Source organism: Ambystoma mexicanum, chromosome 6p (assembly GCF_040938575.1).
Source record: "Ambystoma mexicanum isolate Mex_15411 chromosome 6p, UKY_AmexF1_1, whole genome shotgun sequence".
NCBI lineage: Eukaryota > Metazoa > Chordata > Amphibia > Caudata > Ambystomatidae > Ambystoma > Ambystoma mexicanum.
The window spans coordinates 103,712,541-103,784,629 of NC_090935.1; the positions used below are offsets into that span (position 1 = coordinate 103,712,541).

The 72,089-nt window shown below is 45.0% G+C and overlaps 1 protein-coding gene across 1 annotated transcript; it reads left to right on the forward strand.

Moving 5' to 3' along the window:
• Window positions 1-11,873: 11,873 nt before the first annotated feature.
• Window positions 11,874-54,009, forward strand: LOC138511245 (endonuclease domain-containing 1 protein-like). The gene is made up of 3 exons (XM_069626786.1): window positions 11,874-11,992; window positions 25,097-25,408; window positions 47,210-54,009. Exons 2-3 carry the CDS (start codon window positions 25,115-25,117, stop codon window positions 47,762-47,764), a joined length of 849 nt encoding a protein of 282 aa, XP_069482887.1. The 5' UTR covers window positions 11,874-11,992; window positions 25,097-25,114; the 3' UTR covers window positions 47,765-54,009.
• The last annotated feature ends 18,080 nt before the right edge of the window (window positions 54,010-72,089 follow it).

Genomic DNA, 72,089 nt, shown 5'->3' on the forward strand with positions numbered 1-72,089 from the left:
CCATATGACTGTGCGCAATGGGTACGGAAAGAAAATGGCAACACTCTTTGTGATATTTGCTCTTGCAGATATACTGCCAAGCTGTGCAAGAGCGGAGGACCCTCACACTGATTCTATTTGCATGAACTATACGCAGGGCTTTAAGTGGGGTAAGAACTCGAGGGGGGCCCTCATTTGGGGTCATAGCTTGTGGGAGGGGCGTGGCCTAAAAAGTATGCAAATCGTAAGGTATGCGCACAAATATATATACATGTTATATATTTGTATGCGTACCTTACTATGGTTTGTGTACTTTGCAAGCCATCTTTTCTAAACATAGACATATGTGGTCTGCCGGCTTTATATGCAAGGAAAAAGCATGCAGAACCCACAGGGATCCATTGTAAACGCTGCCTGATATGGGTACATGACAGGCAGCATTTACTCAATGTGCACAGCGGAGTACAACAGTGCAAGATAAAAAGCGGCATGCATGCATTTTGCTCTGCACTTCTGCACCTCACCGTGCAAATGACATAAATTCAGCAGTCGGGACAAATTATGCCCCTCCCCAAATTGAGCCCCAAAGTGTGTTTGTGAATGAACCAATTCAGGGAAAAGAAACACAGCTGTAATACCCTTAAGAAAAAAAGGAAAGTAATGTATCTTTGGAAGACCAAAAGAGGAACCTCCATTCCACAGCAAGCTGTTATCCATCTTGTTGCATGCAATGGGTTTTCATGCATCCCATTACGGCCATTTCTAATGTCAGCACATGCTAAATGTAGACTACCAAAAAGTAGACATCAGATTAGCATTCTGTGGTGAAGTGGCCTTTCCCAGTGATGAGCACGAGCCGCCAGTACAAAAGTAAGGCATCTTTATTGTTGCAGTGCAGCATCGATAAGCCCCAAGGTTCCTCAGGACACAGGACTCCAGTGCATTAGGGAACATTCACCGGCACACCCTCTCTCGCTAGCCAGCCTTCCTCCAACTCTCATCCATTGGACATTCAGCAAGCAGCACTCACACCACTTTCCACTCTCAGAACTCTTATGACATCACATTCATGCAAAGCAGGCCAGGCATAAAGAATGTTGATTCCAACACACTTCCCCTCAGGAGAAATCAGAATCCAAAGCACATTAAAATGCAGAACAGCAAAAGATACACCACCACACAACTTCCAAAATCCTCCACTACTACAAGGAGCCTAAATCCCCATATTGCCTCCACAGTGCATAATGGTAGTCACCACACTCCCAGGGGTACCCCTAAAACAACACTGCATAACCTCAGTGTCACGCCACCCAGAGACTAGCACCCTCAGGACGTCCTCGCTTGACACCCCAAGCACACTCCCACATGACAGAGGGCAAACACTCCAAACTCACAAATAACATATAACATATAATAACATGCAAGGTTAACAACACTCAAACTGAGAAAAGGGATGCCATCACAAATCTCACTAAAAACACGCACTTCACATACAAAGGAAATTATACTCACTTAACCTGGCCCTACACCTCAATTTAAACACCAGCTGCGGTGACGCCAAAACATACCTCCAAGACAGTGCAACAGCTTGACACATCCACTGAGTGAGCACTAAAACATCACCTGGCACTCTCCCACGACTGCACCACCTTCACAATTGGTGTCCAATACCACAATATTTAAACACAGGTGTCCAACACCTCTCCTAGCTGCCCAATGGTTTCCAACACCACATTAACTAAACACCGGAGTCTAACACCTCTCTTAACTGTAATATGTGATATTATCGAAGCAAACCAAATACAGACAAAATACTGAATTTTCTTTTTTTTATTTGGGGTGGCCTCCCAAAACCCCCTGTTTTTATATCCTTTTAACCCCACACCAACCCCTTCCCGACCTATTTTAACACCTTACTCCACGACCATATATATATATATATATATATATATATATATATATATATATATATATATATATATATATATATATATATATTTATTTTTTTTTTCAAAAGAACTGGCTGAACGTCAGTTATGCGAGGAGCATTCTCCTTCATACCAGGCTTCAATAATCAGTCCGTGACCAGCAAATCCATAATGGCTTCTTTATTAGTTAAAATACAGCATTGTAGCTTCCCAGAAAAGTCGACACGTTTCGGAGCGTTACTTGCCGCTTGCTCACAACACCCAAGTGCTGCCACCATAGTGTTTATATACATAAAACATGCCTGCAGACATAGAAATGGGACATGGGGATCCAACGACCATGAACATAAAGGAGGGGACTTAATTGTGTTTGTACAGCCGGCGGACATCTTTGAACAGGGCTTAATCCCTACAAAGTTAAGCTAGGTTAATCCAAGATTAAGTAATCATTTAAGGATTTACTCTTCACTCAATATAAATTGTCCAACCAACAAATCCATTACATTAGTTCCTTAAGAAGGTCCCTCAACACTGTCCAATCTGCACAATCTCTTTAAATAAAGTGCATTTTTGTGCCTTTGTACTTAAAGTGCATAGTGCATGAAAAAGTGCCTAGTGCTAGCAGCTTACTAAAGTGCCTAGTGCTTTAGTGCATATCAGCCTCCGATTATCATAAAGTGCATAGTGCTTTCAACTTCCATTCAGTGTAGAGATCTATTTTTACTCTTAAACTGAGTTACATCCCCGGTTTTTCTTCAACGTCTCTAGTCTGCAGTAAAATCTATTCACAATAACCAGAATAAATCCTACATGGTGACTAATATAAAAAAGGTGCATTAAAACCCAAAACACAACAACATATTATCAAAAAAATGCAGTTAGAAATACACACAAATAATGGATTTTCACTTTTAAAACCCAATTATGAAAACACTTTATATCAGTCAGTCCTTATTTTGTATGATAATGCTTATACTAGTGCCCTAAGAAAGTATATAGTTCTTCATCTATGTTATGGCCTTTCGGTTGTTTTGTCCAAGATGCAACGGGTTTCTTGTTGTCAGAGCTTTTTTTCTCGATCTCCCCCTCTCGGGCCATTTTCAATTGCATGGATACCAAAGAAAGCAAAACTGTCCATATTGCTTTTATGGCATTCAGTGAAATGTTTTGCCATCGGATAGTTGGCATCTTTGTTTTGTATGGCTCTCACATGTTGTTGTACCATTATTTTTAATTTGCATTTGGTGCTGCCCACGTACCACTTTTTACATTTGCACATCAGAATATATACTACATATTCAGTATCACACGTGATTTTTTCATTGATATATTCAGTTGATTTTGTTATTGGATGTTCAAAGGTGGTGCAGTTCTTTGCAAATTTACACATATTGCATCTTGTGCATTTGTTAAAACCTTTCTTCCGCTTGGTCAACCAGGCACTCGTATCCTTGGCTACTTCTTTAACCATGAAACTGTGGACCATTTTCTCCTTGATTGAAGTATTTCTTCTGTAACTGATTTCTGGATGTTTTTTCAGTAGGCCTCCAACGTCCTTATCGATTGTTAAAACTTTCCAATGTCTCTGTAACACATGTTTCACTTCTGTGGTTTGGCTATCATATGTTAGTATGAGTCATACTTCCTCGTTCTCATTATTCATAGCTTTTTCTTTGTCTGCCAAGAGGATTTGTCTATCATAACTCCTGGCTTTTAAATACGCTCTTTCAAGGACTTTTTTAGGGTAACACTGTTGTCGAAATCCTCTTGCTGGGATTTTGCTTTCTGCATCGTATGTTTCTAAAGTTGTGCTGTTCCTTCTTAACCTTATGAATTCACCATATGGTACACTCCAGATCAAACTCTTAGGATGCCCGCTTTTAGCGTGTAGTGGCGAGTTTGATACTGTGGGTTTTCTGTGTAATTCACACGTTAGAGGTTGCTCCACTTGTCTTAAATTAACATCCAAGAAAGTTATGAACGAATAACTGTGAGTTTCTGTGAATCTTAAGTTTTTCTCATTTGGGTTCAGATGCTTTACAAAATCATACCAACCAACCTCTGTCCCTTTCCAAATTACAAATAAGTCATCTATATATCGAAGCCAGATAACCACATTTTCAGTAAATTCATGATTCTGTTCTGTCCATACTTCCGTAGCTTCCCAAGCCCCCAGAGTCAAATTGGGATAGGATGGGGCAAATGTTGTCCCCATAGCCGTGCCCTGTATTTGCCTGAAATATTCCTAATTGAAAATAAAGATGTTGTTAGTGAAGCAGAGATCAATCATAGCTACAATCATTTGCGTGTGTTCCAGATAGTTGAGGGACCTGGTATTTAGATATCTTTCACAGGCTTGTTTCCATAGTTATGTTCAATTGACGTGTATAAGGACACCACGTCCATAGTTGCCATCATGAAGTTGGATTCCCAAGTTATATTGTTAACTCGTAATAGAAAATCCTTCGTGTCTTTGAGATAGGAAGGTAATGAGGAGACGAAGGGCAGGAGAGTTTCATCTATGAATTTCGACATGTTCTCCAACACTGACTCCACTAGGGAAACGATCAGTCTTCCCGGTGGTTTTTTACTGTTCTTATGTATTTTCGGAAGAAAATATATGGTTGGTGTGATGGAGTTGGTCGTTTGTAGAAATTTACAATTTTCTTCAGTTAGTATGCCTTTCTGTTCCCAACCTGCTAACAATTTCTTTACCTTCTCTTCTAATGCTTTTGTTGGATTTATTCCACATTTTTCATAGCATTTTTTATCATTTAACTGTTTGTATGCCTCTTTAACATAATTTTCATGAGTCATTAGGACAATGTTTCGTCCTTTATCTGAGGGCTTAATCACACAGTTTGTCAGGTTGCACAGTTCATTGAGAGCTATTCTGTCCTTCATGGTCAAATTGCTTCTCTCTTTGTATCTTTTGTTTCGTCTGAGCTTTTTTAAGTCCTCAATTACCAGTGTTTGGAACGCTTCTATGTTGTTGGCGGTGTAAACCATTGGATTGAACTTTGATTTCTGTTTCAATTTGCTTTCAACTGTCCAATCTGTTCTAATGTCCAATTCTTGAAAATCAATTGATTCCATCTCTTGACCATCATTGGCTGTTCGGCCTTTTTGGTGCTCAACTAAGTCAGCAAGAACTCCCATTTCAGAAATGGTGATATCGGTTTTTCCTTCCGGTAATGTCTTTTTCTGTGCCTTGAAATCTGTGAAATCTGTGATGGCAAAGAATTTTTTCAGACGTAATTTTCTAACGTACTGGTCGAACTCGATCCGAGTTTGCACATATTTGAAGCTGGTTCAAATTCAAACCCATACTCAGCAACTTTGTTTGATTATCAGTCAAAGTGTGATCCGACAAGTTTATGATCTTAAAGCTTGTTTCAATATTATCACATGCTTTTTCTAGTTGCCAGTGCGCAGCGATCTGGCCGGGGTAATCTTCGGGGCATTTGTTTCCCCTCTGCCCCCTCCTCGTTTTATATATATATATTATATATATATATATATATATATATATATATATATATATATATATATATATATATATATATATATAATATTTTTCAGCATTTTTCAGTGTTATTGTTGCAGTGAAATATACCACTCTGAAATTTGCTTCAATAAATTGAGTGAGTATCCTCTTAACTACTCATTAGTGTCCAAGATCAGACTAACTACCTTCAGGTGTCCAACACCCTGTGTGTGGTATGCAGACAGTGCATAGCCCCACTTCAACAACAGTACTGAACTCTGGCAAGCACTAACCTACTTTATCTCAAAATACTACGGCCCACACCTGGGGCGATGGTTTGCTAGTCCACGATCCCTGTTGCAATGGTCAACTTTGACCCGTACATAAATGACACATTTTATACATACATGACAAGCGCATCCATCAACTCAATAAGCAAGAAGTAGGCATTTATAAACATGTTAATTACGTCCACTGTCCAAACCTTGGTTGCTCCCATGGGAAAACAATTGTTACACATTACATAACCCTAACAATTGGTGCATTACGTTATCCCGAATGCTCCCAATACACTTTGCACCACACTTTACTTTCTCCATCTATAACTCAGCGTTTGACCATGAACATCACTGTGCTCACTTAAGATGTTTTCACGTAAAGGCAGGTCTTGCCTTCATAGTGTTTCCTCACACCATTCTCATCATAAATCTTCCCCACCACACCTTCCCACAGTGCAGCAGAACCGCATCTAATGTACCTAGTGCTGCGGGTCATTGGCAAAGGACCATGCTGATCTGTATTCTTCCTTTGATGTGTTTTGAGTCTGATATTAAAAAGCAATTACTGTTGGGATTCATATAAATCAAAGTTGCTTAGCTAAGGGAGTCAGGAATATACATCATGAGCAATGCAGCCCATAGCCCTTAGCTAAGGGAGAAGGGAATATACATCATGAGCAAGGCACCCCATAGCCTTTAGCTAAGGGAGACGGGAATATACATCATGAGCAATGCAGCCCATAGCCCTTTGCTAAGGGAGAAAGGAATTTACATCATGAGCAAGGCACCCCATAGCCCTTAGCTAAGGGAGATGGGAATATACATCATGAGCAATGCACCCCATAGCCCTTAGCTAAGGGAGATGGGAATATACATCATGAGCAATGCACTCCATAGCCCTTAGCTAAGGGAGATGGGAATATACATCATGAGCAATGCACCCCATAGCCCTTAGCTAAGGGAGACGGGAATATACATCATGAGCAAGGCACCCCATAGCCCTTAGCTAAGGGAGACGGGAATTTACATCATGAGCAATGCAGCCCATAGCCCTTAGCTAAGGGAGAAGTGAATATACATCATGAGCAAGGCACCCCATAGCCCTTAGCTAAGGGAGACGGGAATATACATCATGAGCAAGGCACCCCATAGCCCTTAGCTAAGGGAGACGGGAATATACATCATGAGCATGTTACACTTATTCATGGAATGGACGCGACACCGGTTAGCAGGACAGGACCTTCACTTTATTCCTCTCTCTTCCACATACAATAGGAACTGCCCCTTTTCCAGAAACCCAAGCTCCACCCCCCACCCCTGATTCCTGCCTGGTGCCTCTGCTGTGCCTTAAAGGCACAGAGTCTTGTAACATCACCCCCGGACAAATGTTCTGAGGTTGTCTCAGCATTCCTCCACTAGGCGCATGGGTTTTCGTATGGTGCGTTGCGGGTGAGTCCATCATTCACTCGGCCCTGCGCCCTTTGGGTTGCAGGACATGGCTGGGTGGCATCCTCCTCGCCTCCGCTGGGGGCATCCCCAAGTCATCACAGGGTCCCTTTGCCTCTGCCTCCTGGTCTAATCGGGGTGCGTTTTTTCCCTTGCTCTTGATAAGGTGCTTGAAATGTGAATTATTTTTCCAGTGCAGCTGTTAGGAAAGATTTTATAATTGTATGTAATTTTCCCTCCATTTGGCAACCCCCAAAATATTTGCTGCTGTTTTACACCCTGATCTAGACTTTGCCAGAGAAGTGCAGCCATCCGCCCCACACGTCTGGGCTTTTGCTCAATTCTTATGGGGAAACTGACATGCCCCTAAGACAGTCAGTACCGGGAGACTTTGTTTCCCTTAGTCCTTTCCTCATGTTGCAGCTTTTGTGCAACATGAAACAAGAGTGCACTGTAACTTACTTTACCATGCTCTTGGGTCTCTAGTCATTCCAAAGGCCCTAGAAACTCTTGCTGGACTTATTATGAACTGTGCAAGTGTGTCACAGACAGGACTGGTGGCAGCTATCGTTTCTCTTGTGTTTTGAACCCTTTTTTGCCATGTTATCCGCACTTACCGCGTTTGGTACAAATGAGTGGCCTGGCTCCTAAAATGGCCATGCCACGAGGTTCTTTGTCCTGTCCTCTGACCGTCTTGCCCCTTCACCTTCCCCAGGTCGAGCCGACCCGGGTCAGTCCTTATTTGGTCATGCACTTTCCCGCGAAACCCCAAAGCTTTCGTGGGCTTCTGCATGCCTGGTGTGTGCCTCCAGGATGTGGGCTGGGATGTATGTTCCCAATACACATCCTGGGTGCCAGAGAGTCTGGAGTGTCCTGAATGCCTGGGACCACCGTGGTCTGTGAGAGGTCCACATATGGTGTGAGTGTTTGTGAGCAGATCTCCCATTGGGTCCTCTCCGTTTGGGCGCAAAGGGAACTTTTGATAAGAGGAGGCTGAAAACACCACTACCAGGTCGATCTCCTGAGATCACACCGAACAAGGGATAAGGAGCCAAGTATCCTGCAACAAGAAGCTGAGTCGAGGAACCGCTGGGGACCTGCTGAAGGTTTGGCACCCTGAACTGTTGTCGTCCTCCGAGACCCTTCTGCATCTGATCATCCTAGATGGTCTGCGAAGGCGCTTCGACCCATTGGAATATTGGGATCAACTATTCCCGGCACCTTCATCAAACCCTGCAAGTAAGTCTCTTCGGAAGTGTCCCTGGGCCAACCAGTGGGCTGACCAGCTTACGCAGGATGCTTTGCTCTGTCACCGCCGCCGTTTCGGGGAAGCCCTCGAAACTTCGTCTACTGCTTGTTCTGTGTCCACGGCACCGTCACACCGAAGTTCGTACACTTGCCATTCTCAGGTCTGAAGTGAAACGAGTGCACCCGGACCAGAGTAAACGCGGTTGCCCTGCTGCGGTAACAACCTGTGCACGTCCGCTGCATTTGGGACACCCTCAACCCTGCATCCTGCTACACAGAATCTACACATTGTCGAGACGACCAGATCATCGCAGCTGAACCTGCCAGCAACGTGAACTGAACTGAAGAAGTCTGGGTCGGTCTGCCTGCATCGGGGACCGATGAGTAGTCCATACCCCAACCAGGGCCCCTCGCGCAGGAGCCCGTTTCTTTTCTACCGCTGTTGCGAAATAGCGACTCTATCCCGCACTCTAACCCTGCCTCTGCTCACAAGCGGAGGCCTTGCTTGAGTGGTGGGGACTTGTTCTGCATCGCTTCATTCACCTTCCCGAACTGACTGAGACCCTTGAAGAGACCCTACTTTATCCATTGGCACCAGCGTGTGCAGGTACTTTTGAGCATAAGGCTCCTCTCTTCGTAGTTAGGTGGATTTCTGATGTCAAACTGGGTCTAATGATTACTTGCACTCCCTGTTTTCCTCCCCATCTAGGTGGTCTACATATTACGTACTCATAACTTCGTAGACCCCTCGGTCTTGTATATATATTGTATTGATTGTGATGTGTTGGTTTACTTTAGTATTATTGTGATTCTTTGCTATGGTCGATGTTACAAAGGCCTTGTAATAAATGTGTCTATATTTTGAATATAACACCTGTCTGGAGTAATTTGTAAGTGTCCTTGCTTTTTCTGCTCAGTGAGGTCTTCAGTCACCCTCACCCCTCTTGAGACTTAGTCTTGACCGCCGCCATCGCTACCCTGATTGGTCTGGCTTGTCCAGAGGTTACCCTGTTCCAAGAAACTAGGCTGGCCTTCTGAACCTCTGCCCCTCCAGGTCAGAATTCAGAAATCCATCTTAACAGCAGCGTTCTGTGCTGTCACCATGGATACTTTGGCGGCTACTACCCTGAAGGGGTTTGGCGAATATCTTGGATCTGTCTTACTGATTGGTGTCTGCTTCACCATTACTTCATCTCCTATCACAAGCTCTTTGAGTACCGCTCTCCTTCTGACATCTGTGTCATGTTTTGCCCGTACGTTCCCCGGGTATCTCTCAATATAGTTTCTTTGTCGAGCTCCTCTTGATCATCGAGATTTCTCACGAGTCTAGTGAGGACGTTGTACCGTATCATCACCTCTGCCGTTGCCTTGTTGGTCGCATGCTGCGCGTTGGGTTGCAGGGGTTGCACAGTACCTCGGTCCTTGGCTGCCTTCTGATGTTATTGTGCCGGCTTTGTAGGGTCCTCTCTCTCTCTGCAGGATCGCCCTGAAGCAGTTTGTAGTCGGGCAGATGCGACACCGGTTAGCGGGACAGGACCTTCACTTTATTCTTCTCTGTTCCACATCCAATAGGAACTGCCCCTTTTCCGGAATCCCCAGCTCCTCCCACCCCATTCTCCCCCTGCCCCCCACCCCCCGCTTCCCGTCTGGTGCCTCTGCTGTGCCTTAAAGGCACAGTGTCTCATAACAGAGCAATGCAACCCATAGCCACGTATGCTGAGAACCACAGGAATATCTTCCTTTCACTTAGTTTATGGCAAATGGCCAGCATTCCAGTTACACGTCACTTACAATACAGAGGGGGAAATGAGAGTTAAACTTTCAGAACACGTCCTAGGATCCCACACAAACACAGCTGCCTGGACGGATGTTGCCCCTAAACCAAAACGGTTTTCCATTTCCCTGATTCTCCTCAACCAGGGAAAGGGTGATGGCAGAGCTGACAAGTCAAGGTTCTTAAAGTGAAGGCAAAAATCAAAGATTAAATATTTACTTTATGCAGTGGTCGAAGTGTATGAAAAGAAGTAGTGGAGCTATGTTCCCTGCTGGCCTGCCCCTGCTCCCCACAAACCCCATTGCCACAACCCCTCCCACACACAATACACCCCGCAAGCACTTGCACCTGATGTTTAAGGGAACGTTCAGTGCAGTGCACTGAAAGTGAAGGTTTCAACTTCTTCCTACACTTTTATTTTAAACGAAAACCATTCCGGAACGGTTTCTTTTTAAAATAAAAGTACAGGAGCTGTACAAGGTAATTTTAAAAAGTATAGGAGCACCGCTCCCGACCGCTCCCGCTCACTTCGACCACTGACTTTATGTTAGGTTAAGCTTCTGGGTTTCATAGACTGCCTCCCTTTCCAGGGTCTCTTGGTGTTAGTGAAAGTAGTTGCACTTTATTTTATTTTCATATCCCACATCCTCCAAAAAATGAACTCCTGTAGTCAGTTCTGAGGGCAATCTTCATTGCAATGCCTCATAGAAAGCCCTAAGGGTTTGGGTGGATGTTTTCCGTCAAACACTCCCTATGGAGCACATCCACCGAGTAGGAGCCGACGGTTCTAGGTCATTTGGTTGAAAATAAATGGTCGACGGTCGAAAATAAATGGTCGAGCTGACGGTTATAGGTCATTTGGTCGAAAATAAATGGTCGACAGGGCAATTGGTCGACACCAAAAGGTCGACAAGTCAACTGGTCGAATTTTTTTGTGTGTTTTTTCACATTTTTGTTTTTGGGGGGAGGTCCCCCCAACCCCTTTTTTCTTGCTAAAAACCCCTTTTTTCCCCTAAACGAAAACCTAAAAAATGTATATAAATAAATAAAAAAATCGACCATTTGACCTGTCGACCAAATTGTGTCGACCAATTGTCCTGTCGACCATTTGTCTGTCGGCCATTTGACCGGACACCGGAGCTGACAGGGGCGGGGAGGATAAACTTGTAACAGGAGGGTCTTGGTTCACACTCTTCACACACATCCTCAGGTCTTTATATGAAAAGGGAGGGGATGGACCCTGCAGCACCCGATGAGACATTGTCCCACCTCCCATTCATTTCAAGGACCTGTTTGCACAGTGAATTAGACCTAAATATCACGGCGCAAAGAGTACTTTTGCAGTGCAAAGTTGAATTTGCCTTACAAAAATACAATTTGCACACTCTGTGAATCATGGTGTTTGTTGGCAGTGCTAAAATTCCATGAATCAGGCCCTAAGAGTCTTGTAGAGGTATGAACCCTGCTTCTGGAGCAATACAAGCATTAGCAATAAATAAACATAGAAGTAAACATTAAACAAAGAGATCTTATCTTAGCCACTGAGCAGAACCCAGCCTGGTGTGCGGTGCATGAAATGACGGGAAATTGACTAGCAGAAATCCGGTAATCGGTCACGTGATTTATGTCCCAGAGAGAACGAGAAGTGGTTAACACGTTTGTTAAACGTGTAGGGCCAGTGTCATTGTCTGCTTCCTGGGCGTGACACACCTCATTCTGTTAGGACTGTGAAAAGAGAGAGGTGCAACGTGTTAATGTCCGGGTGCTATAGTGTATAAATACCGTGCCCTGAACTGTGCACGTAGGAGACCCGTTTGGAAGGGCGAGAAGAGGTCAGGGGGCGCAGGAGTGGGTAAGCATTAATTTCTGTATTGTACGTTTTATAAGCACAGCAAGGAAATACTTAGCCAATTCAGCAGATCATAAAAATCACTATATGTTCTGTATGTCTGAAAAGAGAATACCAAATTTTAGAAAAAACAGTCGACTCTTAATAATAATTTGGCATTTATATAGCGCTACGAACCCTCGGGTATCTGAGCGCTACCCACGGTGTGTGGTGTTCATTTATCGAGCTCAGAAGGATGAAAGGCTGAGTTTGGTCCTGCCGGATTCGAACCTGCATCAGCAGACTCTGCACTGATGTCAAAGTGAGTGCGCTACTCGCTGTGCCACTTGACCAGCCGTGCATAATGTCCATTTTGCGAGCCAATTGTAATCTGGCACTTCAGCCCAATTGCTTCCATTGAGGTAAACAGAGCATCAGTCGGAATTCATTATGTTGTTAATTAAAGAAGACCAGGTATACAGCCACATGTTAGGTTTTTATGAGGTGCTACGTTTAATGCACAACATTTGAGAATCAATTTGCCTTGGTCGCGCAGTCCTGCAGCTGCGGGCAGTGCCACATGCCAAGTGTAGCTCAGGGGCGAGGCAGTGACTGCGACGAGGGAGCGTTTGGGCGTTTAGGAGTCAGATACTGTCATGATAGGTCACCCTTCCTGACGCTCTTGTCACCTTGGACCTTCAGATGAGTGAACTCTGAGTGACCCAGGAATCGATCTGGGATATAGGCCTCCAGTTTGCCATCAGCGACCGGTGGGTGGGCTCCACCTTGCGTGGCATTTTGCACCATAGGCAGTACCTGACCACCCTGAGTTATCTGATGCACTGGCTGCCAAGGCGGGCTGTGCAGAGCAGGGACAGGGTGTCAGTAGGAGGTGTGGCGCTGCCCGATGACGGGCGCGCACGTGACGGCGTGATGTTGCATGCCGTCGCGTGCAGTACAAATAAACGGGGCGTTTCCCGGCCACGTCAGTGCGACCGGGAAGCCCGAACCCAGACAGACGTGTGGTCTCCGTTCTTGGTGCCCGGGGCTTACGGCGATGCGCACGAAGGGCGCCAGTCACCTCCAACAGTGGCGACGAGTGGGGGAAACGATGCCCGGGCCCGGCGGTGATCACAGGAACAATTTTTCACCAAAACGAGGTTGGAACACGTACTTCGTTTCACGCCGCGGGTAGTGCGATGCCCACGCGGCTGGTGGCCATTTTGTGCAACAGGCTGTGGGACTTCGGGAGGCTCCGGTTTGAGCCCTGAGGCGACCCCAGGCCCAATTTTTGGACATCCTGGTAGCTGATGGCTACACATACACGATGTTATGCCTAAATAGTGCATAGACTCAATTTTGGGTTTTCTACGTCGAGTGGAAGCAAGGAGAAGGCCCATCTTGGCTGGGCCTACATAGCCTATTTGTCCTTGGCACAATTTTTGGAATAACTAAAGGCAGGGTGCCTTTTTCATCCCCTTCATCATCATCCTGGTGGCCTCACCAGCCTTCATCCTCTTCATCATCACAGAGGTGTGCTGCAAGTGACTGTATCCAAGGGTGGTTCATGCTGAAAGTCACTTTGGACTGGGTGTTTGAGTTGCGGCTCCTGGTGAACAGTATAGGAGTGCCTGTGCGCTCAAACTCATGAGTGACACCGAGGACCAGGATGGTGCACACGGCGCGGCGGCGCAGCTACTTCCTCGTGCCCCAGCGGCCCCGCAGGGCCGACAGCTTTAAATGCAGCAACCTGCAGGTGGTTAGGCAGCGGTTCCAGCTCTTCAACCCCAAATACAACCAGCAGCACCAGCTGGCGTTCAACAAGCAGCACCTGTCATGGCCCAGGTACGTGCCCATGCTGCTCTGCAGCCCATCCCCGAATTTGATGTGTCGGGCCCGCCCTCCATCTTGGGGCCCAGATGGAGAAGGTGGGTGGACCGCCTGGACATGTACTTCAGGGCCGCCCAGGTGATTGATGACGACACCAGGCTGGCTACGATGCTGTACTCGGCTGGGCCCTCTGTCCAGGAGACGTTTGAATTTGCCACAAGGGAATGGAACTTATGATCAAGCAAAGGCCGCCCTACAAGCGTACTTTCTTCCCCTTGCCAACGCAGACTATGAGCGGTTTGTGATGCTCTCTGCCAAACAAAAAGAGGACGAGACCTTGGACACGATCTATGGCCGCCTGAGGCGTCTGTCGCTCGCATGTGCCTGGGGTGACGCAGAGGATATGATCAGGACCATGCTTATCCAGGCATGCTCATCAGGCAAGCTCAGGCGCCAGGTGCTGAGGGAGCCCGGGATAACGCTCCAGCGCATCCTTGAGCTAGTAAGGTGCCATGAGGTGTCGGAAGCGAGAGCCGCAAGAATGGAGGCCGGGTCGCGGTCTATCAAGACTGAAGAGGTCTGCGTGATGAAGCGAGGAGGAAGAGGTACCAGGAGGTTTGGTGGCGGCACCCGAGACAGAGCTGGGAGGGCACGTGAAATTTGCCAAAAATGCAGGTATGACCTGCCCCACCAATCAGAATGCCCTGCAGCTGGCAAGACCTGTGGACAGTGCGGGTTGCCGGACCACTTCTCAAGGGTGTGTAGGGCGACTATGCCCGTATTGGTGCCAAGGGGCCAAGGCCGAGCTAGCTCCACTCGCTAAGGTCGGCCGTCCAACGTCGCTCAAGTGGACCAGAGCGAGGAGGAGGCCCACGTAGAACAAGCAGAGGAAGAAGATGAAGAGAACATATTTTTCGTCTCAAGTGTGGGGATGCTGCCACTTCCGACTCTATGTACTCGGACGCCCAGTGACGGTGATAACTGACCACAAGCCACTGCTGCCCATCATGGCAGGGTCGTCATCCAAGCCGCCAGCACGTATTGAAAGGTGGATGCTGGCTCTTTTGGAGTATGGGGTGACTCTGGTATACCGACCGGGGGCAAATAACGCCTCTGACTACCTCTCCACACACCCCGGGGCGCCTGGAAGAGGGGACCGAGATGCCTGTGAAGAAGAAGCCGAGGAGCATGTCCGAGTCCTGGTAGAAGCAGCCACGCCAAATGCCATGCCTCTTCAAGAGCTGGAGGCTGCAGCGGCACAGGATGAGTGTTTCAAGGTGCTGAGGCAGTCCATTCAGCAAGGGTCCTGGATGTCAGCACTCGAGGCCCTGGCTGGGCGCACTCAGGAAGCCCGGACTGGTTTGGAGCAACTATGGAAGGTCTGTGAAGAACTGTCCTTCTCCACATCTGGCCTGTTGCCTCGGGGTGATCGGATTGTGGTTCCCCAGTCAAAGGTGGGTGATGTGATTGCACTGGCGCACCAGGGTCATCAAGGGGCCGCCAAGACCAAGGCCTGTCTCCGGATGAAGGTGTGGTTCCCCGAGCTGGAATGCAAGGTGGATGACTTTGTGGCGGCGTGTGTCTGGTGCCAGGCTGCATCGCCTGTGCAGCGGGAGCCAGTCATCGAGGCAATGCCAAGGGGGACCCATCCATGGGAGGTGGTTCATGCCGACTTCGGGTCCACCACCATGGGCACCCACTTCCTGGTCTTGGTTGATGAGTACTCCAGATACCCCGAGGTGGAGTTTGTGGATTACGTGGCGTTTGAACACGTGGTTGTGGCGGTGGAGAAGTTGTTTGCGGCTCATGGGTTTCCGCACACGCTGTGCTCGGACAATGGTGCGCCATTCAAGGGTGAACGGTTTGCAGAACTAATGGTGAGCTGTGGTGTGGTGCACCGGAAGATCACGCCTCTCTGGCCTCGAGCAAATGAGGAGGCAGAGCGTTTGATGAGGACTCTCAATAAGACCTTTAGAATCGCCCAAGGACAGGGGCAGTCCCTGCAGAGAGCCCTTTACCAATTCTTGAGGGTGTACCGCACCACGCCCCATGCGTCCACGGGGGTGGCCCCCGCAGAGGCGATGTTCAGGAGGTGTCCTCGAGGGTTGCTGCCAGAGGTCGGAGAACGAGAGCCTGCAGTAATTGATGACCAACGAGTCGAAATGGACCGGCGAGTGAGAATTGAGCAAGAGAAAGTGCAGAGGGGGCTCCGCCCACAACAGCTGGAGCCGGGTGAGGAGGTCCTCATTCGCAATCGACATCCACATGGGAAGCTCTCCCTGCCGTACGAGCCTGAGCCACTAGACATGGTGGCTGTCAGGGGCTCCATGGTAACTGCATCAGATGGCCGGTCGGAAGTGACTCGCAATGTAAGCTTCTTCAAGAAGCTTAGGGATCCCAGAACTGACCCTCCTCCTGATCCGGACCTTGGAGGAGCCCCGGAGGACGAGGGAGACCAACCCTGCATGCCGGAGTCCCCAGCCCGGGGCCCGTCGATGGACAGATCACCCGTGCCGGAGGCGAGCCGGAGGTACCCCCAGAGGGCTGGGCGAGGGAAACCTGCTCGCCTCACCGATTACGTGCTGGGACACTTGGCTGATAATCAGAAAGGTGACAACTGTTGACTAAGGGGACCCGGGTGGATGCGAATAAAGGGGTGTTCATGGCATCAGGGTTTGTGAGGTATTCTATTTGCAGTGTTGTTTGGTTTGCATTGTATAGTTGAATTATAATCGTTTGGTTCTCCCCGAAAAAGGAGGAGTGTGGCGCCGCTGACGGGCGCGCACACGACTGCGTGACGTTGCACGCCGTCGCGTCCAGTACAAATAAACGGGGCATTTCCCGGCCGCGTCAGTGCGACCGGGAAGCCCGAACCCAGACAGACGTGTGGTCTCCGTTCTTGGAGCCCGGGGCTTACGGCGATGCGCGCGGAGGGCACCAGTCACCTCCAACAGGAGGTGGGTGCCGAGTCCTGCCAGCTTTCTAGAAGTTTCAAGAGGTAGCGGGAGATCCAGATAGGACCATTCCAGATGCCCTGGCACTAACTCAGCAGGGCACCTATTGCTGATGTCTAAAGCTATGGTAGGCAAGCATTCTCACGTGTGGCAGATTTCAGTGTGTCATCCCTAATGGCTATATGGGAAAGACAGTCGAGTAAGAGCCAGAGCCCCTCGTCAACCATTTCAGAGTCTGCATGGAGGACGAGCGAGATGTCGGCCACATGTTGCCCTTGGTCTAACCAGTAGGTATGTCTTCTAGGACTGACTTAACCACTAGGTGTGTTCCTCTGCCTGATCCCAGCTGGGACTGTCACAGAATATTGATTGGATGACTATAGCCTTCTGGTTGCATCAGCATCATGCTCGCCTTAGCCAGGTAGGCCTCATGCCATGGAAGTAAAGGGTCAGTTAACAAAAAATATAAACTACTGTGTTTAAACCTGGCAGACATGTAAAATACTCTAACTGAAATTAAAAAGTCATTCAATCTCAGCAAAAAGGCCATGTACGAGAATGGTCAGGTAGGTAAAACATGTTATAATATAAGTACAGCTCTTTAAGCGATCCGTAATAAAGAATCAAAAGGTTACTGGGTTTAACGAGCAATTTGTGTGCCTTCACTTTCAGCAAAGAGGCCGCAGCAGTGAATGATCATTCAGGAAAAAGTCATAACTAATGCTCTTTCTTCCAGAAAGGAGCCACATCATTGACTGTACACATATGCAAATGGTGTTAAAAAAACAAAACTAACATGACCACCCATTTTGTAAGTATCTCTGATAAATACACATGGTGATTTCGGGTAAAAAAAATAGCATGTTCATGAGTCTGCACTCGCAGCAAAGATGCTATTAGAATGAATTGTAATTGCTTATTTATAACGCGCTTAATACCCACAGGTTTCTAAGCACGGACCCAGGAACGAACCTCTGTTGCTCCGCATCGTATTGCTTCTAAGATGAGCACATTGCCCCCGAGCTATCCTCCCGAGACGAATAAAGCATATTAATGGTCTAATATGCAAACTATGTAAAAATTAACATCAGCACTGATCTTAGAAAGAGGTCACAAAAGTGAAATCGAAGTTGGCAACGCCTGTTAAAAGGTCAAAAGTAACTTCTCGACTCTTCTGGTAGTGACTGCATATATAACATAAAAAAGTTTTAAGGCACACATGTTTTCGGGTTTTTCCTCTCAGCCAAGAGTCCATCAGATTGAATGGGAAAATATGCAACAGATGTTCGAAAGTCAAAATGGACGCAGGCACTGATCTTAAAATGGTCTCTGCTATATAATCAATATGCTTAGTGGTGGTACTAGACTTCCAGCAATGAGGTCACAAACGTTAATGGCCTCCACCTGCACAAAGGCACAGTCGCAGAAAGTAGAGCCAATGAAAGGAGGGCAGAGAATGCATTCTAGGCAAGATATACAGGCTGGTCATTCTATATAGGATACAGTGCCTCCTATCATGCCTTATAAGGATATTGCAGATGCTGCAAGTCAGCAAGTAGTTGCATGACCACCTAGAAGAACGAAGGCCAACGACTGAGTGCCTTTGTAAACGTATGTGCTTTTTACATACAGTAGTGGGTATCTTATTCCTTATAATACATGGCCATGCACTATCATCTCATTTTAAAAACGGCCTTCTTGCATAATTAAATGCAAGATATCTTCCAGTTGCTTTTACATGTCTTCAATGTTGAATCTGTTTGGATTTTAAAGTAAAAACTAACATTCTGCTTCTAATTGCAAAAGCCAAGTTATTGGAATAACAAAATATTGTGCTCGGATGGTGGTCCATAGGCTCTGGAAGTCCCATAGACCTCTTAATCATATGGTGGTTACAAGACAAATGGGAAACAAAAAAAAACACATGTAGAGCTGGAAATTACCTTGACATGTGAAAAAAGCAAGGGATTCTCCTCCTTTAAACTCCATTGGCTGCAGAAAAAAAGGATGCCTGGAATTCAGACCTGCAGGGCCCCATTATCTGAAGGTCCATAAATAGGAAACAAAAAACAGACACATGCGCAAAGACTAAGAGGCAGGATCCCCGTTGCAAGGAAATGTTCGGCAGTTTGTAATGTGTCCAAACTTTTAATTGCCTAGTGTCTAATGAGTGAAACCCACCACAAAAAAGCTATTGTAGACAAATTCCAAAATGTTAGATTCAAAGGCACGCAGGTTGATAAGGAAATGGATATCCTTTTTAACAACTTCCCTGTGCAGTAAGGTTCTTCACATGTACAGTGGTGTGCATTTTCCAATGTTATAGCAGACTCAAGTTTTTCCAATTACAAAGTGAATAAGCATCTTCCGGGCAGTCACAGCCGAATGATTGCTTGCAGTGATTGTAATGCCCCACCTTACTAAAAACTAAGCACTGTGTACCAGTGTGTGTGTGTTCTAAAATGTAGTCAGAGGTGACTGCATGTTTCCATAGCCTTCATGCTGTGCTAGGGTGGTACAATAGGCTAACCTGAGTTACTTAGGCCTACGTGCATGTATATCGTGGAGCACATACAGAACGATTCCCCAGGTTTCCAAGGCGATATCTCCAAATGTTGCCTTGAGGCCTGATTCATAGAAGCATTTTATAATAGCGCTGTCCCATACGTGTGAATCAGGACCTCCATGTTTTTTTTCATATTGGACAGTGTCTCCCAAACAACGAGCAAATACAAAAATAGTTTATAACTGTTCCCATGGTGAAGTTTCCACTGTTGGCCGGCATGCCTATTCTATAATAATGGGTGCCACCAGTATTTTCTGCTGAGACATCTAAGATTGCCATGCACGGTGCCTCGCTCTTGACCCATTCGGGGATCTAAACATTGTGTCTAAAAGTTGTATGTGGGGGGTTGCAGCGGCAGGTCAAATTTGGGTACTGTCGATGTGGTTTTCTTGAAGATCTCCAGTCAAAGTAGGCCATAGTGTGACATAAATCACATGTCTATGTTCAGACCAGCATTTTTCAGGTTGAGAATCTTTAGTACTTGAACTCCCTTGTTCTTCTTTGTGTGGTATTTAGTACTGTCACTGACAGGTCATGCAGCATGTACCCATCTTGAGTGAAGTGTTGGCCAACAGGTGTTTCTTTTTTAAGGGTCACGATGGTGCACCTGTACAGGTTTATTTCAAGACGTAGTTCCTTGCAAGTCTCGCCAACATACTTTCCGTGTGGACATTTCTTGCATTGGATGAGGTGTGCCACGTTGGAAAATGTGCACTTGTATCTGTAATGTTTGTTTCTGTGGAGTTTTTACAACTGATTCGATACAGATGTGTTGGCATGTTTTGCATCTCCTAACATTGCATGGGACTGTTCCCTATCCTCTCTGTTCTTGATCCAGTGAAAAGGTACATCTGGTGAGGGACTGTGCAAGATTCTTTGGTTGTTTGTATGAAATTAAAGGGGTTTCTTTGAAGATGTCACTCCTTGTCTCTGTTAAATATTGCTCATAGGTCCTTAGCAATTCTACTCAGCTGTGTTAGTGCTGGATGATATGTGATGGCCAAGGGTATTCTGTCCATGGTTTCACTCTCTCTGTATGGAAGCAGCTCATTTCTGGGTATTCTCAATGCCCGAACAATTCCCTGTCAATTTGTCTGAATGAGTGTAACTTTTGCAAGAAGGAGGTACGAAGTGTGGGAAGTTGTTTATCCCTTGTCTTGCGTTGTGTGTGGCTTCGATGACACTTATCCTGTGAAGGTATTTGTTCCATTCGGTTGCTTTCCTGTATGCTGCTGTTTCTATGAAGCTATTGCTTCCATCAGAAATGGTGGTGGGCAGGAAGAGTATGCTCACCTTGGAGTATTCCATGGTGGGCATAATGCAGCGGCAGAAGATGTTAAGGGATTCATAGAATTGTTTCAGGGAATCTAATCCATGGTAGCCATAGGCTACTCATAGTAGCGAATCCAACCTAGAAGGTCCATAAGAGAGGCTTGATCAACTTGTGATCCAGGATACAGTAACCAAAAAGGCAATGTGATCAGTGACTGTGTTGCTCTCAGTTTCAAGGAGGAAGGACATAGAAGGTGCCCCTTGAATAGTACAGAAAGTGGACTTAAAAATGTGTTCTGTGAGATCCAATCCGAGGGAAAGAAGTTCACGCCCACATCCCGGCACCATGTCATTACAAGCGCTGCTTTTCACTGCTAGACCTCTACATCCTGCACCGGGGAATCTCCTCCAAACTTTGTTTTGAATCTTAGCCCCCCACCTGCAGAGTGACTCAGTTGATTCATACTTTTCTCCAACGGCCCTCCTCCACTGTAGATTTTCTTCGAAGTACAACTGCTAGTAGTCAAGTGGGAACAACCCCAAAATGTTTTCTGTTCATTACAAACCTTGCTCTAAGACTCTTCCCACCAACATTAACTGGGGTTCCTTTCAATAATAAGAAGGTCCTTTTGCCTATGGTACTTGCAAAAGGCACCCCACAATCTACGCATAAAACCTTATCACATTAAAGCTGATTTAATAATCCTCTAGGTCCTTCAGGGAAAAGCTAAATAAAGTGGGGGTCGGGATGCACCCTTACCTGACACCCACTCTGGCAGAAATAGGTAATGCCAGTTCCACATTCAGGCCGTACCTTACTCCGGCCATTCTACGTTTTGTGTTAAGTCTCCAAAACAGTCACACACCCTTCCCCATATCTTCTTTCCTTAATGGATCCATGCTAATTTTCTGTTTATGGTGTCAAAAGCTGCTGTTAAATTCACAAAAATGTCAAAAGGGGAGGATAGCTTAAGAATATTATAGTTAGCCGGAATGAGACAGAGTCTGAAGCACTGCTCAACGGTGGATGCTCAGGCTTGCCCTGACTCCTACCTGTGGTCCCTTCCTCCAGCCAGCCTGACATCATATGCAGAAGTAGTTTCTGAAAAACTGTCCCTGAGCTGTCTAGAAGCAGATGGGATGGCTTGGCTCTATCCCCCTACTTAACTATGGGGATCATTTTGGGGGATTTTCTGTTTCCCGATGGCCATATTTATCCCTAGGGAGAAATGGAGCCAATGAATTCTCAGTGTGCTTAACAAAGTCCCCCTGGATCTTATCTGGTCCTGGAGCTTTATTTACCTTGTAAGCCCTATTTGCAAGAGCCGCAGAGCACTATACAGGGTGTTGGCTGCCAGTGTTAGGCTGGCATCTTTTAACACTAGCGCAGTACTGTGATTTGAGATCTGTGCCTCAGTCTGTGCATCTGTCGTGATTAGTTCTTGGTCCAGTATGGTTGAAAAATCCACATTTGCAGAATTGGAAAATTGTGGTTCCATTCTCAGCTGATACAGGGATTGAGTCTCACAGGGTGGGCGTGTGAAAATAATTATTTGCGGGTGATTTGTGAGTTATATTTGCTGCCACCAGATATGTAGAGCTTAGATGCCTGGTACACTGGTGTCCTACTTGTGATTTTTTTTAAAGTTGAAACAAGCAGTTTTGAATAGTATCCTGGACCAGATTGAAGACCACCATAGTTCACATAGCATGGGAGGGATTCGGTCACATTTCTGCGCAACAGTAATGTGGCATGCTGCAGTGCGGTGGACTGCTTTTAAGGGAGCCAGGTAATCCGTTGGGAGCCCCGACAGGAGGACATGTCCTTCCGTGATGTGCGATATTGGGAAGGGGGGAGATTTGGAGCTAGGCCATTTGGGCCTTCTTCTCTATGTGTTTCTGGAATGACAGGCTGCTGTCGGTGGTGAAGCCGAAGGATTTTGTTCAAATTTAAGGTTGCGGATCAAATCCATACATGTGCATATCATTGAGCCCTTTGTTGGAAGAGTTGTTGTTTAGCGGGGGACCCATGTGGATGAATTTGGTCTTGGAGGGATAAAGGTTTAGGTAGGCAGTCGACATCCAGGACTGTATGATGGCTAGGTAATTGTGGAGATGACCGATGCCCTGTGGCCTTTTTACTCTGAAGTTTCATCCGTGTATTGGTGGTTGACTATATCAAGACCTTTGGAGAGGGTGTTCAGAGGCTCCATATAAACGTAAAAGAGGATCAGTGAGAGGATGGAGTCTAGAATACAATGTGTTTGATTCAGGGATCCTACACGAGCACGTAGTCAACAAAATACCAGAAGTAATCCAAGAAGGAGCGTACACCAGGCAAAAGGTAACTCTGTTTATTAAAGCTGGGCAACCACAAATCAAACAGCACAGTGGACCAGAACCTATTTATGAGAGCTGACAAAACCGCCCACTGCAGTCAAATCTTTTATACAGTTAGAAAATTATTTGCACAGTGGGAAACAGTTGCCATTAGTGTTTCAAGTTATCGAACATCCTACTAAGCTGACTGGTGGGACCCCGTCAGTCCCCTATAGATAGACATAGGTTAGTTGAAGATGAGCGGAGCTAAACAGTCTGCACTCCCTCCTTGTTCATCACCTCCCCTGTGGCGCCACATTCCTTCCCGCTCCACCCCATGAATTAATTTTAATAAGTAATCATGCTGACCTCTGGAACTTTATTTATCTGCCATTGGTGAGCACACAAGGAAAAAACATGAGATACCCTGAGCTGGTGGGAAGGGGTACATTCACACAGCATCCGACCAATGAGGGGCTTCATGGACAACATCGCGGTCACAGTATACTTGTTGCCTTTCGGGCACACCAAAATTCACCTTCTGATTGAATATTACTGAAATGCCCCTTCATCCTACATCCTTCTTTCCAGACCCACCTGCCAAAGGGTGATTTGAAACCGCTGATGATGCTGTGAGTGTGATGCCCTGAACATATTCTTGTGAATTTTAATTTCCCCTGGTCTCAGCGAGTGCCTGTTATCCTGGCTTGCCGACCTTGATTGTGTCGGCAGGTTCCGTTCACAGTGACTGCTGTCTCCAGGGAATGACCAGTTGAGTCCTTCTTCCAGCACCCCACTTCCTTAGTGTGTCTGCACAATTCTTTCCATGTGGCCTAACATGCAGGTCCTGTCTGTAACACCCACATGTGACCTACTTACCTGTGGTGTTTACCTGACACTGACGGCTCGGCGACACCCCAGGTGTTGTGCCACCATATTTATCTCACACCCTTACCCCACACACCCAGAGCCCCTCGTGTCCCCCTTGGGTACCCCTGCCCCACTGCCGTCCCCTGGGTTCTTGTGTTGCATGTGTGCCCTAAGCACCTTTATCACAGCCATCCATAATACAATGTCCCGTGAATGGGGTGCTCCCTCTAATTTCCCTTAACCCCCGCTGCTGGTAGGTACGCGCCTGTGGAAAGCACTGTATCAGCACCTTTAATACATGTTCATCTGGACGGCCTGGTGATTCTGCCTGAGAGGTAGGAGGTAAACCAATTGAGGACTGTGCCTGTGATTCCCCTCCTGTCAGTGAGGACAGATGTGAATATGCAGTGGTCGACGTGTTCAATGCAGCTGAGAGGTCAAGTAGGATGAGAAGACACCTTGGGTAGTGTAAACTGGGCAACATAATTCCCCATTAAACTTCTTGTCCTAGCATGGTTAGAATCCTGGTTCTCAGATCCATATAAGCTAGAGACATGATATACCTTGGAATCTGTAATTATTGTATACTTCAGCCACATTACAATAATTTCTAAACTACCTAAGGTACCACAAGCAATTATAAGAATTTCTCTTTGCAACTAGTATTTTGTCTTGTCACTAAAGTTTAATTCATCTTTTATTACACGCTTAATATCAGAGACCAGTCTCTAAGCGCGGGCCGTGATTCAAACCGGTGTTGCTTTGCGTTGTCTTGTTTCCAATACAAACACATTGCCGCTGAGCTCTCCCCCTGGTCCTTACACACTCTATTACAACCCTTGAATGTAGGCTTAGGGAAGAAGTCTCAGGAGGACAGCTCAGGGGGCAATGCGCTCACCATGGAAGCAATACAACATGGAGCAACACAGGTTCAATCCCCGGGTCCGCGCTTAGAAACCTTTGGTTAATAAGCGCGTTGTAAATAACTAATTACAATTACTCTCCTGCATCCACTACCCAGTGGCAAATTCTGAATGGTGGCCTTTTGGACTTAGCAGGAGAATACTGGAATTGGTAGATCTTTAGCTTTTACACGTTTGCATTGTGTCATTGTTGATGGCTGGATTGATTGCAAATGCCAATCCGAATCATTAACTATATTGATGATGATGACTGCATCATGGAATACATTTTTTCAAGATCGTGTTTAGTGTGATAAAAAGAACTCTAACCATGTTAAGGTCAGTTGTTGGATATTTGAGACCGGCGATTTGTCGCATGAATGTCAGACCTGTAATATTTTCTCTTGTTTTTTAGTGGATTTTCCTTTACACAATGCTCCACCTTGCGTCGCTGCTGTTGGTCCTACACTGCCACACCATGGCGAATGCAGAGGTTCTACCTTCCCCATTTTCTAGAAAGAATTGCGCTGAATTCTTCTACAAAAATACAGAACCCAAGAACTTATTGACTCAACATTTTGCTCGGATTTGCCAGCAACTTAATAGAACCGAGAAAGAATATCGGTTTGCCACCTTGTATGACCGGATAAAACGCACTCCTGTGTACTCGGCCTATATCTACGAAGCCGGGAAAGCTTGTCGCAATGACTGGTTTATTGAACCCCAAGTAAGTGCCCACTATCAATCCCACTATGACATCTCATACCCTGTGATTCTCCTTTTGTTTAGATGAACACTGTGGACAGTCACACATACAATATCACAATGGCTTGTGAGTAATGATCTTTATGCTACAAACTTTAACAAGTGTCTTTTAAAAAAACATAATCTTCAAATATGTGTGAAAGTTGGTCATTCATCCAAGATACTGAATGACTATTGCTATGACCCATGATTAACATACAGGGCCTCATTCCTAGTTTGGAGGCAGCCATGGTGATATTAGCACCATGGCTGCCTCCAAACCGGTCTCCATTACTGGGTTCCTGCAATGAGGACTTACCGGGCCATTCCGACATAGGAGGACCCAGTAATTCCTCCTTGCAGGAACCCATAAAAACACAAGATTTTCCAGAGCTGATGACTTTATTAGGTAAGCTTGTATTGTTGTGCTGCTTTTTTCAACGCCACAAATGCCCATTCCTCAGAAAACACACCCTACATACATAGGAAAGGTCAGTGTGCTTAACCACAACAGGGCGCAAAAGTAACCATGTGTTTGATTTGATTTGATTTGATTTGCTTTGATTTGTAAGGCATGGAAGCCCACAGGCATCAAGGTGCCGAGAACCCATCAAGAATGGGAAAAGCTAGCAGCGAGTAGGCATAAGCAGCACCTGAGCTACTCAAAACAAATAGTCTTTAGCCTCCTCCTGAATCTCAAGAGGTTTGTCTTGGAACGTAGCTCCTTGGGCAACGGATTCCACAGAGTGGCGGCACGGACAGTAAAGGATCTGCCCATGCCCCTCGTTCTTCTACTTATTGGGATAGATAAGCACACTGACTCACTCACTCTAGTGGATCTAAGATGATGCTGAATTGCAACACAATCTCCCAGGCTCTTTCTGTGTATTATGATAGGCTGATGTCTAGGAATCCCCTTGACTATACATACAGCATCGTTCCGGAGAACTTGGAGGCGCCTCATACAATTTGTACTATCTCCAATCATTAGAACATTATAATAAATGATCCTCGGCATGATTAGCGCATGCACGAGGGTGTTGCAATTAGCCTCTGTTACATATGGTTTCACTCTCTTGAGTAGCCTGAGAAGATATTAAGCTTTGTTACAGACCTGGTCAATGCGCAAATTAGAGTTCAAAGAGGAGTCAAAAATGACACCCAATATTTTAACTCGATCTACCGTTTTGATAGCATGTTTATCAATAAAGAAGCTCTCATGCTGGCCATCCAATTTAGCTCTGGCCTGATGAGATCCAAATGGCATGAGCTCCATGTTAGTGGGGTTCAAGCACATCCCATTTTTGGCATCCAGTATTTGATGGCCGAGTAAACTTTGTTTATGTGTTCCGCATCCTCTCTATACATGCCGCTCAACTCAAAGACAGGCTGGGTGTCATCTGCATGGTTTGTAAAATGCTCACCCAGCCTGTCTAAGATTTCACAAAGGGAGCAGCAAAAGATATTAAAAAATGAGGGGGAAAAGCATGCACCCTTTGTGACTCCATATTTTAACAATTCGTATGGAGAGTAAGCATGACCCCACTCTACACGATATTTAAAGACTTTAAGCAGGTCACAGTCTGAGTGGAATAGGAGCCCTCTAGGGCCAGATTAGCCAATAGTTTCCCATGGTCGACAAGGTCAAAAACTGCTGGTAAATCCAACGGCATCAAACAGCTCCACCTAGCCCCTACACATAATCTGAAGCATTTCATTTTTCATGTTCAAAAGTGCACTCTCAGTCCCGTAGCCAGTTTTAAACATGGATTGATTACGATGCAGTTTTTCAGACGATTCCAGATATTCTTGTAGCTGGAAAGTAGCCACCATATCCAATATTTTTAAAAGAAACGGCACGTTAGAAATAGGTCTAAAATTGTCCAGCACATTCTGGTCAAGGCCTGGCTTTTTCAACAATGTGGTCACTGAAACCTTTTTTACTGTCTCAGGTCTACAGGATTCCCTGAAGCTAGCGTTAATCAGGCCAACTAAAAAAGGTAGAAAAATGCTGTTTATTATTTAAAATAATCTTAGAAGGGAGAAGTTCTTTTTCACATGTTGATGATTTCATCTTTTCCATGAAATGTAAGAGCACTTCCTATGATATGTCCCTGAAGTAGATGGTTGGAGACATATTTTTAGCCAACTCTACACCAAGGTCCTGTTTAAGTGTAGGGGTCATATTGTCCAAATTAGTGGAGATTTGCGATAAAGCCGATCATATTTTCAAAGTGAAAGCTTTCTGGATACCCTCACAATCTGCATCTGAATGATCTTTCTATTGAGACATAACCTTAGGTTTCTCCAGCTCTCTAAGAGTCTGCAAAAGTTTACTCATATTGTTTTTGTCTCGGGCAATTTGGTTATCCAAATACATGACTTTAGTTAGAATAATCACATAGTCACTACCCAAGGGTCTGGGTGAGTAGCAAATGTAATAAAAAAAAGGCAATTTGGTATTAAAACAACATTTATTCTATTTCAAAACCTTCAGCATACGTCAATACAAAGTCAATCCATGATGATTGTAAACCGTTAGGCCAAGTATCAAAAGTATCATTGCTATTAACATTGATCATTTGTGGCAGTTGATAAATATGTATACAAGGCAACCAAGGATTAGAATCCCTGCTTACTTCACCCTCATCACACTCAATAGCCCACTTGCCATAATTATTTTGCATATAGGAATGTTTCAAAATAATAATCTTTCTGTGTGGGAAGCGAGGGCACTTCAATCTGGTCAAGTCACTGAATAGAATTATAGAACTGAAAATTATCAAAATGTTTTAACAGCCAACTTGTCTTTGTAAACATACAAATGTGATATTGATTCTAGGTAAAAGAAAAACCCTTAAAGGAATGGTTTGGTCAGAAATGTTTCTTGTCCCTACGGGTCGGCCATGTGTTTTTAAGCCTAAGTTGGTCGATATTAGAAAAATGTCCTATGGACCTTACCCGAGTTTTCATCCATTAAACGCACGCGAAAACAGGCAGCAGGGCGCAGCCATTTTGTGATAATCCTATCACTTGCCCCATTGCCCTGGGTGACCTGCTTTTGCGGCACTAAATCATATCCCTCGCCCCTGAGCCTGTCATCAGCAGACGCGTACCGGCCATTTCACAGCACCAAAGCACGTCTCGTGTCAACATTTGCTGCGCTTCAGCTAATGACGTGTAGCCATGGAAATGGCAGGACGCCTCTTTACTCAATAAGTATAAAGAGACCATTTGACAACACATCAGCAGATTTTCGATTCCATTCCTCTCTCTGTGTTACTTTGAGTATTCTGTGACTCGTTTCTGTGCTCTGGTCAGCTACCTTCGCTGTTTGTAGCCCGTGTGAACACCTGTATCATCACTTTAAATTATTTTAGTTTGTTTACCACACAATGGCTTCAATAATGCCCTACATGTACGAGCCCGAGTATACCGAGGAGGAACTACTGGCAAGGGAAACATGCGAAAACGATGGGGTTTCGGACGGCAGTTGGCAGGATGAATCAACGGATGAAGACACTGGACCTAGTTGCATGGACAGTGTTTCCACCTGGTGCACATGTAATTGGTGCAAGCTAATGCCAACCGAGGACAAGAACTGCTGCTGCTGTGAAAACATGGGATACATGGCCTACATTTCAGAAGGCAAGCCACGGCCGCAATGCATCACCGAGCTGCCAGACTTCAGGGCAGCCTGCCTTACACGATCCGTGTTCAGGATAATGATGGTGCTTATGCACAAACTTCGTGCAACTGTTCGTCCTCGTAATCCGAGTAACGAGTAAGTATACTCTGGTTGTGATGCCGCTACTATTTCATGGTTGTAGCCTATATTCAAAATTACATCTACATTTAATTATAACGCATGAAAGTTGTTCAATAGTGTGCAGTGTCTAGATAGCATTTGTCCGAGCAGAATGCCATTAGTTACAAGAATTGTCATTGACAACAAAGGTTTAATAAACTTACCTTGGTCATTTAAAAACAGTTCTTTTTCACAGGTGGTACAGGCTGGTGGCCTATCGTTCCTTTACATGGTGGCTTCACGGGAGGCTTGGACACTGCGTTCGAAGAGTAATACCCGCCTGTGCTGTTGCTGCCATACGACAAACTTTCCCCAGTGACAGCGGTCAGTACAGGAGATTTTCCCTCGCAGTGCTGCAACCTGACCTGTACAATGTGTAAAGTTTTGTATTTTTGTGCCATCAAAATAAGAAACAAAATAAAACACCACATATGTTTTAACAACGGTTGTTTCGATTTTTAAATGAATCAAGTGTGTCTCCATTCAAGAGTCTTCCTGTGTCTTAACTGCACGCCCACCGGCCCAGCCACACCCCTCCCCCTATCAGAGGAAGTTCGCACCCAGGGATGAGCGCTGCCATGGTGTGCTGTCAGGGGCGATAACGGCCAAGGTGCCAAACACCATGTACACTTCAAAGCTGTCTATCGTTCATGGGTGATTGTTCCCATGTCCACCTTCAGACCCCGTGTCTCCGGCCAGGATGCCCCCTCACACTGGCCACCCCCTGCAATCCACATAAGTGTGTCTCCATTCAGCAGCCTTCCTGTGTCTTGCCTGCACGCCCACGCGCCCATCCACCCCCCGTATCAAAGGCAGTTCGCGCCTGTGGGTGCGCGCTGCCATGGGGGGCTGTCAGGGGCGCAAACGGCCAAGGTGCCAAACAGCATGAACACTTCAAAAGGTATCCCACACCCAGGTGCCATTGCTCACATGGCCTCCTCAGACACTGTGTCTCCAGGCAGGCCTCCCCTGACGCTGGACGCCCCCCTGCAATCCACACAAGTGTGTCTCCATTCAGCAGTCTTCCTGTGCCTTATCTGCATGCACCAGGCCCATCCATCCCACCCCCCTCTATCAAAGGCGGATCGCACCAGTGGTTGCGTGCTGCCATGGGGGGCTGTCAGGGGCACAAACGGCCAAGGTGCCAAACAGCATGTACACTTCAAAAGGTATCCCACGCCCAGGGGCCTTCGCTCACATGGCCTCCTCAGACCCCGTGTCTCCAGGCAGGCCTCCCCTGACGCTGGCCGCCCCCCTGCAATCCACGTAAGTGTGTCTCCATTGAGCAGTCTTCCTGTGCCTTATCTGCATGCCCCATCTGTGTCAATTGCCATCGAATTGCATCCTTCGCAGGTCCTGTCTATAATGTAAGCATGTTTCCTTCTCATGCAAGACAGTACATTCAAGGGACGAGTCACATGTTCAGAGTTTAGTCACATCATTTATTAATTTGTGAAAGTTATGCAAATACCAAGCTGCACTTGATGAGCTGGTATAGTTCCGGCGACCAAAACAAACCTTGCATTGAACATTGTATGGTTCATTTACTTTTTTATCACATTTTTATTCATCAAGAATTTAAAATAATGTTGATATTTACGTTTTAGAATTTTCAACAATGCCTGCCTTTTCGGTTAGCGGTTTCCCTTCGCAGACCCATGCTAAATCTGAAGGCACTACCATGCATGTATTCCCTAAAACTGTTGATCGAATAAAAGAATGGGTCAGACATTTGCGGATATCCCCCGGAAGAGCTTGAAAGTAGAGTCCAACAAGTCTTTGAGGACAGGAGGGGTGATCGATACCGCATCTGCAGCCAGCACTTTCCCTCAAACATGTACGCCACATCTTGGGTAACAAAGAAGAATAAACGGCGAACGACACGAAAATTGCTCGCAAACGCTATTCCCACTCTATTCGTCCACATTCCGCCACTGATGAGTCAAGTGTCCGGATTTAGCTTTAGGCCTTGCGGTAGTGTGTAGGTAGCCGAATGGATTAATTGATATTTTAGGTGTTCTGTCCCTTGTAATACTTTCGAAATTGATATGAGTGTATAGCTTTTTGAATAATGACATTTATCAAATTATTTTTCAATTTTATAACCCTCAAAGGAAATCTATTTATGGGCACACGGAACTGTGCTATATTGCGCATTTTCAATAGCATAATTCTCAAGTATTCTGTCATCTTACATGGCAATTTTTAATATTGGCATTTCATTATCAAACATTATTTACCTTTACAACTGCTTGACTATCCACTGAATCTGAAGCAAGAACATTATGCATCCGTGACGTGCCCGCAGTTATCAATCACTTCTACCACGTATCAGGTAATCTTACTTAGCTATTCCGCTACAGACTTGTTTTATGCATGTCAAGTAATAGTTTTTATGTATCGTGTAATTATTTTACTGAATGTTTTGGTAAGCCCAGTAACAGAGAAGTGCTGTCGGAAGCGGCCGTTCTGCGATTATGAGCGAGCGAATACGGTGCGGCTTGACAGTCTCTCTGAGAGGTGCTGGGAGGTCCTTTCCTCTAAGTCCTCCAGAGTCTTCCAGGCTACAGAGAACAGTGAGCGTGCTGGGCGCCGGGTGCCGGTTTTGTTTGTTTTTCCTCGCGCCTGAGAGCCGCGAGACGCGAGCCTCATCATCGCCCCGGGGACTCTGGAAAGGAGGGAGGGTCTCGCCACGGGAAGGGAGCAAGCTGCAGCTCCGTCTGTTGTTACGGTGTTGCTGTGCCCGCGGGTGTTCCTGCTGCTGAGGAGGAGAGAGGAGGAGGTAGGAGTGCGGGAGTAGGAGACCAGGGAGTGCGGAGGGACGCTCACCCCTGACGCAGTGTGTGCACCAAAGGCCGCCGACCGCGACCGAGACTGCGTGGAGTAACAGGTTGTGCGGTCTAGAGGTCTCTGGTGAGCGGCTGGAGTGAGACCTGATTTGCACACACTGGGAATGAGAGTACTGTAAGAGTATTGTGATAGAATTGTGGTCGCTGTGGATGGTTGCAGAGAACGCCTGTTTTGGCGTGTCTCTGGAGGTTGCTTCTCGTGCTCCTCTCTGGGTGTGCATTGGCACAGGTTTTGGCACAGGGTTCCCAGTACTGTGGTGTCTTGATCATTGGTTTGGACACAGGCCTTGTGAGTGGCTACAGCCGAGAGACTGTAGGTTAATCCTCTGATCCCGGCTGTACATATTATGGCACTCTTTTGATTTATTCAATTAAGGCACAGTGATTAAATTCTGTGCAATTTGTGCAACCTGTCAATTTTACCCTAAAAAGTCCAATCTTGAAGTCCATATCAGCTCTTTTTGAGTTGTACACGTTATCAACTGACTCAGTTAGGGTGAGGACTGTGAGCAAGTGCCTTTGACTCACCTGTACTCTGTCAATAGGAATAGCTATTTGGGCATTTTACTGGGCATTTTACTAACAGCACCTAATTCTTCCTTCGGTTAGTGTAGCCTTACAGCAGTTATGCAGCGGGGGAAAAGAGCCCCCATTCGATCTACAACTTGCGGAAGATCAAGGCTCCACCAGTGAAGGAATGTAAGGAGAATAATAAGAAAGGGGACAAACGCAAGAAGAATGCAAAATACCCCAAACCGGTGGTGCAAGGCGATATCACAGAGTTCTTTGCGGTAAATCCTCCCCCCGAAATTAACTCTACCATCAATGAGGAAATGGCTGCCCCAGGTCTAAGTGGTAATATCTCTTTAAACACCACTAACTTTGACGACATAGACAATAATTCATTGCTAGACCTTTGCCTAAATATACACTGAGAGGAATGTCGTCACAGCTTCCTCAGAGGGCACCTAGTAGCTTAACACCTCTGAAGGAAAACATCAGCACTCCTCCGGGTGTGCAAAATCCTGAGGACATCAGCACTCGTCTGTCAGCATCCCCAAATCTAGCGATGGCCTCAATGGAGGATGAATCGGACAATGAGGCTGAGGATACTAATGATCCGCCCTCAAGTTTAAGTGCAATAGCCGAGCTCCAATCATCGGTGGCCGCCCTCCAATTTGCGCTTAAAATACTTCTGCAAATGTCCGGGCGTATTCTGACAAATACCAATACCATGGCGTTAGATCTTAAGGATTCCCCATGAGACGATGCGGAAGTGAACCTGTCCAACGCTATGCACATAGTGGAAGAGACGGAAGAGCAGGAAACTACTCCAGAGGAGGCTGGCGAGCATTCCACATCGCATGGGAATACTCAAGAGGGGGACGTACCTGTAGAGTACGGAGAGGATCAGGAGCTAGCACAAAGCCCTTGTGCTCCCCCTTCAGGGAAACAACGTAGATTGGCCAAGAAGGCATTTAAAAACAAGAAAACTACGACGAGTGTCCCACTTACTCCTGTTGACCCACGGCCTGCCCCTGTAACTCGCTCGAAAAAAGCCAGAAAAAGACTTGCGAGTGCGGCAGCACGAGCGGCAATGACAAAGGGTCCCCTCTCTGACTGGCTGGTACCGGGAGAAAAGTCCATAATTGTGGACTTAGACGAAGCCTCACTGGTAGATTTAGAGCAAGACCTTGAATTTAGTGTCCCTTCACATCCTGAGCAACCCCTCAAAATGGGGGCAGCAGGAGAATCACCAGAGCCTATACTGCACGGACAGAAAAGATTAGCGGAGGAGTGTAACGAGAACCACATTTGTTCCATTAACCTATATCCCAGTGGTAAAAATCCCAGGTTGGCACGTCTGAGTTCTTAACTTGACTCCATTACATTCCTCAACTCTGAGTCTTGAAATCGGACGATTTCATGTTCATTGAACCATTGCAGGTACCAAATTCCCACGTTTCTGCTATACATTGCACTTTTCTGGCTTCTGCGCAATTGATCAGAAATTTCAAAGAAGAATTGAGAGCAGTTGACATTGACATTGACGTTGATCCGCAGGAGCAGGATTCATTTAATGAACCAGAGGTCATTGATACACTTCCACCCCCTGATAATGAGCTCAAGTCTGTGGAAGGGGAAAATTCTGCTTTGGTTGAAATACAACAAGCTCTCAAGTCACTCCTGGAATCCCTCCCATGAGTATTAGAGAACCACTGATGTTTCTCTATAATTTCCTGGAACTGTCGAGGCTTTGGACATCTTTTGAGGCCAGAGGGCTCAGTAGACTTGCTCTCTAAACACAGTTGCATTTGTCTTCAAGAAACTTGGGCACTGGACCATCTGTTGCTTGATGGTTTTGTTACATATCAATCATCTGCTAAAAGGGGCAATAAGGGTCGCCCTTCTGGGGGTTTGCTCATGGGGTGGTTAATACGGTCATCTCACGTAAGATACAGTGTAAAGTTGAGGACCATCTTTTGGCGGTTGAGGTCAATTATTCTAATGAAAGTGGTACTGATAAAATCCTACTGATTAACCTTTACAACCCCCCGGGTGCTGTGATGAGAGAACCCTTACAAGAAGCAATCCAAGACCTATTGTCCTCCTGGTCTCTGAGGCCTGGTAATATTGCGGTAGCTGTTATGGGGGATTTTAATTGCAACATGACAGGTAATTTATTAGTATCTCCAAATCACGACCTTAGTGCAAGATGTTTGATGACCCACGGAAAAAGGGAGGTTGAAGGCTTAGGCTGGCTGCAATTGTTCGATTTGTGGGATCTATGATGATTAATGGTCGTACACCGGGATATCGGCCTGGGAAACACACTTGGACTAATGGTACATCGTCCAGCACCCTGGACTACATATTTATGTGTCCTGAGATGCAGACCAGAGTTGCTGATACGAATGTGATTCCCAATAAATGGAGCGACCATGCGTTGCTTTGCTGTTTACTCCGCCTCCCTATCCCCCCAATTTCACACTCTAATACTGACAGTATTCAAACTAATTGTACAGGTACAAGAATAGTCTGGTCGGAGAAAAAAATAACAGTGGCCACTGAAGCTCTTAAACCTGTCGCTTCAGGGGTCTTCCTCACTTCAATCTCATGACAGTAAATGACATTGAAGACTGGATTTTGGGGTTCTCAGGCTTACATGCCACTATAAATACGGGGCACATGTCAAGTCTAGGGAGCACTAAACGCCCCTATAATAAAGGTATTAGGGATGCCAAGAGATGGCTTAGAGAAGAGATCCGGGGTTTTAAGAACATGAATTTAGTGGGAGCCCTCTACTACGAGAAAGTTAGAAAAGCTAAAAATAGATATAGAGCTAGCATTAAGAGCATACAAATATCTGAGAGGAATAACAGATATCAAAGGCTCGTGCAAACCATCTGCTCCAGAAATTCTCGTAGTATATGGTCGCTCATAAATGAGAATAGACAGAAGGTCAAAGGCCCACTAGCCAACCCTATTGGCGAGGAAATATGGGTAAAATGTTTACTAGGTCGTAATTCAGTAGAGGCTGAGGCCCCTATGACATCTGGGGAGAAGGCTCCTTCCCCTCCGCCTTTCGATGTCTCTGCGGAGGCCATTTACAACAAAATAATGTTTCCCTCAAGTCCTCCAGAGCTCCCGGCCCTAACGGGTTGGCCAATGTAGTAATTAAGAGCAACTCTGCATTTTGGGCATACCTCTTCTCTATTATCTTTAAAAAGACCTTAGCTCAGGGCACTATTCCCCATTCCTGGCAAATGGCTATTCTTATCCCTGTTTCTAAAAAGGGTAGCCGCAAGACCCTAACAACTATAGGCTCCTTTCTATGCTTGACATCACTGGCAAACTTTTTGCCTCACTACTGCTTAGTGAGCTGCAGAAGTGGGCAGAACAGACCAATATACTTAGCAGATTCCAATGAGGTTTCCGGCGAGACTTTTCCACCTCTCATAATCTTCTGGTGATGGATATGCTTCGCACATGGGTGCTCAGCAAGGGGCAGCCCCCGCTTTATGCCCTCTATATTGATTTCAAGGCGGCCTTTGACTCTATCCCTAGAGCAAGGCTATGGACTAAGCTGGAAACAATGGGTTGCCCTACTGGTCTCTTATTCTATCTTAGACAGTTGCATCATAATACCTCTATTTGCCTCAGATTAAATCAGGAGGGCAGCATGACTAGAAAGGTGATCCAGAATAGGGGGGTAAAGCAGGGCTGCGTTACTGCTCCCCTCATTTACAATCTATATGTATATGACATCCCTGCAGCACTAGCCGAGGCCAACAACTGCCCTCCCAAAATTGGTGAGGCACCGTGCACAGTTTTAGCATATGCAGACGACGTGGTCGTATTTGATAATACTATAGCTGGAATTAGGCGCTCTGCTGTTGCTCTATGGGATTACGCCAAGATTAATGGCTTGACCATTAACCTGGACAAAACAAAGGTGCTCAGATTCACTAGGAAAAGAACCTCCAGAGTTAATCTGAGGGTTCATAATAACCATATACTCTATGCTCCATAATATTGGTATCTTGGAGTGGAAATTGAGCCGCTGGGCGACTATCTCCAGTGTAGGCAAGGACGTATAACAAGGGCAATGCAAGTCATAGTATTAATATCTTCGTTCACTAACAAGCAGGGCGGTTTCACTCTATGGGGGACAAGACACTTATCCATCCAAGTGTTTTCCCCCATGATTACCTATGGCCTTGAGTCTCTTCTTTCCTTCGATCTGGCTTGGCTGCAAGTGATGGAGGGTAAATTCTGGCGCCGGATACTGGGATTACCCCGAGTGTTCCAATGGCCCTGATCCGGCTTCAATAGGGCCTTCCCTCACTTAAAGCACTGGTACTCAAAAGGAGGGCAGGATTCTATCTTAAAATGACTGGCAGTTTTCCCAATCCTTTATTGGCTGTGATGCATCAGGAAGTAATTAGAAAATATACCACTTCCCCCCTTCAGAAAGCCATGACCAAGTTCTTCATAGACATAGGCTGGACGCACAGAGGGGCAACTGTCTCCATGGAAGTCCTAAAAGCGCTTGATAAAAAGGTGGACTTGTGGGATTGGCTGGAGAATTTTTCACATCTGAGCAGCCTAAAGACCTATCATTTTGTAAAATATAGACTTTATAATTGCATGAAACCACAAGCATACCTGTATCTTTGTCCCACCAAAAGGCTCTGGCGTTTTATTATTTTGTTCCGTTTGGAACAATTGCCCACCTTGTATAACATAGGAGCCAGGGAAAAGATCCCTGTCAATGAGCGAGTTTGTCGTATATGCAAATCCCCTGAATGCTTGGAGACAGCTCAACATCTGTTAACTGAGTGTTTAACACTAAATCATTCAATCTCTAAATATCTTGGGGAATTTGTACACGATCCTGCAACCATCTGCGAAACTTCATTCTGGCTTTACTGCTCCAACACCTGCAATATGCACCTGTTCATTGCACTGTATAATGTTTGGCAGCAGATTGAAAAAGAGCTGGGCTCCCTGATCTGAAAAATCCCTAGACGGTGGAGTAAAGATTGCACGTATCACTCTGGTTAAGGGTGTCTCTAGTAGAAACGTGTAATTTCTCCGATGTGCAGCTAAGACTGTGTTGATATGTGGGCAAAGACAATAAGCTATATACAATTGTTTTTATATGATTTTTGACTCTTTTAGGTTGTAAATATTTTAAGAAAAATTGCTTCATTATATATGTTTTTTACTTTTTGTATATGATATTTGTTGATTTGTTTCTTCTTTTATGAGGTATATTAATGTATGTAAGTTGTATTATGTGTAAGCGTTGAATTTATTTTCAAACTATATCACATTCAAGAATTATTATTATTATTATCCATCCCTCTTCCCATTACGTGCATGATCTGAATGACACAAGGCCTAGTAAGATTATTTTTTTGTCCTCCCTTGTTTACCTCTCCTTGTCTTGTCATGCTTAGAAACTCTTGTGTACAGGCGTATTATAAATGCACATTATATCATTATGCAGCACCCTGAAACATGACAGGCCAATTTTACTTTTTATTCCCCCGTGATAACCTGTAAAAAGAAAACACAGTTCTAACAAATACTTCAGAGACTTGGTCGCTCATGAGGCTTCCACTAATGTAAGGATAATGAATGCAGCAACCTAGATCCTGACAGTACAATTGTGCTTTACAATCTACTTTATTTGGAGTCTGAGTTAAATAAAATCTAGCACTCTTCAATTGGTCAAAATAGATTAACATGTGCAGTGCTCTGTATTTTGGATTTCCCTGCATGCTTCCTTTTCTAGCAACACTCTAACATAACAAACATTGTAGTGAACTATTCTTCTTCGCATATGATGAAAGCCTTTTTCTTTTCCCCTATACACTGATGGTTTGCAACGGGGATATAGGTGGTTCTACGTTACCTTATAGGACTATACCATTATTCACACTGGGAGAGAGGTTGGAGATTTCACCCCGTGTCATTTGGCTACGTGGGAATTAATTAAATTATTAATAAAACACAATTACTAGGGGGTTTACTTCTGCCTGCACATCCAGTCAGAAAGGGGAAGGAAACAGATCCCCCAATACTTGGCTCTTTTAAACAAGTTTACTCACTTGGAATTTCTCTGGGCTGTATGCTCAGGAAAAGTCATCAGGGCCCCTGGATCATCTCATGGGAAGATTAGAGACTTGGGTAGGTGGCCTCTCCATGTTCAGCCATCGAGGCCCCAAGGATCAATCCCTCTATATGCCTCTACAGTTTCCCTCCAGATTGTAATCTTTCTCCTGGTCTCATCCACCTCCTTCTGTCTTCCTTCCAATGATTTTATAGAGCTCCGGTCAGCTGAGACCACTCAGATCATTTCAGACAGCTCATCATTTTGGGCAAAGCCCTCCTTTCCCATTTTGCATCTACTTTTAAATTCCTATTCACGCCCCAAAATCACTTAATTATGATGTACCAGCTTATTGGCTCATGATTCGGATGGGACATCTATTGTCCTACCCCTTAAACAAGGACTTGCCTCTTCCCTCCGATTGCTCCTGAGCTTTATAGGCTACACCTCTGGGGGTTATGACTCCACCCATTTGCATTATTATTTTAGAACACTCCAGTTATGATCTTAAAAAATCTACATGACAACTATTTCCAATTTACAAATAAGAGTCACAAACTACATATTTTTCAATTGGTCTGATCATGCCAGAAGGAATGCACTGTATCCCATGTTGACACGCAGCTGCAAGTGCAAATGGCAGATTTGTGTGCACTCAACTGACAGCATTCTGTGAGTGCAGACTCGCAGACGTTTGCTGGTGGTCTGAAAGCACCATTGTTCTCAAAAAACATGTTTCCCAACTATTACATCTGCGGATTGGATGAGTTTACTTAGTCCCATCTACTCGACAGTAGGACTATAAGAAGGGAGCAGTGAGTGCATACTGTGAGTACAGACTTGCAGACATTTGCTGGCGCTCTGAAAGTATCTTTGTTCTCAAAACACGTGGTTCCCAACTATAACATCTGTGGATTGGAGGAGTTTTCTTAGTCCCACCTACTCCCTGGAAGGACTACAACAAGGGAGAAGGCGCGCATTTGTATTATTAAATTCAGTACCGGTGGAGGCGATACGATTAGAATGACACCTGCAATCTCTACCGTGATTGTGAACTATGGTCTGATATTATTTTCAGGGTTAATAAGCATGATTAAAATCTGTATTGCACTATGGCTCATGGTCACCGCTATACCCACAGTGCTTGGTACAGGGATATGGGGAATATGGCTCTCACACACTGTTGTGACATTTCCTTAACTTGCACTTCGGAACAAGAGGTACCTGTGTTTCTAAGTTAATTGGGCCCGAAGACCTGGGATTATGATCCGGTGCTATGTTTGGGCAGTTTGTCAAAAATGTGCAAATATTTGGTTTATGCGCAACAAACGCTGTTTAGTCAAAGTCCCCGGCAGTACCTAGTTAAGCTGCATATTCCTGCTTTGATACGTTTTATTTTGTATTTGCGATTTGATATTCTTCCTGTGTTCCTTATGATGACCGTATTTGTCGCTTATGCAAGCACAAAGTGGAGACAGTGCATCACATATTGTTTCACTGCACAGTTTTAAGCTCGTTTTATGTTAAAGGCTATGCTAAATTTACGTCATACGAGTCAGACCAATTTTTGAGCATGTTATACGCAGCCTATCACATATGGCTCAGGGCCTAAAGAATGTTGGAGCACAATGATAGCATAACGGAAGTCTTGATTAGGTAGAACACTTTATATTTTCTTTGATATCATGGACTCATATGTGCACTAGATTGAAATCTTTCTATAAATGTCAAATACTCAAACTTCGTAACATACATTGCTAATATTGTTTTAAATGTTGCCCTAACAGGAGTTTTATTAAATGAAATGTATGTTTTATGTAATGTTTTACAAACAAATTAATATGTATTATATGTTTTAAACTCAGTGTAAAAGGTTGTTTATGCAACTATATGCACTGAGGTACAGTGGGTGAAAAAGGTGAGAAGGAGAGTGGGTGAGTGAATTAAATCAGAATAGATGAATGGAGTGAGATAGAGTAGGTTGAGAGAAAGTGGGTAAGTGGGATGAGGTAGAGGGAAGCGAGGTAGAGTGGGTGAGCGAGGTGAGGTGATTTGCAGTGAGCAGGGTGAGGCACAGTAGTGTGGGATATTTTGACCCATGCCGATGTGCCCCACTGCCTCACTTTACAAATGGGGAAAGAAACAGCCAAAAATTGATGTGCTAACTCCTGCGTGTGCATAAAACTGAGTGTGGGTCACAATCACAAAAGGCTGCACACCCCTGCCACACACAGTCAAAGTGGGGGTGAAAACAGAACTCACTGCAGCAGCATGCCAGTTGGTACTGTTACCTTTAACATGAAGCAAGGCCACAGAATTGGGCTAAAAACTGAAAATGCCTTTTAAAACGCCGCTTTGCAACCTTCAAGGTGCTGTTTGGCACTAGATCTATTCATTTTTCAGTGAGCCATTGAAATTAAAAGGGGTACAGATCATCCAGTGTGGCCAGAGAAACCGGGCCTCATTGACTGACAGCAGCAAAGAAATGTATCTCAGGAAACAATTGTTGTCAGTTCCACAGGAAAAATGCAGCTAAAGGTGGCAACATGTAACAAGTTCAGCTGTGCAGAGAGTACTCCAAGCAAAGGCTAGATACATACATCCAGACTGCAGACAAATCCTAGCACTCAAAGGAAGAACTGGTGCTGAATAAAATGGGTGTGCTGCAGAGGAAACTCTGATGTAAAGGATTCAGTTTAAATGTGCTTTTTCCATGAAAAAGTGCAAAATCGCCTGTTTAAAAGCATGTTTTTGTGAAAGACCTAATTCTTTAAATGTCAAAATCCCCTATGAACTGTGTTCATTTATATGGTTAATGAAAGAAATAGGTAAAACTTAAAGTAACCCAGTCTGGAGTAATTAAATATTTAATTCTGAGCTGACAGTTCAGCCTGCGAATGGTTGACACTCTACTGCTAGCAGGAAGGCTTAATTGATGTGGGGAGGTTCTCGCATAGTCAGAACAAAGAACTCATTAGATATTCGTCTGTGGCCAGCCAAGGACAATGGCAGGCTTGAACACTGATCCCTTCAGGGGAGGGGCAGGAAACTTCTCTCTGGACCCCACCCTGATCAAATGAATTTGACAGCTGTTGCCAGTTGAAAGGAAAGTAAAAAAATCTGCTAAAGGACATTTGTTGTTTAAAGGCATATTTGTAATTAAGCTTTGAAAACCTTTAACTTTGCAACATGAAGGAGGACAAATCTAAAAATTGGTAGTTGTAAATCTAATTTTATGTTCTTTCTTTGAAGGTGTGATTGACCCCTGTACTACATAAGGCACAAAAGTTACACAAAAAGAATTACTGTGGCAAGACTACTGATGCTGCAAATATAATATTGTATAGCCGTGTAGTGGGGGAGATTGCATAGATATTTATTGAATTAGGAATTGTTAGGCCAAACCGTTATGATTAAAATTGACAAAATTCCACAGAATGACAAAGCCAGCTCTCACTGACGTGGGAATTGGACGTAAAGGTAACCCACAAAATAAGTAATGTATGTGTCTGATTTTATTAGAGGGCATAAGTATAGAAATGGGTATTTGTGGGAAAGTTAAGGTTTGGTCCAAATCACTGTGGGAGATTCCAAGTCACATCATAAAATATGACAGCTCTTTCTGTCTTCCAACCAGAAGAAGGCAAGAGCCTCTGACCACTCACAGCGTGAGGGTGTGGTTTGTAATTCTGCCCCTACTATAAACTAGTGATGTCACTTGGCATGATAAATAAGGGAACTTCACCGCACACAAGACTCTCTGATTCCTGACTCCATCCTGATTTCCACGTGACGCCCTGTTCCAGAATTCCTCATCTTGTTCCTGTTCCAGATTTCTTTCCAAAGTAATGCCTCAGCATTTGCTGAACCCTTTTCAGCTAGGCCCAAATTCTGAACCATCCCAAACTTCAGGGAAATAATTCTGATCCAGTTTGGCTTGCTACCATTCATGCTTGTCTGCTGAAACTTGCCATCCCGCTAATCTCCAGTGTCCAGTGACCAGAAGGGCCAATCCAATCCAGCCTGAGGTACAGTCCAATTGACCAGAACCGCCCAGCTGACAATCCCGTCAGAAGTACCCTGCTGCCTGTAGGCCCGATCCGTGATGACTAGAACCTGACGGTCCAATCTTAAATTACAGTGGGCTGTAAGTATAAACAGGAATCATAGGAACCCATAGTATATTTGCCTTGTCCTATCCCATCTCTCAACCTATTCCATCTTTAATTTAAGAACCTCTAATAGTGTCAGAACCATTCTTGCAACCCTGTTTGTAATCCCCAGTGTTAGCGCTGATTTTTCTTATTTGTTTTACTAGACCATAAGCCATTAGTGATTTGGATTAAATAAAGTAATTCCCATAACGAAAAACAGAGTATCCGCCACGTGAAGGGTTACAATTGGCTGTGTGTAACTGTGGAGATTCACAGGTGGCATTCTCTTTTTCTTAGTCATTAATATAGTTTAAATAAAACCAAACTGTCATTTTTAAAACCGAATTTCTGTTTTTCTCTGTTCTATTTTTTTCAAAAACACCTCTCATTCATACTTGCATTACTTCTTCAATTTTATAGCTAGAGACTTAATTTTAACTCTGAGTTAAACCTAAGACCTGTAGCTACATCCACAACCAAAATCCACAGTGCAAAATATTTGACCTGTTTTAATCAAAATTCGCATAGTGAAAATTAGGCGGAAATTCACAGTTTTGCAAATGTTTTACACATGTCTTTTCCCATTCAAAGTGTTTCTTAACTCCCATTCTGATTTAAAGTGTGTTCTGTTGCTTATATTGTAGCTCATGTTGGTTAGAATCTGTTTAGTATTGCTCCTGTAGAAATGTATATCAATTTAAGGATGTATGCACACTTTTCATTGTTTCCCAAAGCCAATTTCAACTGTCAGTTTAAAAGTGTAAAATTTCCCAAAACGATTTTCTCTCTTGTTTGGGGAGGGAAGATTGCATTCCAACTCTATACACTGTTATTTTATTCCTGAATACCTGCGGCATACTTACATCTGTGTAGAATTCCTAATTTGTGAATTAAGACATTTGCAGGGGGAAACTTTAACCTAAGGGCTATCTTTATCTTTTCACAAACCAAAACTGTTCTTTTCCCTGTATTATATCTTCTGTGCTGCTCAAAAGTGAATTCAATTGCCTTACTTATTTCCTGAATTGTTTTGTCACCACATTGGTGATTGCTGCCCCATATATATTAATTTGTGTTTCATTTGAATTTTCAATAAATAAATAAATAATACCTTTACCAACCAGCCTGATTGCTGGTCCACTGTGACATGAGAAGGGTGTGCTATGAGTGGTATATCACTCATAATATTGAACATATAGACACAATAAATACATATTTCATTTGCGCATTACATGCTGGGCGAGACCCGGGTGTGTGCCTGATTGAAATCCTTAACAGTCGGTGAGATAGAGTGGGTGAGCAGGGCAAAATAGAGTAGGGTACGATGAGCGAGGTAGTGGTGGCTAAGGGAGTGTGGGATCAGTGTGGAAAGAAAGTGTGAATGAGTGAGGAGAGGTAGAACAAAAGAGCAAGCTGAATGAAAGTGGGTAAGTGGGTAAGTTGGTGTATGTAAAATGGTATTAAAGAGAGTGGCTAAGTGGATTGAATTAGAGTCGATAAACTGAGTGGGATAGAGTGGGATGAGGGAGAGAAGGTGAGCAAGAAGAACCTGATGATGTGAGTGGTGTGTAGTAGAGGAGGTGAGAAGAGTGAGGTTGAATGGGGTTAGGGAGATAGACGTTAGTCGGGCAGGAAAGAGTGGTTGAGTATGGTGAGGTAGAATGTGTTATGTGAGTGGTGTAAGTAGACTGAGGTGAGATAGTATGGATGAGTGGTATGAGATAGAGTGGGATGGACTCATGATGAAGTGGTGGGAGGGAGAGCAGGACAAGTGGGGTGAGGGAAAGTGTGTGAGTGGGATGAGATCAAGAAGGTGAGTGGGGTGAGGAAGAGTTGATGAATGGGGTGAGGTAGATGTGGTGAGTGGCTTAAGGGAGAGTGGGTGTATGGGGCGAGGTAGAGTGGAGTAGAGTGGAATGAGGGAGATTTGGTGAGTATGGTGAGGTGGAATAGGAGTTCACAGTAAAGGAGATTGGGTGGGTAGAGTGTCATAGGGTGAAAGGAGAGAGAGTGTCATTACCATGATGAGGAAGAATGGGTTGGGGGAGTGGAGGAGCTTGGTGCATAGAGTGGGTGAGCAGGGTCAGGTGGAAGGAGATGCAAAATAGCAGAAAGAACGTATTGAGTGAGTTTAGGGAGAGTTGTTGAGTGGGGTGACATAGAGTAGGTGTGTAGGGTGAAGGAGATTTTGGTGAGTGGTTGAGGTAGAGTGGGGAGAGCGGTTAGCAGAGTGAGGTCAAGCAGAGTAAGTGAGCAGGGTGAGGGAGAGTGTGTGGTGACCAGGATACGGTAAAGGGAGATGAGGGAGAGTTTAATGTGAAGGGTAAGGGTGAATGGGATGAGGTAGATAGATGTGTGAGGTGATGGCGATTGAGGGATTCAGGTGAGGATGAGAGGGGTGAGAGTGAGTTGGTGAGTGGGGTGAGATAGAATAGAAGAGTGTGATGAGGTAAAAGAGAGAACAGAGAGCATGTAAAGTCATCAGGTATGGACTCCCTATCTTAGGTTTGCATTCTTATTCATTCAAAACATGGTATTTAACTTTTGTTATTTTTGCAGTTTTTATCTTGTATGTGTACCCTGATGAAGATGTAGCCATTAAATTGATAGGTTTGGTGTCGAAAGCATGTCACTTTTGTCCTGTAAATACAATCTAACTACATTAGTTGTTGTTTCTGTAAAATCAATTGTAGTATAATTGTTGGTTTTTCAATACATTTTTATTATACACTTTCTTTCTTTCATTAATAGATACGGTATGAATATTTGATCTAAAAAAGTATATGTTTGTGAACACAATATAAAGAATTAATATATGTTTTTGTGTTTTTTTATGCGTGGGGATTACAATATCAAAAAGCCTTCATAATTATTCCAAAGAATATGCAAATAAGTGTTCGTTCTGTTGGAAAGGAAATGAACCTGTCCCACCCCCCTAGGCGAATTAGAGTGAAGTGAGTCCCATAGATAAACATGCAATGTACCCGAGGGGCGAGGGCCATGCTAGGAAACTATGCACAAACAGTATTTTGCATGAATTGCAGATGCATAGATTTAGTGTGCATATAAAGAGACACCATTTTGTAGTTATGGAATATACATCCAATCCTGCATGCCCATGCGGTAAACGTAGGGCCAATTGAGAAACCTGAACAGGCCCAAACGCTGATGGTAGACGGACCTACGCTGCTAATTTCCGTAGAAGCTTCACTTTGTTCCTTAACTGTTGCAATTACTTGTTATCCCAAAAAAGAATGCGCCCTGCAAGGCCACGAGACATCACCAGGCTCCTCGCTGCGCACATTCATCACAGCCAGGCCACCAGCAGACCTCCAACCCCCCCCTGCCCACTAGGAGTAATGGCACCCACAACTGACCCAGTTCAAGACCCCTGAATTCCGCAATAGTAGGTGACCTCTGCCCACCAACCATAAAACCAGTGGTCATAAAAGATCTGAACAAACACGACCATTTCACCTTCTCCCATAATGACACACTTTGTAATACGAGGTACAGGGACAAATAAATGACAGTCCAAAGCGAGGGTGGAAGCCTTGGGTGCGGAGAGTGCGATATGAACTGAGCAAAGAATATGTGGGACAGAATTATCGTGTGTGTGCCCCCCCCCGTGCCAGACCCCGACTTTCTCAGGTGCATGCCATAATGCCATAATGAGTACCACTATCTTGCAATAGTAACATTGTAATAGCAACTTACGAGGAGCATGACCTTCAGGCCCTGGAGAGATGAGCTCCGCTGACCCCACATGATGGAAGACGGACGAAAAAGGCTGGGACCAATCACAGCCTGGCATCCCTTATGGAGCAGGCCCATGTATAGGGTCTCACCAACCATCCACGCAGGCTTTTACTGTAAAGTGATGATGATGTGCTACCTTATAAGCTTCTGCTTGTACTAATTCCTGCGGAACGTTCGCCAGCATCCTTATTTTTGTTATCCTTGCAACAAATCTTTTGGCTTTTTTCCGTAGCGGGTTGTATTATTTCTGACGTGAGCGTACAGGGGCCTGCTGTCAGTCCTTAAAGTATTTGTCCATTGTGCTCCTCGAGTTATTGGGGCATTACCATCTTTGTTTCCAATGGTTTGTTATGGACAGCATTGCCATTAGTAGGGAGAAGGAATGGCATTGATGTGCATGCTTTCCAAGACTGACTTTAATTGGCTGCACTAATTAGACCTTCATATGCTCCATCATGTGATATTTGCTTGTACCTTCCCCATGCTGCACCTTCACCCAAAGATATGATAACATGTTTCCTATCCATAAAAGAATGCATGTGACTGATGAGAGCAGAAATCCTCAGAAGTGTTTTTCTTTTCCTTTATCTAGCTTGTGTCGCAAGAGTACCAGCCAGAAATGGAACTGGAAAGCGAAACCGAGATCGATCCTGCACTGCTCAGTGACAGCCAAGCTGTGAATCAAGATTACGTCAATTCAGGATATGACCGAGGGCACCTTAACCCATGTCAACATCACCGTGATGCATCCGATTCGCAGGCAACCTGCACCTTAACCAACATCGTGCCACAGAACCCAGTTCTCAACCAAGTGGCATGGAGAAAGTATGAAAAATCATTTAGTCAACGAGCAGTAAACTGCATTATGACGTATGTCATTACGGGAGTGATCCCTGGAAATAACTACATATCTGATGGGAGAGTCAATATTCCAGGTTATATCTGGTCTGCAGCCTGCTGTACGCGGAATCAGGGAGGTCCCATGACCTGGGCCGTCATTGCCTTAAACGATCAGGAAGGTACAGTAGACGACATCAGTGTAAACGACCTTGAGGAGAAACTTGCCACTCACCCAAAGAGACCAGTCAAGCTGTTCCATGAAGACTGCCCAAGAAACCCAGGACAACCATTTTCTGAATCTTCTTGAGGATGGGAGGAAGATGGGAATGATCCCATTGGCAGCACTCCTGGAGAACACTCCTTTCCTAATGCCAGCTTTTATGCTACGTTCCTTGCTGTAGTGTATCTCCATTAGCATGTTAGATAGAGCCCATACACCTGGCATATTCACTGATGCATGCTCTATTTAGATGCTTTTCAGCCCCACCAAAGCAGCTTTAAACATTCAAGCGGCACTGCAAAGGTGCACAGTGCTGGCCTATTAGCTGAAAATGCATCAATTTCATTGCATATTGGATAGCAAGTATGATAGCAAATGGAAATCCTAATGGACAGCTATGATTAACTTTTGAACTCACCAGGGACTTTAATTCAGGATTCAGCTATAAGCAGTGCCCACTAAAGTATTATTAACCTTGAAAATGGCCCTACCACCTTCAATTTAACCTGCACATTCACTTGTAACCCCATGAAGTTAACTTGAAAGGAAATGTCACTGCAGCAATAGTGAACAGTGTAAGAGGTTTAACAAAGCACAGATCTGCAATATATTGACCATACCCAGAAAAACATGGAAACACGTTTCCAAGATTACAAAACCCCAAATCTCCAATGTAAATTGCATTGACATCGCTTTCATTACAAACATCCAGACATCTTCACCTCGCCTAGAAAAGCCTCTAGAACTCTCTGAGCCCCTAACCTACGTAGACACATGCTCTGTACTGACCACTGTGGCTTGAATGAGCGTCTTCCACTCTGTAATGTTTGAATCCAGCCTCCTCTCTCTACCCCTTCCTAAGAGAATGTAATCTAGAACTCACTCAGGACCTGACCTGTAGCCGGCTGAAGGCCTCTTTCTAATGACCCTTAATCCCCAACACATCACCATGCATGAATGAATGAGTGTCGTGAGGTCTCCTCTTCGTAATCCCATTCACTGTAAAGGCACCGGCCTTAAGTGCTAAGCATAATAGGTACCACTGAGGGGCTTGCACCGTTGATTTTTTTTGTAATAGCTTTTTATTGCATTTTGAAGTGCAGAACAAAACAAGTGCATACCCGTTCATGTGAACGGCCTCTACAGCCCGCGCATAAAACAAGAACAACATCAGTTTCATCTGGGGGGGAAGGGGGGTGGCGCATAAAAAAAGAAACTGTGCAAAAGCATGCCGCAGAGACATCCTCTGGGCTCGTCATCAAAGGGGGCACTATTTGCTTAACCCCTTAAGTGCCAAAGACGAGTATGCTCGTCCTTTGTGCATAGAGTTGCATAATAGCCTGGCAGTTGAAGGCCCACAGCATCGTGCTTACTGCAAAATAAGATATGTTCCTGATCTCGACCCATTTATTACCCATCAAGTGAATATTTGTTCCCTTGTCATATTTTCACAGCAGGTTATGCCAAACACAAAGAACTCAACTTCCTAGCAAGGGGCATCTCTTATTGTGCAGAAATACCCATCCATGAGCCATCAGTAGGGAGGTCCACCCATGTATCGGCTTCCTTGGCACAGGCTTCTAAAATCTTTTACTTCGTGTCTTGCCAGTCCGTGCTCTCTGCTAAAACCAGCTAGTGATGCCACCTTACCGTATCACAATGTCTTTGCACCCTAATATAATTGCATTATTTTTGCACCTATACATTTGCATAATAGCTTGAACAGAATAGGTTAACAAAGGGATCTCGGTTCTTAGCAGTCTACCCATCCGCGCCTGTGCACCGTGAGCAGGAAAGGTTTTGATCACAACATTAGGTTTCTTCCTTTTCCTCTCAGTTATAGGTGCGAGATCTGGAAAGATGAGTGTCTCGTGCGATTGGTATTTCAAGACGCCATTTGCTGCTGCTTTCGAGACTCTCTCCTTATCTCACGCATCCAATAATCTGGCAATAAGTGATTCTCCGACTGTCGATTCTGGATGCTTGCTAATGGCATGCAACTTAATTCTATAACTTTTCTCAACATGTATGGGTCCTTCTTCCACCTCCAGGTCGAGGAAAGTCGAGAGCCAAGTAGGAACAAAGCCAATTGGATCATTCCCCTTAATGCCGACAGGCCGGCCAATCATGCTAAACGGTTTGGCTTGCATCGCATTTTCAAGATATTCTAGTCTGTTTTCCATTTCTTTTTCCTTTAATGGTTGGCTCCACCTCTTTTCCCATATGCTTCACTGCTGGTCCAGTTCATTTGTTCGCAGGTCAAGCGTGGATGTTCTTGTTTCCAGATGCGCCACTTTTTCACTAAGTTTGTTAAATGTATTCCCAGACCTCAACACTGATGTCTCAGTATGCCCCAAGGCCGCCTACACAGGACCCTGAAATGGGCAAGTCGTCATGAACACCTGCTGGTTAGGCTGCCAATGCATTTGTCCTTTCTTTTACTCTTCCTGGATGCCATGTGTTCTTTCCCCCTCTCTGTGTCATTTAAACCTGCATTTCCGGAAGCACTAGAAGTTCTGGGCAATGACTTTGCACAAGAATCTTACAATAACTTAAGGGTTGCCAGACGTTCTGATTTTGTCATTTTGATATACAATTATTACAGGAGAAGCCTTTTAGGTGTGACAGAAACCTCAATTATTCAATTTACCTGCAACCTAATTAAACCAAGATCCCTGTATTGTTAAAACATGTCAGCCCTAATGTAAAATTGCTACTACCAAATGGGCTTCACTATGGCACTTGGAAAACAGATGTCTGCCCACATCAAAGATGGACTCCGCTGATTCACCTCAACAGAGGAAAGGGTCTTTGCTGCGCTATCCATCAACCTTTGATGCCTGGAGTGTGGATTGTCCAGAGGAATGTCAAGATGGAGACCGTCCTCCGCTCTGCAGCTCCCAAGCCTTTCTGTTCTCTTCCTCCCAACTCCCACGTACCTGATGATTCCCTCACCCGTCTGGGTGATGCTGGGGTGTTCTGCTCCATCTCGGGATTGCCGCAGGTCACCACAAGGTTGCAGTTGTGTCACACCCCCTGCCCATGTTTTCGCCAACCTCAATGAGATGTTCACCATCGCACCCGGGGCCAACGGAGCAGAAAGACTGCTGGGAGTAGAGCCTCCAGGTGAGTGTGTGTGGAGGAGCTCAGCAATGTTGCTCGCACAACGCCGCCATCTTGGCCACGCCCTCTATCCATAGTCACATGTGGCCTACAATAAAGAGGAGCCAATTCCCTAGCCAACAGGATACCATATCTATGGAGCTGGATTAATAAAAATAGCACAGGAAGCGAAGTGCACTCAACCTGACAGTTGTCAGTGAGAGTTTTATAAGAAGAACACAATAACCCTCAGACACCTAGAAACATGAACCAAACCCCTAACTCACAATGAACCAAGAATCCAGCAACACTGAAAGTATTAATGCAGGACCTCTAGATGAAGGAAGCAGAGGAACACCAGATTGACATGGCATATGGGCAGCCTTTCAGGGTGATATCCTACTAATATTTTACACAATCATGAAATAATGATCATCCTGTTGCTTTTATAATGCATGCTCCTATTACTACTGCATCCTTTTTAACTAAGTTGCCTAATTGAATGTTCTTAGTTTCATTCTGCCGTAGTGTCAAACTCCCTAAACCTCCTCCGACTCCATCTTGTTACAGAAACCTGTGCTTTAGAGTTCAGAGAAACTCTGGACTAATGGTCATGAGTTGGTTGCATTCTAAATTATATGGTGCATCTCCTGAACTCTATACCCCTCTGATACACACCACTTAACACAACTTTACTTAATCAGCCAGTCAGTTCCGCCATCCTCAACACAATTAGACAAGATAACCAGTCTCAACAAGTCTTGAAAATCCTCTTCCAAAAGAGTCTAAGGATTGCTTAAAGGATTGCCAACTCCATGGTCGACCAAGCGACAGATTGCACTGATGTAGTGAAATTAGAGTCCTTGGCCATCAAGTGAAGTATAGGAATTTTTAGAGAGTAGAGCCAGGTGTCTCTTGATGCTATCCATCATCAGAGAAGAGAGAAGTGGTCCAGCACTAAGAAAATTTAAACCATTCCTATACAGGGATAATGTTGCCTGAGAAAAACGGTTGCCAAAGGCTACATTTCCCCAAATTTGCGCTTCCACAAATGTCAAGCACTTTCCCCAAATATTGTAGGACTGGAGTTAGAACCGTAAATAATACTCATCCTTGAAAAGGTGTTGGAAGGCTTATAGGGATGCAGGGAAAAGAATCACCTACCTGGTGACTTTTTTCCCCAAGGGACATTTTCACATAGAACTCAGAAGTTCTATTAAAGCTCAACTTGAAAGACAGCCGAAATTAAAAGGGCTTTCATGCAAACACCTGTTTCATCTAGAGGAACTGGGTGCATCCAACCAATGTTGCTATCTTTATAATCTCGGAGCAAATCTCCTTCTTCAAGAGGCCCAGATCTTTAGACCTCAGACTATTGACTGGAATGTATTGCGCAACCCCAACTGCAATGGCCGTACAGAGGGTTTTTGTGGATGAAACCGACAACCTGTGTGGAAGTCAATGCTGAGTTTTTCCACACGCCCATCACAAGGGTTCTTTGTGTAGTCCCTCCTTCTTCACTATACCCTGTCTCAGTAAAACAGTATGATTCAGTCTGAGCTTTGGCATGCTTTTTTTGACAGGTACACAAACTAGTGGATTTAAGCCAATTGTGGGCAACTGGCGGCCCTTTAGATGTGTTGGTCTACAACTCCCAGCAGCTCTAGCTATAATATTCAATGGTGAGGAAGCATGGGAGTTGCAGTCCAAAACATTTGGAGTTCCACAGGTTCCTCAGCGCCAATCTGGATCATTTCTGGCTCCTCCCTAGCACCTACCCTGCGCTCCCCACTCTACCTTAAACTCGGTTATCTGCTCCCTAATGTCTTCTTCCCCGGTTGCTTTAGATCCCTTGTGCCAATTGCCTGCCACTCTCCTCCCCTGTTAGCGCCCCGCAGGGGTGTTGCTAGGTCTGAAAAAGAACTGGGGCTACTCTAATATTGGGACCGTCTGGACTTGGGGCTAGCTAGCCTTATGGCTGTAGTCCCTAAGCCTCTATCCGGGACTATGACCAAAAGACCCGGAGCTATAGCCCCTTCATCCCCCCTCTAGCAATGCCTCTGCCCCACTCCCTTTTTCTCCACCTATGACTATAAAGCTCTCTGTTGCTTCCCGAAGCTTGGTCCACACTCAATAAATACCTGAATAATAACAATAAGAAGAAGACGTTCCTGTGCACAGCATGTGGACACTGTTGCAATGATTTAGTCAAGAAGATAGTCTTTCTGAACTGATATTACTCATATCAAGAGGTTCAAGCCATACTGTTAAAAATAAATCCTGGATCGAGACATCATTAAGGGAACAATTGCATGTCCATATAATCTGATAACGTATCATTAATACGATGATAACAGTTCTCCACATTTGAATCTTTGAAGCAAAGGGTTGATATTTCACTGATGAAAGTGGCCTTGCTTGCACGTGATCAATGGTGCAGGCCCATTAGAAATAAAAAGTGCTTTCACTTTCTGCATCTTCCACTCCAAAAATGTTACCTGATCAGCATCATGGAAAATGACAACACTTCCCTATCAGCCCCATGTTATCATGTATGGTGCTCATTTCCATTGATTATCCAATGCATAAGGAGGCCAGTGCTACTCAGTCCTGCCAGCCACCACTAGGCGCTTCCTGGCTGAGCGTTCCACGAGGGCGAACAATATAGTCCATACATTGTGAGCCAGAAATGGGACCTACCGCCCACATTTAGCAATGCAATGTGCTCGGGGCATATGCTGCATGGTCTGAATATCACGATATGCACCGGAAGAAAGATGGGCCAGTCTTTCATGTAACACTGTAGTGATGTAAGTATATGATCAGCAACATATAACCCATAATGCATTTTACGCCCTAGCCGATAAGGTTCCACTCTAATGCACAGATAGTAACAGCAGTATGCATTGCACAATGCTTTTTTACCATTGAGCAGATATGGTTCCAGTCTAATGCAAAGATATTAAAAGCAGTTTACATTGCATAAGGCTTTTTACCATTGAGCAGCTAAGGTTCCAGTCTAATGCACATATATTAACAACAGTTTACATTGCATAATGCTTATTACGATTGAGCAGAAAAGGTTCCAGTCAAATACACAGATACTAGCAGCATAACGCTTTTTTTTTAATTTCCTAGCATCTGTTACACCCTTTTCATGTATCAGCAAATATATTCCATGGCGCTTCGCTTTTATTGCAGCATTTATGATATTAAAGTAAGAATATTGATAGCAATGCACCATCTCCAATGATTTTTTGCTTGTCAGCAGCACGTACAGTCTGGTAATGTACATCTATCTACAGAAGATCGCCCAAATAGTCTTGGTGCACCCTGTGTATTCAGCAATGCATTTCCAAAAACATCTCCGGATCTCAGTGGGAGTCTTACAACATTTGTGAACGTAGTAGACACACAATCATCAAGTGAAGACAACAGCGGGCGCTCCATGAGCTACGACAAACATGTAAGTGGGTATAACTACACGGCTCTCTACTTTCCTCTTTGTGCCACATGGATTGTGGGATGTATGTTAACCCGTACTTCACGGATAGGTGTGAATATCTCTCTCTCTCTTTCTGTCTCTCTCTCTCTCTCTCTCTCTCCCTCTCTCTCCCTCTCTCTTTCTCTCTCTCTCTCTCTCTCTCTCCCTCTCTCTATCTCTCTCTCTCTCTCTCTCTCTTTCTCTCAATCCCACCCCAGCAGAGAACAAAGGTCGTATAAATGCCACATATGCAGAGGGCAAATGTCAAAGGTCATCATCGGTGGAGGGGCAGCGGGGGGAGGGGTTAGGCAGCAGAGGGCAAATGTCCACATGCAGCCCAGGTAATCATCAGTAAAGTCAGTAGAGGGAAAAGGTAATCATCAGGGGGCAGCAGAGAGCAAAGGTCCTATAACGCTGTATAACCCATCAACAGGAGGGTGCAGAGGATATCAGAAGGAAAATGTCCTCTGAGACAATCCATGCAGCACAGATCATCGTCGGTGGCGGGAGTGGCGTATAGTGGGCAGCAGAGGGCAAAGGTCCTTTAGGACACTCCATATTGCTCAGGTCATCATCAGGGAGCAGAGGGGAAAGGTACCTATGGAATATGTTATTTATTTATTCATATACAGGAGAAACAATGATCTTTTGAGCACAAATCAACGTACAATAGATCTAATTTGAGGGGAAGCAGTGGACTTCTTACAATGGGGTGAGCTTGAGGGACATTCTGACAAGATTGTGGAGGGGAGTAAATGGAAAGGTCAACGCGGACATTACATAAGTGGACATACATAGATTAAGGACAACCATCATTGGACATTTTTAAGTGCAGGTAGGCAGTACCGCCAGCTGTACTCGGGATGTGACCATGATGGGTTAAGTGCTAGAATGGAGGCAGAGGAAGTGAGAGACAGAGGCAGGTTAGAGGCAAGGAATAAATGTAAGCTAGAGGGCAGATGAGAGGAAGGTTAAGAGGGTTACTCAGAGGCAAGGAGGCATGCTTTTCGTTTTTTTTTGGACAAATGTTTGTGGACAGTTTCTTGGATGTCGGGGGGAAGAGAATTCTATGCATGTGGAGCAAGAAGATAGAGCAGAAGCAAGAGGAAGCACAGCGAGGGAAGGAGCCACAAGGGTAGTCGAGGAGGCAGAGCAGCGATTACAAGAAGGCGTATAGAGTTGTCTAGAGGAGGATAGATACAGTGGTGCCTTACCGTGGATAGATTTGTGAACCAGGAGAAGACATTTAAATCTGGCCCTCTTTTGCATCATCATCCATCCAGCCTGGTGACGGTACGTGGAAGTAGGTATGATATGATATGACCTTTGTAATGTGCCTATACACAAGTGTTTAAAGGCGCGACGAAGCAAGGGAGTGGGACAGATGGAAGACAGAGACACCGCTCTTTCTAGGCCAGGTGACATTGAGATCGCGCAAGTGCAGGGGAGGTGTGAAGAGGGTCCTGGTAGAGAAGCTAATGATCTTGTCGCGAGGACAGAAAGCATGGTTGGGGAGACCAAAGAGGATGCTGGCACAGTACTCCAGTTTAGAGAAGACAAGAGTGGTTAAGAGATGCTTTGTAGTTTTGAAAGGAAGGAGGTGCCTGATTTTCCTAATATTTAGGAGGTTGAAGCAAGCTGCTGTTCCCATTTGGGAGATGAAAGTAGAGAAGGTGTGTGAAGGGTCATAGATGACACTGAGGTTTCTAGCTGAAGAGTAGGGGAGAGTGTCAGGTGGGAACTGGATAGGCAGAGGAAGAGATAAGAGGGAACTTTTGCCTGGTAGAAGAGTACCTCTGTTTTTGTAGAGTTTAACATCAAAGAGTGCAACACCATCCAATATTTAATGGCAGAGAGACAGCTGGACATTTTGATAAAGAGATCAGAGGAGAGTTCAGGAAAATAGAAGACATTTTGGGTGTCGGCCACGAAGAGTTGGTACGAGAACCAAAGCAGGAGATTAATGCCCCAAGAGCAGAAGTGTAGAGTGTAAAGAGGAGCAGACCCAAGACAGAGCATTGTGGAACACCAACAGTTAGAAGAGTGAGTTGAGAGGTGTTGTTGCTCAAGAAGACAGAGAATTGGCATGGTGCAGGGTAGGATTCAATCCAGGCAAGGGCTTGATTGCAAATCCCAAGAAGAGAGTATTAAGGAGATCAGAGTGATCGAAAGTGTCAAAGGCAGCAGGCAGGTCAAGGAGAATTAGGATAGAAGATATGTTTGAGTGCTTAGCAGAGGCAATGAAGTTGGACACATTCATGAGAGTAGTTTTTGTAAGGAGAGACATGAGCGGGAACCTACTTGTAGGGGGTCTCGAAGGTTGTGGATGTCTAAGAAATTGGTAAGAGAGTTCAACACAACCCTTTCGAGCACTTTAGAGTAGTGAGGAAGGCGAGACACAGGGCGAAAGTTAGCCGTTAGTTCAGGTTATCTGCCTTTTTAGGTGAAGGAGGACCGTGGCTGTTTTGAAAACTGAGGGAAAGCAAATAGAGTCGTAGGGCGGGTTGAATAGTTTAGCGAGGTGAATGGGCGCTATAGAAGCAATAGGATTGACTAGCTGAAGAGCAAGAGGGCCTGATGGGGCACATGAGGGGTTAGCCTTCATCGATAGAGAAAGCACTGTGTCAGTATTAGTGTGACTAAAGTGGGAGATGGAGGCGGAGGATGAGGGTAGAGTAGGCAGAGTGCAAAATGTAGGAGGAGGGAGTGTGAGGAAGGTCAGGAGAGAGTCTCTCATTTTTGTAATTTTTGCAGCAAAGTATTCAGCTAGGTCATTATCTGTGAGAGTGGAGATGATAGTCAAAGACTTAGGAGGAGTAAGTTTAGTGTGCCCTTGTAGCCGGTGAGTATGGTTGAAGTGAGAGCCAATGAGGGTTAGGTAGAATTCCTTTTAGCTCTATCAAAAGTGGATTTAAGAGAGTTCAGGGCAGAGAGGTAGAGGTGCAGGTCCTCATGTGAGTGGGTATGCCTCCATTTGTGCTGCCGCCAATGCATGAATGTGCAGTGAGAGCGTATGAATGGGGTGACCCATGGTTGCGGATGCTGAGACTTAAGGGTGAAAGTAAGCAGTGGGGCGTGAGAGGAGAATGAGTGATATAGTATTGATTGGAAGCTGGAGAAGGCAGTGTTGATGAAAGAGGTATCGGGTGTGAAGGTGGAGAGTGAGAACTGTAGGCTGGAGAGAAAGGGGGAATGGCAAAAGTTTAACATTTCCTTTTAGTAATAGGTGAAGCAAGTGGTGAGGAAGGGTTAGAGGGTGGAAAGAAGGTGGTGGTGGAAACAATTGAGTGATCAGATATGGATGCTGTGACAGTAGTATTAGTGGTTGAGAGAGAGGTGGCGATTAATAAGAGATCCAAAGAGTTACCCCCTTGTGTGGGTAGGTAGTAGGTAGGTTATGGATAGAGTGGAGAGTGTGGTCACTATGAAAATACTGAAGTTCAGATTTCTGAGAAGTAGTTGGAGACGGAAGGTTAAAGTCACTTAAGAGAATGTGGTGATGTTTAAAGGAAAGAGAATGAAGGAGTTGCCCAAAGTCATCAAAGACTGGCCCAATGGGACAAGGAGGGCGATAGATGGAGATGATGTGAACCGAGTGAGGCAGAGGAATAGTAGAGATGGTGAATTCAAAAGAGGTAGGAGAGGACGTGGTATTCCATGCAGCACATGTAATCATCAGTAAGGGCAGTAGAAGGAAAAGGTTCTGTGGGACACTCCATGCTGCACAGGCCATCATCAGAGAGCAGAGGGTAAAGGTCATATGGGACACTCCCTGCAGCACAGCTCATCATCAGGGAGCCTAGGGTAACGGTCCTATGGGACACTCCATGCCGCACAGGCCATCATCAGGGAGCCGAGGGTAACGGTCCTTTGGGACACTGCATGCCGCACAGGCCATCATCAGGGAGCAGAGGGTAAAGGATCTATGGGACACACCATGCCGCACAGGTCATAATCAGGGAGCAGAGGTTAAAGGTCCTATGGGAAACTCCATGCTGTACAGGTCATCATCAGGGAGCACAGGGGTAAAGGTCATATGGGATGATTCATGCCACACAGGTCATCATGAAGGAGTAGAGGGTAAAGGTCCTATGGGATACTCCACGCCGCACAGCTCATCATGAAGGAGCAGAGGGTAAGGTTTCTATGGGACACTCCATGCCGCACAGGTCATTATCAGGAAGCCAAGGGTAAAGGTCCTATGAGACACTCTATGCTGCACAGGTTATCATCCAGGTGCAGAGGGCAAAGGCCCTGTGGGCACTCCATGCTACAAAGGTTATCATCATGGAGCAGAGGGTAAAGGTCATGTGGGACACTCCATGCTGTAGAGGTTATCATCATGGAGCAGAGGGTAAAGATCCTATGGGATACACCATGCTGCACAGGCCATCATCAGGGAGCAGAGGGTAAAGATCCATTGGGGCACTCCACGTCGCACAGGTCATCATCAGTGTGGGATGTCTTGACCCACATTTGCTCTGCCATGCAACATCCCTGTATTCTGATGGTGCCAAAAATCCTTAAATGGCCGCAAAACCCTTGTGCGCGCCAAAACCTATGGAAATCACGCTTTATAACAAGAAAAGATGGCTGCCCAATCTGCCATGCATGTTGTCAGTGGTGGAACGGAGATCTCACCCCTGAAACATGTCACTGGGCTTCACAACAAGTAAAAATGGAGCACAGAGGGAAAAGCGGTGCTTTGCTGAAAGAAATCCAAAATCTTGCTTTTAAATCCTTTTTCTTGGTTGCTGAAACTGCAGAATGCCGGTACAAAACACCCTCAAACATCCAATATTCTTGCTGGCTGCTACCATTCACTTAGTTCAAGAAATCATTGTGAACGTACAATATCCTGAAAAGCTGAATTTGTCATTAAAAAATCCACAGCAAAAATTGCCTGCCTATGGAATCTGTCAAAATCTGGGCGCAGCACCCTTGGCCGCCTGAATGACAGCTATCAGAAACCTGCATGACCAACTTAAACTTGTACAAACTGAAATCAGATGTTTGAAAACTAAGTGGCCTGTTCCCGAGAGTAACCTATGTTGTAACGGTTTAATCCCATGGTTTAGAATCGGGAATCAGTGTTCTAGCTGCTTGTTTGAAATTACAAGTTTATTTTAAAGGATAGTTCCGGGACTTTTTTTTTATTGTCCCTACGGGTCGGCCATGTGTTTGTAAGCATAAATCGGTAGATCGTAGGAAACTTTCCTATGGACCTTACCCGACTTTTCGCCCATTATCGCACTCGAAATCAGCCTCCATTTTGTGATAATCCTATCATTCCGCCGCATCGACCTGGCTCACCTGCCTTTGCGGCACTAAATCAAATCCCCCGCCCCTGAAACAGACTTTATCAAAACATTCATATTCCCCGCCTCTATCCGTGACGTGACTGAGCTGCGTAGGCAAACGCGCCCAGGCGTCTTCTACGCGACTCCACACAGACCCCGGAAATCAACACAGATCAGCTCACAATACAGCGCGCCACAATTCGGAATATGAAACTGTACTTTGAAATCAAACCGCAAGATTGTAAATGTGGTAAAGTACATTTATTTGACATCAAATGTTTAGAGAATATTCAGCGATTTGCATTTTTATTTGCTCATGTTCCAAAAAGTTCGTATTGAGGAACGCGATGGTCCTTTGCTGTACACAGGGTCTTAGAGCATCTCACAATACAGCGCCACAATTCGGAATGTGAAACCGTGGTTTAAAAGCAAACGGCAAGATTGTACATTTGGCAAAGTACGTTTATTGGACATCAAATGTTTAGAGAATATTCAGCGATTTGCATTTTTCTTTGCTCTCGATCCAAATTAGTTCGTCTTGAGGGAAGCGATGTTCGTGTGCAGTACACAGGGTGTTGGTTTACGATAAAAATAAGCTCTTCGTTCGCACTGATAATCGCATGGCTGTTCCAACAACGAGGCACTAGGCCACCACAACGGTAGGTATGTTGCATCTAACCGTTAGTACCGCGTAAGGGCATACTTGTACTTGGCGATCGTCCCATAAAATGGTCAGGGTGGTAACGTTGTTCACGCGGAGAAGCAACTGGCGGCTGTAGAAGCCGTCCGCCGGTGTCTGGTACTCGTGACACAGACAGTAGTGAATGATGTACCTAAAAACATAAAAAATGAAATTAGTCTCACCATCAGATCCTTATTAAAATGATTCATTTCATAGCGAGGACAGCGCTACTGGGTGTACACAAGTGTTTAAAGGCGTGGCGAGGCATGGAGGGGGGGGGAGTGGAGTACAAGGTAAGTAGCATAAAATAATAAATAAATAGGGCCAGCTGGTGGCAAGTGCAAGGTAAGTGCAGAACAAGTGCTGGGAAGGGGGGGCTGTAGGATACTGAGACAGTCCCCCAGTGCAGGGGTTGACAGTGAGGCAGTGCAGGTGGAGAGTGGAAGGGCCCAGGACTGAGGTCGCAGACAGTGGACCAGTTGTAGCAGGGGAGAGGGAGAGAGAAAGCAGAAGCAAAGAGGAAGGTTTTGAGGTGCTTCAGTAAAAGCAGATGTTTCTCCTCAAGATAGTGCGCGGTAGAAAACAATATGCCACATAGAACGAACAAGTACAACTGAACCCGTCTTTAAAGCCACTGTATAGTAATGAAATTGCGGTATAAACTCATCAAAAGTTACTTACATTATATTTGCATTTTCCATTGTGTCTCTGTGTAGGGCAGACCCGAAACACCACTCCTTCTTTGCCGACGTTACTTCTTCTAATGAACGTGGCTCATCGTTTCGTTTCTGAAATTTTATTCATTATCTTTTCTTAGTCTTTCAGGATGGTCCCGGCCTGTCAAGGTCAAATCACAATAGAACCTTATATTGGGTCGTGGGCCGTTCCGCCACCCGAGCAAAACATCAAAGCAGCTGACCTTCACTTTGAGCGAGCACACATTTCTAGTTAGCTGCAGTTAGTTTTAGGGACATCTTGTCTGCGTGCCTTTTTTTTTATTGTCCCTATGGGTCGGCCATGTGTTTGTAATACGGAAACATTCTATAATTTTTGTAAAAATGATTTATATTACTGTTTGGTTTAATTGCAATGGGCCTGCAACATGAGGAGACTCGAGAGAACAGACAATCAAATTACAATCATTTAAACCGTGATGTGTATTTCTCAATGAGCTCTGCTTTAGGTGGACATGGAACAGAGGCAATGTTGGGTGGCAATGCAGTTGTCCCCTGCATAGGTTCGTTCACCACTCCATGTATGTGCCTATCGAGGACATCTACGATAAGTCTCTCAATAAACTCATATTGCATATCCTCAAACACTGGTTTGATCACCCATTGTTTACTTCTTTTAGTGAAGGCCTTATTGTAGCGAAGCGTCCCTAAAGTTCCGGTCGTCCTACTTTGTTGACGGCCAACATTATGGTTATGTGCCAAGACCGCTAAAAGAGTCCGATTTATCATGCCTTCCATGCCAAAATGCAATCTTTTGGGCCTGTACTTGAGGCACATATTGTGGAACACCTCCAAATCTCCTGTGTGGCAGAATTCCGTGAGTCCCCTCAAAGCTTTTGTTATAGTTTTATCAAATACAATCTTTTCAATGGCCTTGTGAGTGGGTGATGAAGGAATCAACCACTTCTTCTTCCGTGCCTCCTCTGTGGACAAATGGCCATGTTCACATTTGTGGAAATGTTCATTTGTCGACCATCGATGTACGTTGCTACAGTGCAACATTACTGACCGCCATTTTTCCAGTAGAATTTCCAACGACCCTTCACATGTTTTTGAGCTCCACCAAAGATGGTTGCTGATTGACTTGGACCACTGTGAAATACCTTGCAATTCTTTTTTTTTACCTGCAGCCGACAATTTTTTATTGATTGATTTTGCAAGATGCCAAACGTCAAATTGGTGATTTATATTTTTGTACTCTTCTCTCATTGTCTTGGCAATTGAAACGTGTCTGTCCGTGGCTATCAGGTCGATCACCATTCCCCGCGATTGTAGTTCTTGCAATGATGCTACAAAGCCAACTTTCTCCATGGCCACTGAGGATGTACTTTGTGACACCTGCACGACCACCGAACTCACAATTTTCTTACTTTCCATGTCCTGAAAGTGGTAGGTGCAGTACTTGGCTGAAAATCCTGGGCTGTCGCACTGTCCATCACCGGCTAGCCTGAAGCGTTTGCCTGCGAATGTACTTTCCATTGACATTTTTTCCATTCTCCAAGCTTCGCTGATGGCTGGAAATAGATAATCGGTTTGGTATTTGTAGAACTGACTTTTCGCAATGAAATGGATTCCCACAAACTGAAAGAAATACTGTAACTTTTTAAAACTTGAACCACTAAAAAGTGCGGCCGCTGCACAAAGTAGATTGCCTGCTGGCAGTTGCCCCAGCATGGGTTGTGCAGACCATGCGAACGGATGATATTGTGTACAGGTGGCATGTATTTTAAGGTTAGTGCCTCGAATTGCACGAGTCACATTAATCAATGGCTCCCCACATACTTCCCCACCAACCCAATGCCCACATTTCATCATCGTAATAATATCCATCAAACAGCTATCGAATACAATGAATTTGGCCTCTTTCCTTATACTGTCACTCTGCATCCCAGCTGGTTCGGCCTGTAACGTTGAGGACATGTCACTCGCATGAAAGGTACAATCTCTGATATCGTCTTCCGCTATGCTGAGTGATATTGATGGTGTTTCATTGTCGTCCACTTCATTCTCTTCCATTGCAACATCTGTTCCTTGTCCGGAGATGGGAGAAAAAAACAATGTCTTCAACTTTCGCGCGCTCTTATTTTTTGCGGGTGTGGATTCTGTGAATTGATCTCCGACTGCATCCAAACTACCAGGAGGACATTCACTATCAATGGCTGGTGGTGGTATAGCTCCGTTGTCAATCACTTCATATTCTTCCCATTGGCACGATGCATCTCCAGTCTCAAGTCCCTGCCAAAAGGTTTGACAAGCAACATCTCTCGTTCGCTTCACTGTCTGTGTAGATCTAGTTCTTACACCCACTCGCAACTAGAGGACAGATTAGAAAAGGGATGTTCAGTTTAAACACAACTTACAGTATTGAACTATTGACAGTGAAAGACAACATAATATAGTGAACAGGACACTAACCTTCTTTTGCTTTCTTTTCTTTGAAACTTTCTTGCCTCGAACTTCAACATCTGGACGCTGTTGCTCCGACTCGTGTGTGCATGTCTCCACTTCCTCTCGCGCTGCAACGACTATATTTTCATGATAAGCACATCCATCACTCACTGAGGCTCCATCGACTCCCTGAAACATAGAACTTTCATTAGTATGTATAATAATATTGAAAACACAAAATGTACTTGGGGACCAATACCCATACGTACATCTCAATAGCAAAACACGAATGAACGCATTGTGTAGAACATTCAAACGACAATAGTTCACGCATTGTTGATCTAGTTAGATTGAACTGTCAAGATCCATACCTCGGGCTCCGCATAGACTTCCATTGATGATATTATTGAAGATGACGCTTCAGCAACTCCCTGAAACACAGTAATTGCATTAGTATGGTTTTCTATTTTGTTTAAAAGAACATAAACTTTCTGCAGGCGTCAACGGCTCATCTAAATAGACCTGCACAAATGATCAGTTGTCTAAAATAAATAATGGATATCTAAATATGATTCGATTTGCTCCATCGTTGGAAGTGTCACCACCCAGAGATCTGCATCAACTACTAGGGGTGATGTTCTTGTTGAAGAAGCTCCGTCAGCTCCCTGAAACATAGTACTTGCGTTAATAAAGAAGGAAGTATAGCGGATGTAATCACGTCATTTGATCTCGCATGATTGATCTGTCAGTATCCATACCTCGAAATGCATAAGAACATCAAGGGACGCTGTAACTGCAGTGCACACTTCTGCAAGCTGTTGCGCCGACCCGTAACTGCATGCTCCCCCTTCTTCTTGGACTAATGCTCCATCGACTCCCTGAAACATAGGACTTTCATTAGTAATGAACACAATATTGAAAAAAGAAGACACATAGGAGGGCGACGACAGAAGGACATACCAATGGCTAAAAACGAAAGAAACATTGTGTGTAACAATCACGCTACAAGAATGCAAGATCTGATGATCTCCATCGATGGAACTGTCCGGAAACGTACCTCGAGCATCTGAGTGACATCTACGGTTGTCGTCAATGCGTTGGACTCCTCAGCATCTCCCTGAAAGACAGTACTTGCATTATTTTGGATAACAATAATTATAACTGAAAACAAAGACTAGAGGACGAGTACTGTGGTGTACCATTAGGTAAAATAATTACACGATCAATTAAAACTATTGATTTACATGCCTAAAACAAGTCAGTGTCAGAATAGCTAAGTAAGATTACCCGATAGGCGCTTGAAGTGGCTGATGACTGCAATAACGACACGGATGGAGAATCTTCCGCCTTCATATTGAGTGGATACATAAATGGGGAAATTATTGTTAGCTAATGCTACACACTACCGCAAGGTCGAGAGACAAATACGTAAACTTGACTCACCAGTGGAGGGATGTGGACGAATAGAGTGGGAATAGCGGTTGAGAGCAATTTTCGCCTTGCTCGCGGTGTTTTCTTCTTTATTAGCAATGATGTGGAGTACATGTCTGGGCTAAAGTGCCTGCTGCAGATGCGGTATCGATCACCCCTCTTGTCCGCAAAGACTTCTAGGACTCTACTTTCTAGCTCAGAGGCTGGATATCCGCAATATCGGACCCATTCTCTTATCTGATCTATTGTCTTAGGGAAAACATGCATTATAGTATCTTCAGATTTGTTATGGGTCTTCGAAGGGCAACCGCCAATGGAACAGGCAGGCATTATGGAAAGTTCTGAAAAGTAAAGATCAACAATTCTCTATGAATACCAATGTGTTAAAACATTAAATGACACATAAAAGGTTAAATGCAAGGTCCGTTTTGGTTCTTGGAACTATACACGTTATTCACATGCGGATAAGTATTTCAATAACTTTCAAAAAATAGAAAAAGTAATTTGACTAAACTCAGAACATGTGACTAGTTCCTTGCATGTACTGTCGTGAACGAAAAGAAAACATGGATGCAATTTGATGACTACTAGCAAATAGATATAAATAAAAAAATTGGACGCAAAATGATTATGGTACATGGACTTACCTTGACGAACAAACAGTTAGATGCAGGGATCAGAGTAGTTTCTTGTCGTAGAACAGGGAGCAGTTCACAGGTTGCAAACTGACGAGTTTGCTCAAAGTGGTCACGGAAGTTCACAGAGACGAAGAGCAGATAACCAGCACCTTCACGGGTTGACTAGCAAAGCGCAAAGAAGTTCTCATTAGAAATATGAAGTGGGTTATAAAGAATTCGAAACAGGGGTGTGTTTGTGAATGAATGACGTGTATATGTCGTGGCATTATGCGGATTGCAGGGGGGCGTCCATCGTGAGGGGGATGCTTGGCAGGAGACACGGGGTCTGGAGGTAGACATGGGAACAACAACCCATGCTCTATAGACCACTTTGAAGTGTACATGGTCTTTGGCACCTCTTGGCCTTTATCGCTCCCTGACAGCTCCACTTGCCAGCAGCGCAAGTACCCTGGTGCGAACTGCCTTTGATAGGGCGGGGGGTGGATCGGGGCGGTGGTCGTGCAGACAAGACACAGGAAGACTTGTGAATGGAGACACACTTATGTGGATTGCAGGGGGGCGTCCATCGTGAGGGGGATGCTTGGCAGGAGACACGGGGTCTGGAGGTAGACATGGGAACAACAACCCATGCTCTATAGACCACTTTGAAGTGTACATGGTCTTTGGCACCTCTTGGCCTTTATCGCTCCCTGACAGCTCCACTTGCCAGCAGCGCAAGTACCCTGGTGCGAACTGCCTTTGATAGGGCGGGGGGTGGATCGGGGCGGTGGTCGTGCAGACAAGACACAGGAAGACTTGTGAATGGAGACACACTTATGTGGATTGCAGGGGGGCGTCCATCGTGAGGGGGATGCTTGGCAGGAGACACGGGGTCTGGAGGTAGACATGGGAACAACAACCCATGCTCTATAGACCACTTTGAAGTGTACATGGTCTTTGGCACCTCTTGGCCTTTATCGCTCCCTGACAGCTCCACTTGCCAGCAGCGCAAGTACCCTGGTGCGAACTGCCTTTGATAGGGCGGGGGGTGGATCGGGGCGGTGGTCGTGCAGACAAGACACAGGAAGACTTGTGAATGGAGACACACTTATGTGGATTGCAGGGGGGCGTCCATCGTGAGGGGGATGCTTGGCAGGAGACACGGGGTCTGGAGGTAGACATGGGAACAACAACCCATGCTCTATAGACCACTTTGAAGTGTACATGGTCTTTGGCACCTCTTGGCCTTTATCGCTCCCTGACAGCTCCACTTGCCAGCAGCGCAAGTACCCCGGTGCGAACAGCCTTTGATAGGGCGGGGGGTGGATTGGGGCGGTGGTCGTGCAGACAAGACCCGTTTGCCGCAGGGCCTCACCAAGGAGAGGCCATCTAACTGAATGTAAGAGGATGGCTGCAGGATCTACTACATGGAAGGCAGGGGGGTGAGTTTATAAATACCTCACCCTCCCAGGAGAATATATGGCGGTCATCTCTGTACCCGGTGCCCAAAAAGAGGATTTATTATGATCAACCATATTTATTATTTACCTATAACCATGTTTTGTATCAATAAAATCCAACAGCTTTTTATTGCCAACGCTTGATGCCAACCCACAAAATAATATATGTATGACTGCTGCATATATGGGTTCAACGGTTATGTGGATTGAAGGTGTGCGGCCAGCGTGAGGGAGGATGCTGGCCGGAGACATGTGGTGTGACAAGACAAGGCACTGGAAGGCTATTCAACGGAGACACACTAGATTCATTTAAAAAATCAAAACAACCATTGTTAAAATATATGTTGGGCTTTATTTTAGATTTTAATTAAACATAAATAATAAACATTACACATTGTAAAGTTGAGGTTGCAGCACATCGAGGGAAAATCCGCGGTATTGTCCACTGTCACTGGGGAAATGTTGTCTAATGGCAAGTACCGCACAGGCAGGTATTACTCTCCGAACGCGGTGTCCGAGCCTCCCGTGAAGCCACCAAGTGAAGCAACGATAGGCCACCAGCCTGTACCACCTGTGAAAAAAAAAGATGCAAACTGTATTAAACTGACCAAACTTTCTTATCAATGTCGATTCAGGTAACACATGTCATTTTTCTTAGAAAAAAATTATATCTAGAAAATGCACTATATGGAACCAATTTACATGCGTTCGAATGATATGTAAATGTAATTTTATATGTGGGAGACGACCATGAAATAGTGGTGGCATCACTGACATCACAAACAGAGTATACTTACTCGTTACTCGGATTACGCGGACGAACAGTGCCACGAAGTTCGTGCATAAGCACCATCATCATCCTCAACACTGTCCGTGAGAGGCAGGCTTCCCTGAACTCTGGCAGCTCGGTGATGCATTGCGGACTTTGCTCGCCTTCCTGCAGACTTTGCTCGCTTTCCGAAATGTAGGCCAAGCACCCAGAATTTTCACGGCAGCAGCAGTTCTCCTCCTCAGTTGGCATTAGCTCGCACCGATTGCACGTGCACCAGGTGGAGACGCCGTCCATGCGACATGGTCCAGGCTCTTCATCCGTTGACTGGTCCTCCCAACTGCCGTCCGAATCCCCATCGTTTTCGCGTGCTTGCCTTTCCAGTAGTTCCTCCTCGGTGTACTCGGGCTCGTACATATACGGCATTATTGTGGCCATTGTGCGGTAAAGATAGTAAAATAATTTACAGAGATGGTACAGGTGTTCACACGGGCTACAAGCGGCGAAGGTAGCTGACCAGAGCACTGAAACGAGTCACAGAATACTCAAAGTAACACAGAGAGAGGAATGGAATCGAAAATCTGCTGCTGTATGTTGTGAAACGGTCTGTTTATACTTATTGGGGAAAGAGGCGTCCTGCCATTTCCATGGCAACACGTCAATAGCTGAGGCGCAGCGATTGTTGACACGAGACGTGCTTGAAATGGGCAGTACGCGTCTGCTGATGTCAGGCTCAGGGGCGGGGGATTTGATTTAGTGCCGCAAAGGCAGGTGAGCCAGGTCGATGCGGCGGAATGATAGGATTATCACAAAATGGAGGCTGATTTCGAGTGCGATAATGGGCGAAAAGTCGGGTAAGGTCCATAGGAAAGTTTCCTACGATCTACCGATTTATGCTTACAAACACATGGCCGACCCGTAGGGACAATAAAAAAAAAGTCCCGGAACTATCCTTTAAGCAATGAAAAAAAAACAACAGATTAAGATTTGAATTTAAGCCTGACTAAAAGCAACCAAACCAGTACAACGGCTTCCCCCACAGAGGCCAGGCCTCTCCCTTTTGCTTCCCTCCACCAGGAAATCACACCTATGATTATAGGGTGGGAGAAGAATTTGGGCTGCAGTGGGAAGGAGACAATGGACATCCTCCAGCTACAGGAACTGTCTAGTGTGAAGGGTCGTTCAATGGCCTGGGACCAGGAGGAACTAGGAGGAGACTGCTTCTGAACGGAGAGACAGAAGAAGGTGGAGACAAACAACCATTTGTTGCTTAGCCAGGACCAAAGACACATTTTAAAAAGACTGATAACTTACAGTGTAACATTGTCATAAACACAAAAATAACAGCATTGTTAATATAAATATTGACTGCACATTTTAAAAGGCGCCAGAACTCTGTGACATGTTCTATGAAGAAACAGCGGAAAATGTGATATTACACAAAATGTATTTTTGATAGAAGCATGAAACTTCATACACTTATGCCCATGTTCAACGCACACATTTGTACACATTTTCTGATAAACTGGACATTGTGTTCCTGATAAAAAGGGCGAAATTCAGTGGAAAGCAGACACAAGATCCTACAGCGACGGGGCTTGGAGGAGTATCTGCTACTCAAAATATGTGATCCATACATGTGGTTGTTATAGAGGTTGCATAGGTGTAAATATGTATTGTGTCAAAAGTAGATTTTGTGTTCAAGAGGCTTGGGGTGGACTCTCAAGGAAGAGAGGAGACCCTGACCAATCCCTGTCCAAGGGGCGCACTTGGGATAAACCAGCACACACACCTCTTTATCATAAGCATAAATAGAGACAGCTGAGCACTCAAAAAAGAGACAGATTCACCCACTAACCGATGGCTGGCGGAGCACCCTGAAGCAGAACCATCCATCTTACTTGCTCCAAACTCCAGAAACTGGGCAAAGCAGAGAACGGCCCATTGCATAGCTGAACCATTCTCAGTTAGGCCTTAAATTATAGAACCAGAATCCCACCACCAAAGGGAAACATCAAACGATCAGCGGGCTGTGCTGTACTGATGCCTGCTGAAAGAATAATCATCAGAACCAAGAGATCCAATCCAGTCCTCTGCCGGGCTGTGACCAGAGTCATTGCAGACCCAATCCAGTCCTGTGCCGTGCTGTGAACAGACCCAGTCCAGTCTGGTGTGCCCAGCAGTCTGTCCTGACCAAAATCCCTGACCAGAATCCTGACGGTTCCGTTTAAAAACCTATCTATAGAAAGAACTGTGTCACATAGCATATGTACTTCATAGTGTCATCCCAATCTCAATTCATCCTATCCGCAAATTCAGAATCATAGTATTGTCACAACTTTTCTTGCGCTGAGTTTCTCTCATTTGTTTTCTAAAATCCTAAGTCATTAGTGTTTTGAGTAACTAAAGTGAATCCCAGAAAGAAATTGAGTATCCACCACGTGAAGGGTTCCCTGGCCAGGAACTGATGGAGATTCATGTGTGGCATTCTCTTTTTCTATCGTCATAATCTAGTGTAAGAAATCACATTTGTCTTTTAAAAGTGCATTCCCGTTTTTCCGTTTTTGCACCTATCTCGAAATTCGACCTCCACTAAAACGTCCATACCTTCCTCAGTTTGTGTGTTAGAAACAAAATTTCAACTTCTGCTTGTAGCTAACATCCACAGCTTTATTCTGCATCCAAATCCATACAGTTCTCCCGTAACCACGATTACTGCGCACTGAGAAGTTTGCAGCGAATTTCGTTTTCGGGAAATTCTGACACGTGTAAAACAGCTTTTGATTGCTCTTCACCTCAATTTTACATAGTTCCTTAGTATCAAATCATTGCTAGTGTGTTTGTGTGGAACTATCCAAAACAGCTGCCAAAAGAATTTAAACAATTTCAGAAATGTAAACAATATTTAGTGTTTTTACCCAATCCATTCTCAAGATAACTTTAAAACCATTTTGACAGCTTGCCAATCAATTCCATTTCTCTCTTGTGTTTGCTGGGGGAAAGTGGGATTGATATTTTGTTGAATTTTGCCATTCCTGAAACCTGTTCTCTCCTGTCTATTTACATTGTCTATTGAGGGGTAGAGGGATGTGCAGGGGGAAATAGTAACCACACTGCTATCTGTTCTGAACACACACACAGGTATTATTTCTGTGCTGAATTGTTTTGCCCACTATTGCTCCTTGTGCCTTAAAGAGATTTCTTAGTGTAACATCACCCCATTGGTGATTATTGTATACCCATTAAACATAGTGTGATTAATTTGTAACTACATAAATGAATATTTTAACTTTGCAAACCAGCCTGATTCCTGGTTCAGTGTGACCGGGGGGGGGGGGTTTACAGGAGTGGGGCGTGAAATAAATAAGGATTCCAGTTGTGCATTACACGCTAGGCGTTGACTTAGGTGAAGTGCCGGATTGAAATCACTTACATCAGGGAGCAGAGGGTAAAAAGGTCCTATGGGATACTCCACGTCGGACAGGTCATCATCAGGCAGCAGAGGGTAAAAGCCCTTTGGGATACCCCATGCCGCACAGGTCATTATGAAGAAGCATAGGCTAAAGTTCCTATGGGCTACTCCATGCCATGAAGGGTAGCATAAAGAAAATATATGGAATACTCCATGCCACACAGGTCATTATAGAGGGTAGGGAAGAGGTAGCAGAGGACAAAGGTCCTATGAGACACTCCATGCCACACAGGCCATCATCAGGGAGCAGAGGGTAAAGGACATATGGGATACTCTATGTCACACAGGTCATCATGAAGGAGCTGAGGGTAAAGGTTCTATTGGACACTCTATGATATGATATCATAGGATATGACGCATGACACATGACGAGACAAGGGAGGTGAACAAAGGGAGGACAACACAACGATCTAACTAGGCCAAGTGACATTGAGATCGAGATGGAAAGGGAAACGTGCCAGGGGAAGGGGAGGAGAGGCACGTGCAAGACAAAGAATCAAAACATTGAAAAAACAAGAAGTGCAGCAGATACAGCCCCAAGTGCAGGGTTACCAGGAGGCAGTGCAGGTGTGCAACTGGAAGGGCAGGGACATGGCCCATGGTTCAGAGGGTAGCCAAGTGACCAGTGCAATATCAGACAGGACATCAGCAGGGAAGAGGAGGAGAGAAGGCAGAAGCAAAGAGGATAGTTTTGAGGTGCTTCTGGAACCGGAGATGGTTCTGTTTGAGTTTCAGAGAGGAAGGGAGGCTGGTCCAGAGGGAGACGCAAGCCAAAGAGAGAGATCTGCCCCCAACTTGTTGCTTGGAAAAGCAAATGACCCTCTGGGAGTTGGAGTTGGAGGTGGAGGAGCGAAGAGCTTGAGTAGGAAGATACTTCTGAAGGCCTTGTGGACAATGCAAAGGGTCTTGAACTTGATCCTTGAAGCCACTGGGAGCCAATGGAGAGATGTCAGTGCTTGAGAGATACGATCCC

Excerpts from the sequence above, each read along its gene's own strand:
- LOC138511245 (XM_069626786.1), top strand. The coding sequence starts at position 25,115 with ATGCTCCACCTTGCGTCGCTGCTGTTGGTCCTACACTGCCACACCATG. Across the intron at positions 25,409-47,209 it reads ACTGGTTTATTGAACCCCAA|CTTGTGTCGCAAGAGTACCA; the intron begins GTAAGTGCCCAC and ends TCCTTTATCTAG.